Consider the following 66,837-nt stretch of genomic DNA (forward strand, 5'->3'; position numbering starts at 1 on the left):
GATACTGAGGGAGAGAGATACTGAGGAGAGATATACTGAGGGAGAGAGATACTGAGGAAGAGAGATACTGAGGGAGAGAGATACTGAGGGAGAGAGATACTGAGGAGAGATATACTGAGGGAGAGAGATACTGAGGAGAGAGATACTGAGGGAGATATACTGAGGGAGAGATACTGAGGGAGAGATATACGAGGAGAGAGATACTGAGGGAGAGATATACTGAGGGAGAGAGATACTGAGGGAGAGATACTGAGGGAGAGAGATACTGAGGGAGAGATATACTGAGGGAGAGAGATACTGAGGGAGAGATATACTGAGGGAGAGAGATACTGAGGGAGAGAGATACTGAGGGAGAGATATACTGAGGGAGAGAGATACTGAGGAGAGATATACTGAGGGAGAGAGATACTGAGGGAGAGAGATACTGAGAGAGAGATATACTGAGGAGAGATACTGAGGGAGAGATATACTGAGGGAGAGATACTGAGGAGAGAGATACTGAGGGAGAGATATACGAGGGAGAGAGATACTGAGGGAGAGATATACTGAGGGAGAGAGATACTGAGGAGAGAGATACTGAGAGAGAGAGATACTGAGGGAGAGAGATACTGAGGGAGAGATATAACAGGAGAGATATACTGAGGAGAGAGAGATACTGAGGGAGAGAGATACTGAGGAGAGATATACTGAGGAGAGAGATACTGAGGGACATTATATAAGGACGCCAAGGGAGAGCTTCAGGAAAGAGGAGGAAGAGGAGGAGGAGGAGGAGGAGGTGGAGGCTTAAGGAAGAGGAGAGGAAGAGGAGGAAGGGTAAGATAATGAAGAAGACGAAGAAAAAGAGGAGGAAGAGGAGGAGGAAGAGGAGGAAAGGTAATAATGAAGAAGAGGAGGAAGAGGAGGAAGGGAAGATAATGAAGAAGACGAAGAAAAGAGGAGGAAGAGGAGGAGGAAGAGGAGGAAGGGTAAGATAATGAAGAAGACGAAGAAAAAGAGGAGGAAGAGGAGGAGTAGGAGGAGGAGGAAGAGGAAGATAATGAAGAAGAGGAAGAAAAGAGGAGGAAAGAGGAGGAGGAAGAGGAGAAGGGTAAGATAATGAAGAAGACGAAGAAAAGAGGAGAGGAAGAGGAGGAGGAAGAGGAGGAAGGGTAAGATAATGAAGAAGACGAGAAAGAGGAGGAAGAGGAGGAAGAAGAGGAGGAAGGGTAAGATAATGAAGAAGAAGAAGAAAAAGAGGAGGAAGAGGAGGAGGAAGAGGAGGAAGGGTAAGATAATGAAGAAGACGAAGAAAAGAGGAGGAAGAGGAGGAGGAAGAGGAGGAAGGGTAAGATAATGAAGAAGACGAAGAAAAAGAGGAGGAAGAGGAAGAGGAAGAGGAGGAAGGGGTAAGATAATGAAGAAGATGAGGAAAAAGAGGAGGAAGAGGAGGAGAAGAGGAGGAAGGTAAGATAATGAAGAAGACGAAGAAAAGAGGGAGGAAGAGGAGGAGGAAGAGGAGGAAGGGTAAGATAATGAAGAAGACGAAAGAAAAGAGGAGGAAGAGGAGGAGGAAGAGGAGGAAGGGTAAGATAATGAAGAAGACGAAGAAAAAAGAGGAGAGAGGAGAGAAGAGAGAAGGTAAGATAATGAAGAAGAGGAGGAAGAGGAGGGAGGAAGAGGAGGAGGAAGAGGAGGAAGGTAAGATAATAAAGAAGACGAAGAAAAAAGAGGAGAAAAGAGGTCATGGCCTCATAGTATGCAGGAGCGAGGCCGCAGGAGGTCAACACTGGGAGGTTGGAGGGCAGCGATGACCCAAGCTGAGGGGTGGACGGTGCTAAAGCTGAGGAGGAGGGGTGAGGCTGGAGGGGTGAGGGGGTGAGGGGTGAGGGGGGTGGGGTGAGGGGAGGGTGAGAGGTGAGGGAGGTGGAGGGTGAGGGGAGCGTGTGAGTGGTGAGGGAGGAAGAGAGGTGAGGGAGTGTGTGAGGGTGAGGGGTGGGTGGAGAGGTGAGGGAGCGTGTGAGTGAGGAGGGGAGTGTGTTAGTGAGTGAGGGGAGGGTGGAGGGTGAGGGAGGAAGGAGAGGAGGGGAGGGAGAGGTGAGGGGAGCGTGAGAGGTGAGGGGATGTGAGAGATGAGGGAGGAAGTGAGAGGTGAGGGAGCGTGAGAGATGAGGGAAGACTGTGAGGAGGGGAGGGTGGAGAGATGAGGGGAGGAAGTGAGAGGTGAGGGGAGCGTGAGAGGTGAGGGAGGGCGAGGGGAAGACCAAGAGGAGGTGAGAGATAAATGATGGACCGTAGTGCTTGCAAGTATCTCTCACTACATCCCCTCGATATTAAACAAAGTTCCAATACTATAATCACCCGGTAGGAGTATTATACAACCCAGTGAATAAAGTCTTTAGAAAAAAAATAAAAAAAATATAACATTAATCCATTTACTACAAAAAACGTTAATTAAACCAAAATAAAAAAAATAAAATCAATAAAATCATACCCGCTTCATTATGGTATTTTTAATTTATCATTTTATTTTTTTGTTTATATCATTAATGAAACGAATAAATACTAGACTGATTTAATATATAATTGGTGTAAACAATTTCTCGTGTAATAGGTAAACAATATAATTTAGATGGTGGTTTGTTTATAATAATTCTGATAATAGTAACAGTCAAGTTTAACTAATAGGAGACTATTTGTTTAAGACTATTCATGCTACTATTAACTATTACTAAAGGGGAGAGACCTTTAACTGAACAATACACTAGCGTAGATACTAGTCGTTTTGAACTATTTATAACATAACTAATAGATGAGCTATTTAATAGAGGTATTTTATTTTAACTATAAACTAGAATGTATTACCACTAGTTCTCTCTTCTTCTTCCCCTTCCTTCCTCCCTCCTTCTCCTCCTCCACCTCCTCCTACTCCCTCCTCCTCCTCCACCTCCTCCTCCCTTCCCACCTCTCCTCCTCTTCCTCCTCCTCCCATCTCCTCCTCCTCCTCCTCCTCCTCCACCTTCTTTCCTCCTCCACCTCTTCCTCCTCCACCTCTTCCTCCTCTCTGCTTTAAAGGCGGCAAAATCTCTGCGGAAATTCTAAAATAGATCGCTAAAGGAGAGATATCGTAAGACACTATAACGCAATACCTGTATAACGTAAAGGCAGGTGTAACAGGCGTAGAGATACGTCTAAACAACAAACTTACGATCCCTTGAGAATCTGTCTATCGTAGTTTGAGTTATTTAGTTAGATTTAAGGGAAAATTTTAACTTACGATCCCTTGAGAATTTACTTTTATGTCGTATTTTAATTGAGATATGTTTTATATTCCAGTAAGTAAACACGATTAACCCCTAACAAGCTTGACTTATTGCTAACTACCATAACGACTCATTGCTAATTACCATAACGACTCATTACTAACTATCATAACGACTCATTACTAACTACCATAACAACTCATTGCTAACTACCATAACAACTCATTACAACCTACCATAACAACTCATTACTAACTACCATAACAACTCATTACTAACTACCATAACAACTCATTACAACCTACCATAACAACTCATTACTAACTATCATAACGACTCATTACTAACTACCATAACAACTCATTGCTAACTACCATAACAACTCATTGCTAACTACCATAACAACTCATTGCTAACTACCATAACAACTCATTACAACCTACCATAACGACTCATTACTAACTACCATAACAACTCATTACAACCTACCATAACGACTCATTACGAACTACCATAACAACTCATTACTAACTACCATAACAACTCATTACTAACTACCATAACTAATTAGTAACTACCATAACTAATTATTAACTACCATAACGACTCATTTTGTGGCTATTAAAGCTAGAAATCGTTGTTCATTCCCTTTAAGGAGCCAGAGAAACACACACACACACACACACAAAGGGACTGGCCACATAATCCTTCAATCCTATATGAATCCTATACCTGGTGTGAGGGATAGAGGGAGGAGGGTGAGGGGGGAGATGAGGGGATGGGGGGGGGATGAGGGGGAAGGTGAGGGGGGTGGGGGAGGGTGAGGGACACCTGGGTGTATCAGTGCATAAATGTATCTTATTTAGTACACAACAACTTCCAGCATACATTAACTACCAACATACCGCACCTTAACTACCTCAGTAAGATAACTAAAACTACCCCCGTATAACCTACACCTTTATTGGCTGTGTACGATAACTTCAAGTGCTGAGACATTAAGGCGACACCCTGATCTTATGTACACAGCTGCCAGACGCATAAAATAGACAAACATTGACACAAGACTTTCCTGCGGCAGACGGCAAAAGGCAGTTGAGTTAAGAGCCTTTGGGAATTGGGTCGTCAGATAAACGAAAATAAGCACGTCAAAGATTTCCCCTGGACTGAAAATGTTAGATGGCGCCTAACTGGCTGAGTTTTGTCCACATAGATTCTTAAAAGGTTCGTAAGTTTCAATATTCTTCTAACTGGGTATAATGAGAATCTAACTGAATCTCTTTAAATGGCTTCGAAACACACTGGGATTCTATTATAATATAGTCTATCTTCTATCTTCAGACAGTTCTCACATCACAAAGCTAAGAGAATCAATTAACTTACGATATAATTGAAGAATCTATTATCATGTTAACACCTGGTCAATTTTGGCGCTATTTGGACTAATTAATTATCATGTACACGTTGTCACTTGTTGATCAGATCTTCCAAGTTTGGAGCATATACACGAGATAGTTGTGGTGTTATTTAAAAACCCTGACAAACATAGACAGACAGACAGACAGACAGACAGACAGACAGATGTAACCAAAAGCAGTACCCTACCCTGCTGTTATGGACCGGACAACAACAATAATAATAATAATAATAATAATAATAATAATAATAATAATAATAATAATAATAATAATAATAATAATAATAATAATAATAATAATAATAATAATAATAATAATAGTAATAATAATAATAATAATAATAATAATAAATCTTGAACACCTACTACGACAGAACATACGGATAACTCTGAACAAAAAAACGAATGGTATCAAAGAACATAGAACACAAAAACCCTTGGTGCCACCATCCCTGTACTTCTCACCATGTACAAGTCCTTTGTCAGTTCCTGTGTCGACTACGCCGCCCCTGCCCTCGTCAACATTAGTCGGACTGCTGTCAACCGTCTCGAAGTTATCCAGAGGAAAGCTGCTCGTATCATCCTTGGGGCTCCTCAGTGGACACGCTCTACTTCTCTATATACCGAACTTGGTCTTTCCCCCTTACAGGATCGTATCCAGGAGTTTTACCTAAAAACTGCCGTTTCCATTCTACGGGATCCTCGGGGCAACTATGTCCAAACCAACTTGACTCCTGCTGTCCGAGACCGACCTCCATCTAGAAGACAGTGGCGAGGGTCACTCATCCGAGCCCTTCAGGAACACGACCTCCTGCCTGATATTGTTGTCACCCCTGCTGTTGGTTCGTCTCCTTCTCCCTGGCTGGATTTTCAACCTGAAGTGATTGCCCTCGGTGGGTCCCGAAATCCCAGGTGAACCCTGTTATTCTCTGCAAATACCACCTCTCCAGGATCGCCCACTGGTCCCCAGGTAGGGTCGTCCTCTACACTGATGGTTCTGTTGACCCCGCTACAGGTAGGGCCGGGACTGGTGTCTACATCTCCCGTCCTGATGCCCCTGAGCCTATCAAACTGTCTCTCAGAGTTTCTGACGGGACATCCTCCACTCAGGCTGAACTAATAGCCCTCCTTGCTGCCCTTCTCGCTGAGGAAGAAGCAGGTGGTTTCTGCCCCTTGCTTGTCTGCTGCGATTCCAGGTTTGCTCTCGACGGGATCACATTTGGATCAGGGAAAAATAAGGACCTCATCCTCCGAATACGAGGGTTAACATCCACACTTCAGGATGCAGGCCGTCCTGTGACATTCCTATGGATACCCAGTTATGTCGGTATCTTGGGGAATGAGGTAGCAGATGGCCTTGCCAAGACTGGCTGCAACAAGGCCACGCCTGACTACGTTGTTCCTCGAACACTTTTACAGCTTAGGACCCAAATTCGCCGCAAACAGAGAGAAGCTCGGGAAGCAGCCATCCCCCTGGACTCCCCGCCCACCTGGTACGATGTCCTCCGTAAACTTCCTGACCTCTCGTACGTCTACGGGAAAGGGTCGCGGAAGGAGGACGTGATTGCTGCCCGTATCATCATTGGGTATGACTTTGCTTGGGAGATTGGTATCCCCGCATCCCCTGAGCAACGCTCTTGTGCATTATGCAGAAGACCTGACAGCCGCACCCTTATCCACTACCTCCTAAGATGTCTCCACACACAACGCTTCCGTGACGCCTGCTGGACCACCACCCCACCACCCCCTGACGGAGACACGATGATCCTCCCCATACTGGCCGGATATTTTGTAAATAACATTGATTATGTGTTAAAGGAATATCCTTCCTTCCTTAGGCTTTAGTAAGCCCCTTTATAATATTTATACTGTACAGTATATACTTGTCACACTTGCCAGATGCTTCTGGTGTTATTGTACAGGGGTACCTAGTGACAGCACTAGGATCCCGCTTCCTCTATCAAGGAATAAACAATTGAAATTGAAACTGAATACAACAAATTATGAATGCTGAAGATAATACACAGGCCTGTCATCACACCTCTGTCTCGACTATCAATATTATGTGTTGAAAAAAAATGCTTCTAACTTCACCTAAAAACTTTAAATTCAAGTTGGAGACAAAATATGGAACGAAAAAAAAAATTACCATCTGTTTATGATTCTGTTTGGCGAGGCTGGAGGGGAGAGATAAAAGCCAAGTGACTTTATTGACAAAACTTTGAGTAAGAATTAGAAAATGAAATATTTAAATTAAATCCACAACTCTTTAAAAAAACCCTGTAGATCTTCACTTTAATAACGTTAGCAAGATCTACACACAGAGTGAGTGAGTGAATACTGTTTCGGTACATAATAATGACAATTTGCTTATAACTTTGTGTCGCGTACTGAGAGAAACCTTTAATATTTTCTCACTATCTCCAGTTTGCATAAGAGAGATCTAACTTATGATATTTTGAAAATTAACCTCCATATCGTATAGCTTAAGCAAGGCAAGTAGTTCTGTGTCTCGTAACTTAAGAGAACTAGTAAGATGATCCTAATATTTTCACTCTGAAAGGAAAATTGTATCTTAAGAATATTTTGAAACTCAATATGTACATTCCAGCTTAAGCGATTCTACCAGATCCCCCATATTTCCATTTGAGGGGAGGGAGGGAGGAGAGGGGGGTGATGGGAGGGAGGAGAGGGGGGGGTGAGGGGAGGAGGAGAGGGTGGGTGATGGGAGGGAGGAGAGGAGGTGATGGGAGGAGGAGAGGGGGGGGGATGGGAGAGAGGAGAGGGGGGATGGAGGAGGAGAGGGGGTGAGGGAGGGAGGAGAGGGGTGGGTGATGGGAGGGAGGAGAGGGGGTGATGGGAGGAGGAGAGGGGTGGGTGATGGGAGGGAGGAGAGGGGGATGATGGGGGTGAATTTAACGTAGGAGCCTTTTGAGGATTCCAAGCCTGACTCTCACTACCAAGGCGAGTCAAGGAGGCGGGAATGTAATTAGATTTTGCCGCCGGAGTCATGTAGTTGTCGCGCGCCAAATTCTCACATCAGACTGGAATTTTAGAGCGCTTACACTCCCACCCTCCTTCCTTATAGTGTCTAGGCGGCGATAAATCCAGTCTCGTTTTTAGTGTTTTTCTGTTTTTCGTTAATCTTCTAAAGTTCATTTTTTGTTTTTTGTCTTAGTCCTTAATTTTTAGTCAATATTTTGTTAGTATTCTGCCCCAGGTTCTCTATATGGTTAGTTTCTTCTCCCCCCCCCAAAAAAAATATTATTAAGTAAACGTATCTAGTTGAATTATAATCTCAAGAGTAAAACTGGTGTTCTGTGATTTATTTTTGTTATTTAACTTAATTCAGCCAGAAAAGTGTATCTTACGTCTTCAATTACAAGGAGAGTTACTTGGACCTTCTTTTCAAATCAACTTTACATTGAAAATAATCAGAACAAATTACATATGTACATTATCATCGTCAGAAAATAAAAGTTTGTATTGAAATCCACATTTGTATTGCATTGGTAGAAGACATGAATTATAACATGATCTAAATTTTACATAACGTAGTGAACAGAAACAAAATACCCAGGTACTTCATCTGCACCTGAAATAGATGGCATTTGAACTGTACTAAAACACATGAACCTTACCTCCATCATGAAAGCAATCATTGCGATTTTCTAAGGGTTAGTTATAATTCTAATTAAACCTAACCTAACCTAACCTAACCTAACCTAACCTAACCTAACCTAACCTATAATCGCTACAGCCTTGTCACCCGAGTACTTGACATTACCACCGCGAGGTTTCTAATACTGAAGGATCAGCAGTGTTAGTAAAATAGATGCAAAAAAATAATAAATAAATAAATAAATGAAATAACAATAAATAAAATGAATAAATAAATAAATAAATAAATAAATAAATAAAAATAAATATATAAATAAATAAATAAATAAAAATATATAAATAAATAAATAAAATCTGCTCCAGAAAAAGTAAAGCTCAATATTTAAAGTCTATCACTGATTTATGGAATTATGAATAACACCGATACGTTTTATTCATTTCAGTTATATTATATATCACTTCAAACTAACTTTAAATATTTAATTAATAGATTATCCATTCCCAGAACTATTTATAAACTGTGAATGTATATATTTCAAATTCTACCCCATTGTAATACTTTTAGAACCGACAAGCTAGGTTAGGTTAAGTTAGGATAGGTTAGGTTAGGTTAGGTTAGGTTAGGTTAGGTTAGGTTAGGTTAGGTTAGGTTAGGTTAGGTTAGGTTAGGTTTGGTTAGGTTTGGTTTGGTTAGGGTTTATTGCACCATGATAAAAAATAAATTACTAATGACTTAAATCTCTTATTTCCTCCAGCATATTTCGGGTACACACACACACACACACACACACACACACACACACACACACACACACACACTGTCTAGACTCTACACACACAGTGATATATCCAAGGTTTTCTCTGGAGGGCAAGATGGAAATATTTCCCCAAACATCCCCCAAAATATTAATACTTGGCCCCATATCTTTTTCCTAGCAAAGAAGACCTAGAACAGGGTGCAACCATAACTGTCCTAAATAAAAAAAATCTCCATATTTAAAGGGATGGAGCCAGTCTCTGCTACCCCCCAAGACCCATCCCCCAGACCCATCCTCACCCCCCAGACCCATCCCCTACCCCCAGACCCACCCTCTACCCCGGACCCTCCTCCTACCCCCCAGACCCATCCTCTACCCCCCGACCCATCCTCTACCCCCCCGACCCAACCTCCTACCCCCCCAGACCCACCCTCTTCCCCGACCCATCCTCTACCCCCGACCCATCTACCCCCCCTACCCCCCTGACTCTACCCTCTACCCCCAACCTACCCCCTACCCCCCCCGACCCATCCTCTACCCCCGACCATCCCCCTCTACCCCCCGACCCATCCTCTACCCCGACCCATCCTCTACCCCCCAGACCCATCCTCTACCCCCGACCCATCCTCACCCCCCGACCCATCCTCTCACCCCCAGACCCATCCTCACCCCCGACCCATCCTCTACCCCCCCGACCTATCCTCTACCCCCCGGCCCATCCTCTACCCCCGACCCATCCTCTCCCCCCCGACCCATCCTCTCCTCTACCCCCCAGACCCACCTCTACCCCCGACCCATCCTCTACCCCCCGACCCATCCTCTACCCCCGACCCACCCTCTACCCCCGACCTATCCTCTACCCCCTCCGACCCATCCTCTACATCAACCATTGGTATACAAACACATAAACAGACATTACACCAAGAAACAAATTCCCATCAAAACAAAAGGGGGAAAAAATATTGTATACGTTCATTTACCACCAATTAGCAGACAGAATTAATTAGATACGTTGATTTATTACCAATTAGCAGACATAATTAATTAGATACGTTCATTTATCACCAATTAGGGTACATAATTAATTAGAATCGTTCAAGAAGCACCAATTAGGTTAAAAAAAATAATTAGGTTCGTAGACGCTCCACCATTAAGAGACAATTGTGTTTATTTATATATGTGGCATGAAGACTAACTTTATAATTAATACTGTGTTGTATATTATTCATTCATCTCTAATTACCAATTCATCCATCAATTTTCCAGTTATTTAATTATTTATTCATTTATTCATTGCCATTATTACTGATCACTTTACCTGGCCATTTGGGGATTAATTAATATATTTGTATTTACGTTTTGTCTATCTGTTTATTTATTTATCTAATTATATATTGATATGAAATATGTATTTTCTCATATATATCAAGTTCCATTTATATTATGTTTGTTTTTCTATTCAAGCGTATGTATGTATGTATGTATGTATGTATGTATGTATCTTAAAAAACAAACATCCACAGTGTGTACATTAACCCCCCCACCCCCCCCCCAAAAAAAAAATCAGTATTATACCTATTTTAAACTTAAAGACTTACACACATAAAAGTTAAGGTAGTATCCCCCTCCTATATCATCCAAAGGTTCCCCCGTGTGTTTAAAATTCAGCCCAGGAGTTGAAAGTTTGTCTCATAATGTTCTGTGGCCCATATACACACTATCAGAGTCTCCGTGACATACATACATACATACATACATACATACATACATACATACATACATACATACATACATACATACATACATACATTCGACTCTAGGCTACGTAAGAAACATGTTAAAATTCCTCTTAATTTTTGTAACAAGACAATACCACATTTAAGATGAATTCTCAAAAAATTCCCTCACCACAAGTTCTTTCTCTCACCTGGAGATGTAAAAACACCTCAGACTGTCTCACTGAAGCTGCGACACAATAACAGGAGGTAAAGATGGCAACGAGAATCCCCGCCCAAGACTTGAGTTTAAGTAGATGTGGTGTTTTTATTGGGTGTTTAGTTAACGGGGGTGGGATTAACGCTGTGTAGTTTGTGAATCTAGATCTTTGGCTCGATCGATTGTTGGCCAGACGGTGTGTGTGTGTGTGGGTGTGTGTGTGTGGGTGTGTGTGTGTGTGTGTGTGTGTGTGTGTGTGTGTGTGTGTGTGTGTGAGTGTGTGTGTGTGTGTGTGTGTGTGTGTGTGTGTGCACCACGTCAACGAGACGCCTGGGTAAGAGTGTATTTCCTTGTCGCAATGGTCCATAACGAAAATGTTAAATGGATGACCAAGTGGCGTCCACCTGTCCAGCAGAGAGAGAGAGAGAGAGATAGAGAGAGAGAGAGAGAGAGAGAGAGAGAGAGAGAGAGAGAGAGAGAGTAGGATTAAAATAAGCAGACAAACACAGAGGGAAAAGAAACTGACAAGCATAAAATAACAAACACACACACACACACACACACACACACACACATAAATCATCCTAAGACGACAAATATGCACAAGAGTGAAAACCAGCCAAGCGCAGTCTTGCATACACACATAAACATTCATACAAACTCTTGTGTTTCATACCAAGTGTGTGGTGGAGGGGGGTTGGAGAGAGGGGGGAGGAGGAGAGGAGAGAGAGAGAGAGAGAGAGAGAGAGAGAGAGAGAGAGAGAGAGAGAGAGAGAGAGAGAGAGAGAGAGATACCCAAGCTCAGAAATCGAGACTAGAATATCAAGTCCTTTCCCAAGATACAAAAAAAAAAAAATTCCACTAAAAACCGGAAACTCAGTGAAATATATCAATCAAGCTAACGTTGTAAAAAGAAAGATATCTCATCGGTGAAATATAGTGAAAAATATCATTCAAATATTAAGTTATCTCATTTTTCATACCAACGTTTTCCTGTCCTTAAAATTTTCAAGATATCTTCAAGAATGTAAATCAATCTTAGGCAAAATTTCCATTCTCTCTACTTATGGAACGGGGTAACTATTATAAACCAAAATACCCATAGTAATTGTCGCACTCCATGTCGGTATGAGTTAACAATCACATCAAAGGTCTCTCAGTGGGAAGGCTGTACTAGGGAAGGTTTCCACCGAGAGAGAGAGAAAGAGAGAGAGAGAGACAGAGACAGAGAGAGAGAGAGAGAGAGAGAGAGAGAGAGAGAGAGAGAGAGAGAGAGAGAGAGAGAGAGACACATCCAATACCCCATCAAAAGGAGATAATTTTTGTTGCACTATTCAACAAACAACTTACTTATTGCTGACAGTGTAGGAGTACGAGGGAGTAGGAAGGAGTAGGAAGAACCAAGAAGGAGTAAGAGCGTGTGGGAAGGAGTAGGATGGAGTAAGCAGTGATTTGGAGATCAATGAAAAATTAGCATAAAGATGGAGATTATTTTGTGTCTGCCATCTCTCTCTCTCTCTCTCTCTCTCTATCGCTACTCACCAGTTTATTCTTCCTTTTATCATCCTTCTTCCTAAGTATACTCTTTTTCTTATTCCTCCTCCTCTTACGACTACTACTACTAATACTACTACTACTACTACTACTACTACGACTACTACTACTACGACTACTACTATTACTACTACTACTACTCTTCCCTTCTCTCCCTTTCCCTACCTCTTCCTCTCCTCTTCTCCACCTCTACCATTTCTTCCCAATTCATCATCTTCTTCTCCCCACCTCCCCTTCACATCCCTCCCCTCAAGTGCCTGGAAGTACCAACAGCGGCATATATCATCCCCACCCCCTTATCCCCTGGGCACTGAGCCAGAGGTATTGGCATCTCTTCCCTCTCCCTCCTTCTCCCTCTCTCCCTCTCTCCCTCTCTCTCTCTCTCCTTCTCCCTGCCTCATTCCATGTTTTCCTCCCACTCTAATTCTATCTTCCTCACCCCCCTTCCCCTTCATTTCCTCCCTCCCTTTTCTTCTCGTTCTTCTCTTCTTCCCACTTATGATACACTGCTAGGCTCTCTTCTCTTTCTCTCTCTCTCTCTCTCTCTCTCTCTCTCTCTCTCTCTCGTGATAAAGTGTGGTGACCAAAGTTTGACAATTCATCAACATCGCCTTAACACACTCTCTCTCTCTCTCTCTCTCTCTCTCTCTCTCTCTCTCTCTGTTATCTCTCTCTGTTCTATTTTTCTCTCTATGTACTCAGACTTCTCTCTCTCTCTTTCTCTCTCTCTCTCTCTACGTAGTCAAGACCTCCCAGCAACCATCCCTCACAGATTTAAACCATGAACCAAGTTGAGACACGTTCAGCAGCTGCACATTTCATGACAAGGGAGTCTGGCTTGTTGTGAAGGTCTGCCCCCCAATGTGTAAGGAAAATGCTTGATGGCCCGCTGGAAATGGGTGAGGAAAAAATTGATTGGGAAATGGGTATGGTGGAAAAAAATATACCTACTCGGAAATGGGTGTGGGGAAATAACTCCTTAATGTGGGTGGAAATGGGTGTGGGGGAATTTTGAACTGGTGGAAATGAGTGAGGAAAAGATTGATTGGGAAATGGGTATGGTGGAAAATCTCCTCGGAATAGGCAAGAGAAGATCGATTCGTAATTGGTGTATAAAAGAAGAACGACTTTGCAAATAGGGGGTGGATACTTACCTATTTTGATTATGGGGATAGACGATAGTTTACTTTTGAAATGGGTATTGAAAAGCCAATTCGAAAATAGCTAATGAGACGGGTAGGTCAAAGGTCAAATTTAAAATGGATAAGTTAAAGAATGATCTAAAAATGGGCGAGAAAACACACACACACACACACATACACACACTCAGACACACACACACACACAGACACACACACACACATAGGTCATTGCATACACACACACACAGACACACACACACACACACACACACACACAGACATCTTTACTATTGATGGGTGGCAGTCCCTTTCCCTCCCACACACAAAGGACCTTCCCTTTTTACCCTCCCTTTCTTCACCCCTCTCCTCTCCTCCCCTTCCAAATATCCCACTCCCTCCCTCTCCTCCCTCCCTCTCCCTCCCTCCCTCCTCCCTTCAAGCCAGTCCCCTCCTCCCTCCCAAGCCAGCCCTCCCTCTCCCTCCCTTCAAGCTTTCAGTCCCTCCTCCCCTTCAAGCCAGCTTCTCCCTTCCTCTCCTCCCTTCAAGCCAGTCCCTTCCCTCTTCTCCTTTTCCTCCCCCAAGTCAGCCCTCCTTATTTCCTCCCTCCCCTTCAAGCCAGCCCCTTCCCTCCCTCCCCTTCAAGCCAGTCCCTCTCCTCCCTCCCATGACGGCCGAGGGAGGGTCAGCCACCACAGGAGTGAAAGGAGAGGGTGTGGCTCCCTCCCCTACGGCCTGGCCACGAAAACACCTTCATTCTGCCAATCATTGTCCCCAACGCCCCCACCCCCTACCCTAGTCCCCTTCCTCCTCCTCCCCCCTGGTTCCCTCCCTCCTTCCCCTTCCCTCTCCCTTCTTACACCTGGTTTCTGACTCCTCCCATCCCCTTTCTTTTCCCTTCTCTTCCATCCCACTCAAAGCTTGTTCCTGTGTATCTACCTCCTGCCGTCACACACACCAACAGCGAGGGTCAGAACTCAGCTGTGTTGCCATGAGCTTGTTGACTTTTGCTGCTTGTACTGTCGACGGTGCTTGCTACCGTCTGTCTCTCTCTCTCTCTCTCTCTCTCTCTCTCTCTCTCTCTCTCTCTCTCTCTCTCTCTCTCTCTCTCTCTCTCTCTCTCTCTCTCTCTCTCTCTCTATTCTTGCAACTACTACCTCTACTACTATTATTATTCTGTACTGTTTGTTAATTAATACTACACTTGTTATGTGTTGTTAGTATGATAAATGGCATTGGCACTTGAATCATGTAAACTATTAAAAAAGACTCAATCACCCCAGAACAACATACAAACAGACATTTAGTATCATTTACACCTGTCTCAATCTACTACAGGTGATGTCACTGTAATAAGGTGGTCACTGTAATAAGGTGGTCACTGTAATAAGGTGGTCACTGTAATAAGGTAAGGTTGTTATATAAGACTGGTTATCCCTCAAACACCGGACGATTATACAAACACTGGACGATTACATAAAAACCGGACGATTACATAAACACTGGACGATTACATAAAACCGGACGATTACATAAACACCAGACGATTACATAAAAACCGGACGATTACATAAACACCGGACGATTACATAAACACCGGACGATTATCCTTCAAACACCGGATACAGCAGAGCCAATGACAATCTCCCTTTAAGTCTGAACACACATACGAGTAAAGAAACGTAACCCCTTCTACTAGGATGTGTGTAATAATGATAATAATAATAATAATAATTAACGGTTTATTGAAAGAGCTTGGCAGCCAGAATGGGTTTGGGGAATGGGTTTCGAATTACAAATAATATACAAGTAACATAAGTGATACAAATACGATATATAATAACTAGATGGGGAAAAGCTCAAACTACAGTGCATTTCAACATAGTGACAGTGCAAGAAGTAGTATTTACTGGGGGGTGAATACACTGGTTTATTACAAGTTATTGATAATTTTTACAATGGTTGGGACTGGGCTGTTCTTATAGCGATAAGTTCGTGCACGTATGGGCTGGATGCGGTTGTGGTGTCGAACAGCAATTCTCGGGGCTAGATTCAGGTGGTAGTAGGAGCCGGTGTCGAGGATAGTGTAGAAGCTTCTACCAAATTTGCAGATGAGGTCGTGGGTGATGGCCTTCAGTGAGAGCTCTGAAAGGGTCAGTGTGTTGAAAGGCTTGATATGTGGAGTAGGAAGGGGAGAGAATAATCTTTCACCTCTTTTTGCACTTTTTCTAGGTGTTTACGTTGTGTGGCATTTAGGAGGAAGACCAGGTAGGGAGGCATAGGTGAGCTTGGGAAGTATGAATGTTGAGTAAACACTGACTAGCTCGGGCGCAACAACTCCGAAGGACTTGAGTCGGCGGATGAGGTTGAGAGGGAAACTGGAGGATTTGACAACTTCACTGACGTGTGTTTTCCAATTTAGTTTGTTGTCTATGGTGACGCGAAGGAGCTTAGTGGAATCTACAACCTGGAGTGTGTTGGGACCTAAAGTAATGGAAGGGGGTGGGACAATGTCGGAGGAGAGGTTGATGTGTATAACCATGGTCTTGGTATGGTTGATGGTGACGTGGTTATTGGTGGCCCAATTTTGGAGACTGTTCACAAATTCCTGGAGGGTGGTATAGTCTGGAGCAGAATTGTTGACACTGATCCCAATGGTGGAATCGCCGACATATTTCCAGCGAGCAGGGGTTTCCTTTAGGGCATCATTGATAAGCATAAGGAAGCATAGTGGTCCCATCTTGGTGCCTTAGGGGACGCCACAAGTGAGTGACTGAAAGGTGGAGACAGCCCCTGGAAGCGTACAGCTTGGCGTCGGTCACTGAGGAAGTCTATAAGCCATGGTATAAGACTTCCCGAAGCCCGAGGTCAATAGCTTTGTTGATGATTATATTGTGGTCGACTAGGTCGAATGCTTTAGTAAAATCAATGAAGGAGACAGCTGCAGACGTTTTTCGTTTCTCGAGATGGCGGTATATGTAATCGAGAAAGCTGACAAGACAGTGAGTGGTGGAGGAAGTTTTCATATTGCCAAATTGTTGAGGGTCTACGACTCCTGCAATATCAGCATAAGCCCAGTCGAACACAAAACGTTCACAGATTAGGCTGGGTATTGGGGTGATTGCAATAGGTCGTAGCTGATAGGATTGTGGGCTGGTTGACTTGGGCACTGGTGATACACAAGAGGTCTTCCAGTGTGTGTGTGTGTGAGGCGTATATGTATGTGTGTGTGTGTGTGTGTGTCTGTGTGTAGAACCCTGAGATAGATAATTTTATAAGTGACGGATCGAGAATCATCAGTAATACGGCAGAAAAATAATAAACAACAGAAAACGAAGCAACAAGAATATGGGAGGGACTATGATATACCTGATTCATGATCTCTAATGCCCCCCCCCCCCTATAGACCCACACACCCTATCTTACCATCCCAATACCAAGACTTCCTGACATATTATTTAAACCACAAACGATTACCTGAATTGTATAGTAAAGTACAGCTGGAGTTAAGTTGTTGGTATGCTTACAGACGATTAGGGTAAGTAGACAAGTAAATAGACTCTGAGGAGGACTTGCACGATTACAGACAGGCACGGAGGCTAACAGACATGCACGTATATCATAAAAAGGCACGTAAGCTGACAGACACAGGCACGTAAATTCACAGACAGACACGTAGACTCACAGACACAGGCACGTAAACTCACAGATAGGCATGTAGACTAACACGTAGATAGATACACACGTACTCACAGACAAGCAGGGTACACACAAGAGAGAGATGGGGGTAGCGTGACCATCGACCATTAGATAAGGGGAGAAAATTGGATCGTGTATAAGGGGGGGGGGATATTTGATGACGACACTGGCTGATACTAACGTGTTGTGTGGCTCACCTATCTCTCTCACCTCTCTCCCTTCTCCCCCTCCCTCCACCTCACCTTCATTCACTATCATCCTGTGCTTCCCCTCGAGTGATGCCCCACCTACACGAAGCTGGATAGTTTTATAGTTCAATCTGGGTTTTGTTTTGTTTTGTCACGCCTTGATACTACAATATATATATATATATATATATATATATATATATATATATATATATATATATATATATATATATATATATATATATATATATATATATATATATATATACTGTATATACTGTACTTGTATACTGCTGTCCGGGGCGTTTTCATTCGTCATATCCGTATTCACGTCTATACGGGGCATATTTCATCGACGTGGTGATAGATATTCCGTAAAATAGTCATATACATTCACATTAATTCAGCATGTATAATTGTACATAGACAGTGCATGTATATAAATAATATACATAAACAGTGCAGGTGTACAAATAATGGTAAGTCAAGGGTCTTCAAGGGCAGGTACTTCGTCATGGCTATCTGAGTAATATATAAGATAAACATGAAACAGTCTCAGTAAGCCTACCAACACACAATAGTTTAAGTCAATGACGATATATTTTATTGTAAACACAGAGAAGCTTTGTTTATGTCTTTTGTCTTAAGGCGAATAAATAGTATATCCTCAAACGTCCTCATTAAGCTTCTGAAGCCCTACACCAATAATGATGCTGTTTTAGGTAAATTGCTAAGTTTCAAGTAAATCTGTACACTTGTTCATGAGTTATTACAATCTCACGGCGGAAAGACCATGAACTCTTCCAATGGACAGGCCACGGAACGGAGAGTCCACGGAAGCAATGGATAGACCAAGGAACGGAGAGTCCACGGAAGCAATGGCCAGGACAAGGATGCGACGGACAAGCTTACTAGCGGTATCTCACAATAATCCGGGAAACTCGTCTTGGTATAATCAACTAGTTTATACACTACTGAAGTCTCTGTCATCTGCAGGGAATATCACTCACTTTTACGGCACAGTTATAAAGTTATTATCATACTTAAAGTGACGATAATTCTCTGTTCATTCTCCCGTCAGCTGTTGTGAGTAACTTACAGAGGCTGACTCAAGTATATGAAGAATACAGTGAGAGACAGAAAAGCTAGTCCAGTAGAAATTTACCTTCTTATGATAACAACATTTAAGAGACGTGTGTAGATGTCCTTGAGAATTTTGCTCTTAAATCTCCGCTTCCTCTTCCTTTCCTACCACACTCCCGCCTGTCCAAATCAGTCATATTCAGGCGTGAGTATGTCTTATATTTAGACATTTAAGTTGAGCTATATACGAGGGTGGACTGAGGGATGGTGAGAGGGGTACAAGAGAGCCCACATCCTCCATCAACATCAGTAGGGACTCTTTTCTATCTAACGAAAAATATAATAATTTGCTTCGTGGAGAAAAACTGTAAAATTACGTTTAGATATACTGTATATTTTCTTGTTTTTGGGGGGGATTTCGTTGAGGATGGTGAGATTGAGGAGTTGATCCGCCAAGAGGCCAAGCTTTAGTTATATATACTGTTTTTGTATAAATGCTTTACGTGTTCTCAAGTGCTAAGTTTCCCCCTCCCTTATCGATGAGGAGGAGGGTGATCAGTGATTCTTGGAGACGCCCACTTAGCGCCTTTGTTGAGGACCAGCTGGATGGTCCTCGATAATCGCCGAGCATTACTCTCACTCGACTTTACACTCCAGGAACAAGATGTATACACTATTTTTACCAGACATATATAGGTCAAAGAAAACCAAGGCGTCAAAATCCCTTTCGCATGACTGGTACACCCCAGATAAAGTTTCCATTTGGCATATTGACGGCCATACTTCTAAAAAAGAGACATATTTCCTACGTTTAGATAGTTACTTCAAACCGTTACAAATCATCCTGTAATAAGCATCAAGATAACAATGAAGTATAATTCCAGTCCCTCTGAGATAGTGGGACTGGTGGTTGGCTTCACTCTACTTGTTCGTGAAAATGGCTCCAACATTTGGTATATTTTCGTTTGCAAAGATCTTATTTGTGTAACCTCTTTATCCTTCACCTAGCATGATAGCATACTTTATTTTTTTAGAAGAAAAATCATGACCGTATCTGGCAAGAATGTATAAATAAAAACTGTGTTAAGAAGAAGCATAATGTGTTGTCTAATGGTAGACCCTGTTGTCATATGGCATCACGAAAATTGTGACCAAGTCCCAGTTGCTGATTTGACTTTCCGCCTCATTTACACACAATTGCAGGTCTCAATTGTTTCTCTTACTATTGACAACACAACTTATACATCGTTTCTCACTCTTGATTTGAGATGAATGTTCCTTGAAACCGCAGATGAAAGAATACACATAACTGCTTACCAACACGTACATAGCTTTAAAAAATCAAATCTCTCTAGGACTTTACCTTTACCTTTATTTTCTTCGCCACTTGAGCGGTCGGCCACGTCTCTGTTACCCATTGTTGGAAACTATTTGAGTGACGGCAGCTCAGAGACAACCAACCAGTCGTGTATTCTCCTAAAATAATCTGTCTCGTAAATTCCTGTATCTTCGTCTTTAGTCATCATATAGCTAAAAGATTACAGGCCCTGAAGTGACCCAATTTACAATAAATACTGTTTAGCCTATTGATATATCTCGATATTTTTGGTATAATATCCATATTGTTTCTATATGACTTTATGTATTCAATAGTTTTCTCATTACAATAATTTTCATTCTTAGCACTTTTTCTCAACCCTGTACCTCGATAATTGAATTTAAGGTAAAACCACCAACTCGAGTATATCTCTGACACACGTTAGCTTCTCTAGACTCATATTTGTTCCGTCAAGTAGAATGTACTTAGTAGATAATACTGTACAGACATTGGGTTGAAGAACTCACACTTCTCTCACTCAGTCCCTAAACGTCGGTCTTTCTGTATCGGCTTCGGGGTAGTTGTGGTCTGGCTACAATCCTCACCTCGATCCTCACACCTTTATACTGTTCACTTAATGACAAATATGTTCTGACGTTACTCGCGCTGTTTGTTCTTACTTCTCAATGGTATACACTGGCCCTCGCTCTTTTTAAAACAGAACAAATGATGTTAAAGTGGTCCCTAAACTTTAATGTTGTTATAATGTTATCACTGTGCTTCAACAACTAAGGTGAAACTTTACGATATTTGAGTAATAGGCTGTTAATTTAGTGATCCGTGAATCAACATCAGGCGTTCATATATATATATATATATATATATATATATATATATATATATATATATATATATATATATATATATATATATATTAAAATTAAATGTAATTTCAGGGGCGGATCCAGGAACATCAAAAGGGGGGTTCCAAGAAGTTGTGGGTAGGGGAACATGGCGAGCACATTTTGAGACCATGTGCACTCGATAGGAAATATTCTGAGGTCAATAGTAACTAACTTTCACTTTATAAAAACGCCTGAGTACAACACAAAACATACCTGTCCTTTGTCTACTCCCATGTTTAGGGAGCTGAGGCTGTGTCCACTGTGTCACCTCTTGCCAAGCACAGCTGTTGCTTCTACCGATCACTCGAAAATAATTACTTTTTTCGAAGAGGAGCCTTTTATTTCCTCAATTAGTGTTATTAAGAAGGACATGCGCCTTCTGGGTGATGTATTTTGTTCTTTGAGCTGTCATCTTACCTGTGGCTGTGCTCACACACGTGTCTCTCCACGTGTAAACAAAAGATCAAACAAGGCTCCGGCATACCACCCGGTACACCAGCCGTGAAGCAGGGCCACCAACTACACCCTCTCCCTTAATGTGTTGTAAGATAAAAATAGGGGTAAGATTATACATATGATGGTGTGTAAAATGGGGAATAAAGTGGGGACCCCAAATTAAATTTCAAACATACAGCCGGCAGTGTCTATATTAAATAACCACAGAATGTAGTATTGCGTAAGTGATCCGCCACTTCGTTTAAGCCAAGACAAGGAATATCCTAAAGCTCTGAAACTCCCTTTTTATTTTCTTTAGGCCCCGATACTAGCGCCATATGATAACCAAGCTATAAATCATAGAAAATGGTCCTTGGTGTTCTCGAGAAATTGTTTTTATTTTTAAACGGTAACTAGTATTTTCCGCTAATTTATTTCCTCTACCACCGGCAGTCATTTAACTATTTTTATTATGTATCATTTCACCACGTTTGGGCGATTTGTCTCTTCTTTGTTATTATTATTATGAACTATATTGTCCAGTGTTAATGCAGGGGTAAACTGGAGTACCCGATAGAAACTTACTTAGCCAGTCTACATCTGTAATGATAAATAAAAACATCAACTATCAAATTTAATATATTTGAAAGACGGCTGAATGTCAATGAGCACGTGACGGCTTTATCGGTTATCCTTGGATGAAAAGCAAAGTTTCCTTACTGTTTCCCATTGTCGTTTACCTGCACTGTCTCAAAATACAAGAAACTACAGTGTACTCACGCGGCCTACGTCCACTATACCTATGAGGAACTGTATAACTGCATAGTTTATTAATATGTTTATCCAATTGTAGACCTGTTTGAGAATTTTAATAATTTATTATTATTATTATTATTATTATTATTATTATTATTATTATTATTATTATTATTATTATTATTATTATTATTATTATTATTATTATTATTATCCCATCAGATGGGCTCAGGCGAAATAATTTCAAACTGGGTGCTGTGATTCCAATATTTTTATAACTCTTATAATAATAATCATCATGAATTATGAATTATGTTACATAAAATGTGAACTGGTGTGTTTAAGTCAGTCTGCCAGAATTTAAAAAAGAAAACGGGAGTATTTTATGGTAAACTGAGGAAACAAATTTATAATCAGTTCACCAGTGTCTGGAGTACATGACCATTCATCTTCCTCCTGCCTTATTTAAGAACAATTGACACTTACACTAGTGGTCTCAGACAGATTATTGGTACAAGGGCGGATCCAGGGGGGTCCCAGTGGTCCTGACCCCCCTTTTCACCAGAAAAGGGTTATAATTGTCTAATGTAAGAAATATAGTCGGTAAGAGCTAAGATGGGTAGTGAATTAGAGAATGTTCATATTTACGTAAAAAAACACCTTTCTCGTAGATTCACAACAGTCACCAATACCCAACAAAAAATGGGACACCATTAGACCATAATTATCACTAGAGCAGAAAAATTAGGGAGAACCTTCTACAGACCATGGTTGACACACCTTGAATTCCAGTTGGTTGAAAGCAGTAGACATTAATTGCAGCATTTTAAAACTCTGGCGATGATCAACACGTTGATTAGAACCAGCTAGCTACCTGAAGGACAGTCTATCAGAACAAGTGAGATCAGTACTGTACTGGGCTCCAAAATAGCCCATGACTAGACTATCAGGAACAATGGTGGTTCCTACACAAGCCACTGGCTTAATATCCTTCCTCCGTCTTAGCTGCATCTATAGGTGGGATGGCCATTAGGTATATGGATAGGAAGGAATGTGAGACTACAAAGTTATCAGCATTCTTGAAGAGGAGGCAGAGCATAATAGCCAGTTACTATAGACCTGTGAGTCTCACGAGTATCAACTGCAGGAGTGTAGTATCCATCTTCAGTGACAATCCAATAAATATGAAGTATATTTATATATATCAGTTACCCATTCAAACATTTTCTATAGTTTTATTTAGTGAGACTTCTCATATCATATGTACTTCAGTTAACTGGCCACATATTTCACAATACTTATACTCATTTGAATAAAATAATTAGATATAATACACAGCATTAATATTAAACTTAAGTATTATCTATTGGTAAAACTATGTTAAGAATGTGAGTAAACATTAGTGAGAAGCAACACTATACTACTACGAATGTCAGAGTGTCAGTTCGTAATGGCCACACAAACATGTATCAAGGGAGAGGAATTCGTACGGGGAGGTCCCTGAGAAGTGAGTGAACTGGTGGTGTTATAGACATGAAGTGCACCTCATGTGGTCATAGGTGTGTGGGTGGCAGTGTGGGCGGGTGTGTGTGGGCGGCAGTGTGGGAGGTGAACAGTGTACCAGGTGGGAGGCTGTGGGGTGATGTGTGTAGTCAGATGGTGTATTTAAACATCACCTACCTTCATGTTTGTCTAGTCACATATGTAATTCGTGATATATTTTTTTAATATAGCTGAGAAAATGTATAAAATGGCGGTAAAATTTGGGTTTTACCAGAAATTATAGGTTTTTCTCAATGTATTTGGTGTTGTTCATTCTAATTTTATTCATTAACTCACCAGCAATCCCTAACCTAACCTAACCTAACCTAACCTAACCTAACCTAACCTAACCTAACCTATCCTAACCTCTGGAAAACTGCTAGATGTCTCACATAGTCTCAATCTCAGAGTTTATAGAGATAATATCAATCCTGATGGCCACGTGATATTTTACTTGAGTTTCCTACATGAATTTACCATCTTGAGCAATAATAACATAATGATATCCAAATCTGTGTACAAATATATCTTATAATGCAGTTTTTTCATAGTTTTTAGCTCAGGAACCAAAACATGTGGAGTGAGTCATGTGTGCCATAGTAGTGAGTCAGTTGTAGTTGGTATTATCTGTAATTTGGTTAGTATATTTCTTTATAGCTAATGACTCTACATGCTGGTAGTGGCTATGAGTCGTGATGTATATACCAAATGTCACTATTTACTAATTAAAGGTCTTATAGTCAGGATAAGAGCTTTGAGAAATGTAATGCATCATAACATACATTTAATTGTTTTTTGTATATAATTTAAACTCTTTATTACCTTATAATTCTGCCATATCCTGTATCTAGATTTAAAAAAGAAACAAGTATTGGTATAAACTTTTAAATTATCTCATGTAAATCATTGCTATCTTTTAAACAAGGATCTTTCATGATAGTTCTGGTATCAGTTAGTCTCTTTAAAAGAAGCTAAACAAACAAACTAAAACCAGTATAGCCTCCCCAACCTAACACTCTTGTACCGTACGAGTTTTAAATTAAGTTAGGTGAGGTTTAATGCCAGCAAAACAGAGACATTTTTCTTTCACTGGGATGTTTTGTTGGTGCATCTGCCCAATGCAACAAAGGCATCAACGAAGCGTCTAAATGAAGAAAGGCTACGTTTGGATGTTGGGAAAGCCATCATGAAGTTTGTTTACATGTAGCAGTGGCTGGCTGAAAGAAGATCCTGAATTATGATTTTATGATACTGAACTAAAAACGTTTTAAAGTGACGAATAAATAAAAACATGTCACCGTTTTATGTTACATTTTAAATTATTATCGTTTCATGATTTAATTCAATTTTTACCTAAAAGTATTCAACACCTAGTATGAAGCGGCAAAGCTTGCCGCCTAACCGTTGTCCATTCTCGCAACTGGCCGGCCGTCAGGCCAGCAGCCAGCAAAAATGGCCAACATGTTGGGAAGAAATTGCCCAGTGTGTTGCCACCTTAAACTAGATTTAACTGGTATTTTTGTTAGGTAAGGTTAAGTTAGATTTGACTAGTATGTGTTTTAAGTAAGGTTAAGTTAGGTTTGACTAATATGTGTCAATTGCCTTAATGCTTGGTTCACTTTATACTTGTAAATAAAATTTTGACACTGGTTGTGGTAGAATCTGAAAGCGATAAACAATTTTTTAGAGTACCTGAAGTTTAGTCCCCCAGCTTATCTCACCTTAAGATTAATCACCCTGGTGCTAACATAACCTAATCTAACTTAACCTAACCCTCCCAAGATGGCATTGAGGGTGTTAAATCAAGTGAAACAATCTAGTGGCTAATCTTCAGGTTTCAACATTTCTTCTCTTGAAATAAATCATTGAATTGTAGTTTAGCCATTAACCTTTCCCTCACTTTTACCAAATAACTACCAGCTTTACCTGTTATTCTTTGATTTTATAATAAATTGTCTTTCTGCCATAGATCTAAACTTGTAACATTGTCTTTATCTTACAAGTGTGTGGTATAAAGTAAGACAGTAAATGTTTCAGTATGCTGTAGTATTTGAAATTGCTCATTTTGGTGGATGGTGTGTGGATTTTCTCTTTTAAGGGGAATCTATTGGAAATTGAAGTAGGTGTCTTAATGATAGTGTGTACATTGATTATGACAGTCTACATATTTTATGGTACTTGAGCTTTTCATTTATGCAGATTTAGTCTTTCTTTTATAGCAGCAAGTTTACATGAGACCTGATTTGATGTTTTCCTTTACTTCCAGGACGACATGAAAACGAAGAGGATAATATCGTGTTTGCCTTAGAGCGAGGTGTGTCAGGAGTTGTTCGAGAGGTACTGGGAGTTGTGTGTCGACAGGATGGCATCCCCAAAGGCCGTCGCCTCAGTTACCTCAATGCAGCTGTCAGGTCAATATCTAAGATTACATCATCGAACCAGTCAAAAAAGTCTTCATACTCAGGAGAAGAGAAAAAGATGTTTGATGACATGGTGTCCTCCAATGAGAAGAGCACCTCACCACAACCACAAGTTGACTTTGGTGAGGAGGTCATCACCAAGGAACAATACTTCTGCCTGTAAGTTCTCCCATCTCACTTCCTCTTGCTACTTTGCTACTAGTTTTCATCTGTCATTTTTTTAGGTACTTTTACCACAATTTGCATATGGTGTATGGAACTAAGGTTGTGTATATCTTAGTTTTGGTCTAAAAGACTGTGCTGCATTATAAAGAAATAGCTAGACAGAACCAACACAAGCCAAGGCTATACTACATCGAGCTCACACTGTGGACTCAGTAAATCCAAGGATTTATTCATTTTATGATTTAGGAAATATACAGAGGCTTTAAGTTGGGAGGTCTGGTTTGTGTTTTTGCTTTATTTCCTTAACAAAACTTACTGTGCTTTGTTTATTAGCATTCACCCCACAGCTTACACCTTTACATTCTACGCTACACATTGATTTCTTTTTATTGATAAATGCTGCATAGGTACAGTGGAGTTGCGATAATTTGAGAAATATGTACAAATTTGCAGGTACAGTGCAATTCCTTTTATCTGAACTGACAACCATATGTAATCTTACAATAATTTTCAGGTTGCCTGGTCCTATGTTGTGAGGATTACAGTACAGTATGCTGTATATACATACTCAGTGACATTAGTTTTATTTTTAGTATTTATGGTCCATGGGACAGTGTTCTGTATATTCACCATTGCAGGTTACGGTGCTGTCTAGTCCATGAAGGAAAGGAGGTACGTGCAGGTGGCCTCCGACTCTTACGTTACCTCATCCAGACACCAGAGGATGTGCAGGCTCTCATAACAGTGAACACCGTACCTCTTATTATTCGGTAATGTTTGAATAACGATAATCTTTCAAACACAATATATGTGTTTTAAGGTATATATAGTAGCCCTTATGTCATGGAAGTTATAAATGTTGCTCACGGTGACCATTAGCTTGTCATAAATACAGTACAGTATAGCGGTTTACAAATGTACGCTATTCATTTTTTGTCATTTTTATTTCTGTGTTATTTAGTAAGAATTATGAGTTCTCTAATTATTTTGATAATTTAGAATGTGTGATATACTTAAACTTTTATTGCTAATGAACTTTTTGCAGGTGTATGGACATCATGCTTGATAATCAAATAGAACGTGTTCAAAGTCTGAGGTTGGCTCGTCGGATGCTGCAGGTAGCACCCAGTCTCTTCCCAGTGTCCCTGGCTCGCTGCCTTATAGCCATTGCTCGTGATGGAGCTAAGGAGAGAGACAGACTTCTTAGATCTGCTCTTGCTACGCTTAATGAAATGGGTGTGTATATGAGAGCCCAGTTGATGACAGATAGTTACCAGTACCTCGCATGATGACTCACCAGTAATTAGGTTTTATACTGAATGAGCACTTACTAGAGAGATATGAAAGAAAATTACAGTACATGAAAAGCATAGATATTAATAATTAATGGTTGTCATTTTTTACTTCTAATGCACTACTCCCTGGTGCTTCTCTGCCTTGTGTCTTTGAAGTTAATGTAAGCATTGATTCGCTGCAAATAAATTGAAATAAAAGCTAAGGTGATACTGTAGACAGATTGTGTGCTCAGTATCCTTACATTTGTTCACCTTTTGATCTTTTAAGCTGTGCTCAATACTGCCGTGTTTGTGGAGTGTGGTGGGGTTGGCGTCCTACTCCATAACATCTTGGATTGTGCGATGCCACGTATCAATGAAGCTCTTCTGGGTGCTATCCTCTACCTCCTCAACACACCTGAGTGGCGGCCACACTGTGCTCAACTACATCAGATCCTCGCCCCGTTCTCTGACTTTCACTATAAACATACAAGCTATGATCTTGAGTACTACAGTAAGAGGTATGCAAGCTGAAAATGGGATGGTTGACTATCTGCCTATTCTTAGTTGGAGTCTGTTACAATGTATATATTGTAGGCAATCTTGTTTTATTTATGTAGCCATTTTAGCCTCTCTAAGAATGTAACGACTTCACTGCACAAAAAGTTGAAAGATTGACCCATTTTGTACAGTAAGTCTTGAAATAATCAAAATAGATTTGATAGAACCATTATGATGTTCAAAAGGCATCAGTTTGAATCTGAGAACGTCTGCCATATATCGATAACTTTAATTATAAATGTACAGTGGAGTCGCAATAATTCATCAGTTAAGAACCAGAAGACATTGTGAACTATCATATTGTGAATTATAGTCTATTAGATTTAAATGTAAATAATTAGTTAGGTTCCAGTGGCCAAATAATATACATACCTGTACGTTCAGTATACTGAACAAAGTTCAGTATGGGAAGAATTTTTTAGAATCGTTTTGTATGGTACCAAAAAACTCACAATACTGTACTACTGAACTGGATAATCACCAAATATTTCAGTAAAGAGAGGTAACACTGTGTACTGTACAGTACCGTGAATTCTGATTATTTGACCGCATAATTAAAAAAGAGGCAGCAATAGAGGTATTGTACCTGTGATTTTAAGAATATGAATTTGTGTTTTGCAAACTATTGGAACTCCACTGTAAATCATTTGTAATTATTCCAATGATAATAAACACTGTGCATATGTATTTCTAGATATGAGATAAGTGTGCTGTAGATGGAGATTCATTTTAGCTTTAAACTTACTGTCCTTGAGGATCTTAGAAACAATTGTGTCGAGCAGTATTTTCATAATGACTGTGTCTTGAAAGGTATATTGATAAACTCCAAAAGTGCAGTTTCAATACAGTACATTACTGGAACTGCAGTATGCAAATTTTTTTAATTTTTTTTTAATAGTAAGCACAGCAGTATTTTTACCTGTTCTCTTCATTATAATTTTTTATCTTTTACTCTCGGGTGTAGCGAGGAGCGTGATCTGCGGACACAGGCAGGAAAGTTGGCAGTGTTGGTGTGCCTCAGGTCTTGGTCTGGGTTGGTGTCGCTCTGTCAACCAGACACAGCTGCTCTCAGATCCCTCATAGCATTACTGTATCCCAACCATGAAGACACCAGGGTAAGTCTGAGCTAAGATTATGTTCTGTAATAATGCTGGAGGAGAGATGACAATGTCCAAAATATTAACCTTTCATTATCTTTAGTCTTAACAACGCCAGTTGATGGTAAGTCGGTGTGTAATTTAGGCGTGAGATGAATGAAGCTTTGTCTCCATGTAAACTGTGTAAATCTTTGTCCTCATATCTTTTTTCAGTATCATTCAAGGTTGGCTTAAGTCCATTTTACTTATTTTACCAATGTTTTTCTATCCCTTTGGATCCACTTCTCTCAATCTAACCTCACTAGAGTCTCTCAACCTAGTTGTATCACACCGTATGTTAAGCAACCCCCTTGGTCAGTTCTCAGTGACCTCAGTCATTAATGTTGCTGTACCATTATTAATTTTATATTATCCCACCACATAACCCAAGTCTTCTTATAATATGATGTTTCATAATTTTGTTGGTACATTACAAACAAATATTTTGTAATTGTTATATGACCTGTTGTACTTTAGGTATTGTTATGAATTAACATTTTTGTGAACTCCTCCTCAGCTGTTTTAATACCTTCATGTTATATAAATTGTTTTGATATCAAATACTTCTCCTAATAAAAAATAGCCAAACTTTGTTAATTTTAGTTCATTATGAAACATTTCTGTTGCCATTAGACCTTTTATGATAGAGTATAACCAGGTACAGTCGTGGTCAAAAGTAATCTTGCACACTACCACCAAACCCCTGCGTCTGGCTGGGTCCTTTCTGCACAGTAAGTCGTGTGGGGTAGGGAGGGGGGATTGGTCCACTTGGGAGAGGGCCGTTTGTTGGGGACAGAGGTGTGGGAGGGTGATATGTGATGCAATTGCTCATGAGAGAAGGAGGGGATTGAAGAAAGCAGGCATTTTCATGAAATAAGGAAGGGAAGGATGGAATTTTTTTTTCACTATTATACATAAGATTTACATGCTTTATAAGAGGACCCTTATTTTATGATTATTATAATGTGCCATCCATTTCCTTAATTATCATTGTTTCAGGTCGTACTTTAGGTTTTAAACAACGATATTTAGATATTTATAAGAACGTGAATATGAGGAGAAATAAGGAGTATGAGGGTGGAAATCATATTTATTTTTTATATTTACCAGCATAGGTCATACAGAATATCAATAGCCCGTCCAATGTCCTCCTCACCTGTGAAACGTAGTCTCCCCAGCCTAAAATTATATAATTTATATGAATATAGAGTTAAATATATTTTGTTTATATTACACACCCAAAATTAGTCATTTAAATATATCAAACGTCAGCAAACCATCAAAAATACTCACGGCAGCCGATTTCCCAAGTTCTCAGACTCCTCCCAGTGGGTTAACCAATGTCTCAGAGTGACCCCAACTTTGACACCTTCAGGTGTTAAGGGTTATCTAAGACCACATACACTTACAATATACAGTACTGTATGTGGTCCTTGACTTGCGTCCTCCTACCTTACCCGGGTCCACCCCTTCAATACCTTCCCCACCCTCTTGTGACGTGTCGTGTAGAAAGGCCTTGAACTCGCTGGTATGGTAGTAGGAGAGGTGCATGATTTCTTTTGACTGAGATTGTACATTATGTTGAACCAAGTCTTGGCGTTGGTCTGACTTAGTATTGTATGACATAATTATGAGTATCAATAGTTTCTTGTAGACAGAATGCCTCTTCAAGGTTTCCTCCTAAGTAAGCAAGTAGAGAGAGGATGATGGAGTGGTTTTGAAATTATAACACCTGTTTCCCTTATGTCTGTTAAGTATTTCACTAAAAAAAAAAAGTTATTACCTCCAGAAAACAATAATAGAGTTGCTGTACGAGTTGTTCAGAGTGCCGTTTGTGAACTGGGTTGGTGACTATGAAGAGGCTCTCGCTCAACACGGGTCTGTCTCTTCCTCGGACACAGACACCTGGCGACTCCATGAAAGTTTTGTAGCAGCAGAGGCACGAGCAGTTTTACCTCATATTGCAAAATATAGGTAAGCTGTTTTTATATTTAGTCGTATGTAAAAGTTTCTAGATGTAACATTCAGCTCAGATAGGGATGGAGTTGTGTTTGTAAATTGAACGCTTGTGTTTGTGAAATTAAATTGTAAATGTTTTTCTTTTTGTATCAATAGAACAACAACATATGATTTAAAAGTTTTAAGATACTTTAAGATACTATATTTATATATTTGTGGGTTATAGGTGTTCCTGGGAGGTGGACTACAGATAAAGCTCTCAAAATGACAAGCTGAGGAAGATTCACTTTAAACCCTTTTTTTTTTTACAAATGCAGGAAATGGCTTGAAAAGATGTAGATGTTTATTGAATCATTTTAACTCATTCTCTTTTACCTTTTTTGTTCTGTTCTTTTGACATACATCTTCTTACCTCACTATTCTTCACTCTTAGCTGAACTTGATCTATGTCTTGAAGTACAGGTCATTTACATCTTTCCTTGTTATAATTTTCTTTTGCAGTTTTAAAAAATGACCTATTTCTTCATTCTATAGCAGGTTCTTTTTGCCTCTCCAATACAGTATGCGGTAACCTACATACTTTATTGTGTTTTTTCTTTTCAGAGCAAACCTTATCCAGAACCACTTGGCATTGGTGCTGTATACATTAATATGTGTTGACCTCTTCCCTGCCCTATGTGAAGTAATTGTTACCAGCTCAGCACCTGTGTCTGTTAAGACCACAATATTGTTGGGTCAGTGTTTTTTATAATTTCTATAACCCTTGTGCTTAGTTATGTTCAGAAGTTTCTAAGCAATACAGTGTCTGGAGATAGAGTTAACTAAGTGAGTAGGTACCTCCACATTGGTGCTTACAGACTGGAATCAGAAAAGTGAATGAAGAAAGAAAATTCTGTTTTGATAATGTTCAAGTTATCAGTCTCATTACAGTTAAGGGGAGGCAACATTAAGAGGTATTATGTTAGTTCAGTGAGGATGGTCGTGCTTCTTTCATCCTAATTAGACAGAAATAGAGTAAAGTTGATAGATAATCTAAGAGATATTTCAGAATGAAGAGAAATGGGATGCAGTGTAATATGCTGAATACATTACTTGCAGGTGAATTACTCCACCAAGCTAACCAGAACTTGCCTGGGGAATGTGGCTCCCTATCACATTCACTTCCCATTCTACTGGAGCGAGCAGCTGGTAATGATCCTAACCAGCGCATGCGAGCCACCCAGGCCATCACAGCTTTGTTAATGTTGGCTCGCTCCCAGCTCAACTCCCACGGACAACCCATGTCTCTATATCTAGCTCACATTATCCGTTGCTCGCCCAAGGCCAAGGAACGCATTCCCAAGGTGTACAATGCCTCATCAAGTGCCAAACTTAGTAAGGTAGGTTTGATATATTACAGACATTGTGTGGGTAGTATATTAGAATGAACCTGTACTTGAGTGTAATTTCAATAAATATGAGAAAATATGAGATTTTTATAGTTTGCCATGGATGTGGCTTGGAAATATAGTATTATGCTTGACCATCTATGTCTATATTCATATATACTCGTAGAAGCTGACTTTTCTTAAATACTTTGCCATATACAGTAATCATAAAACTTTACATGCATGTTCATCTTCTTGAGTTCTACAGCAACTCATGAAAAATACGTCACTTAGACATATGGGTCTGCACTTTCTGACCTCAGGTATCATTTATATTAAGTTAACTTTTGATAGTCTTCTTGCAGTGCTTGGCATCTGTGTTCCATTTCATGAAGGCTGTTTTTTAGGGCTTGGCATAGTGAAATATGGGACTTAATAGTGTGATACTGATTTAAAATAGGAAGACATGGATGCTTGTGACTGCACACTCAGAATTGTATCATCAGAGGAATAGCTAAAACAGAAAAGAATTAGAATATATATATACTGTATACAGTATTACTAAATCTTGTCTGCTGTTCACACTTCTTTTTTTCTTGTATTTATAGTGGTTGGGAAAAGACCATGATGAACTAATCCAGCAAACCTTGAAAGAGTCAGATGTGCTCATCTCTGGACGAGACCCTCACACATGGAAGTGGGACCTCATCATTCCTGTACTCAGAGTAAGCAAGTGTTTTCAGGCTCAAGAGTATTTGAAGAGTTTGTACTATCTTATTTCTATTAAAATGGCAATTCATGTGGCCAATCACTAAACAGTTACAGTCTGTGTAGTTGTTTCTTTTAACATATGCTGAATGTCTTCTCCTATTTTTATTGTTATTATTGTTTGATTTGAATATTTAAGCATCGGATAATAATTTAAGCTCTAAATGTTTTGGTTAAGTACCTCGGCTATTTTTTACTACAAATTGAGATAACCTCCTAAAACTGTTGCAAAATTGATAATGACAAGTTTTTTATCAGTGTAGAGCATTTAGGGGAGAGGACGTGAGTATGTTTGTGCCTTTAGGATATTTGATCTTAGTGAATTGCTTCCAGTAAGTCTTATTTTGTGTGTTACTTTCATCAGATAATGAACTAGAATAGTTTGTAATCAAAGTTTATGAGTTGTTTAGGCAGATAATAATGAGTGTATCTGTAATAAGAAAGACTTTGATGTAGTCGTGATGGGGAATGTGTAGGTTTATGCATATAACAGCTTGGTGATTGTAGATATTTATAGAAGAGTTACAATTAAATAGAATAATGTGAAGTCATGTAAACGTCCCAAATTCCAATGTTCTGGTTTAAAAAATGGAAGTGACATTTCCTTGATAATGAAATTGAATATATAAGCAAAATATTATGGTTGATGTAATTGATTTTTGTTTGTCATGGTGATTGGACATAACCCAACTTTTTGTGTAGGTCATAGTACTGTATTGTATACATTGTGTAGTACAGTGTATTAGTGCACATTGTTTCAAATGAAGAAAGAATGGAATTGATAGACAGGTAAAACAATAATTTGCTTGGTTGTCCCTCATATGACTAGACCTACTACTCTACTGTATGTTGCCCAAGAAAGAATTTGGTCATCTGAAATGACCAGATATTGTCTGAATTGTGTTATTCCCATAAAGGGAAGTGACAATATATTTTACCGAGTGTTTTGTGTCTTTTACAGTGGCCTTCATTATCCTTGCAACGGTTGGATGATAGCAGCTACAGGCTCTTCATAAAGAGGGTCCTGCATTTTTACAAGCCAAGTGCAGGGCTCTTTGCCAATGTTGAACTTACTCATAATCTTTCCCAAGTGTTTGCTCAAGGCCTACTGCACTTCTGTGACTTTCTCCTGGGAGCAGCTGAGGTATGATAAACCCAAGGCTGTAAACTCCTAACCTAGAATACTATTATGCTTATAAATTGCAGGTTGCCAGGATCTTCATTAATCTCATTTCATAGTTTATACAAGTTGATAGTATTGGATTATTCTTTAATTTCAAGATGTTTTGAAATATGCATTTTCATACCTATTATTGTACTTGAGTATGAATGTAACTTTACCTACAATAGTGTAAGAGCTACAGTAAAAGATGCCTTCTAGGTCTAACAGCTGCTGCAGTAGGATATTGTAATATTGTGGTGTTGATCATGTGGTCTTTTTTGTTAGCAGGTAAAGGTAAGGTGCAAATAAATTGAATTCATTATCCTTTTGCTGCTTCCTAGACTTCCCATTTACACTTTTTAATTACTGTTTACACTTTGTTTCACTTGCATAGCATGACTGACAACTTGGGTTGACTGTCCACTGTCTTGTATATTGTGGTTTCTGTCATTGTCACGCCATAAGTAAAAGGGTAATATTTAGATACAACAGCTGTACACATAAGTGATTTATGTGTACAGTACTGTATTAGGGAGCATTAGACATCTCCCCAGAAGTGTTTTGATATATGTAATGAGAAAAGTGCACTGCATGTCACAAGTGTTTTAAATGGATTAACCCCATGAGTATGATGACAACCACTTGATTATGATGATATAACCCCTTGATTATGATGACATAACCCCTTGAGTAAAATGATATAACTCCTTGAGTACGATGACAACCCCTTGATTACAATAACATAACTCATTCAGTACAATGACATAACCCCTTGAGTACAATGACCACCCATTGAGTATGATGACATAACCTCTCAAGTGCTTTATCAATCCTATTCAAATCATTGAATTATTACTGAAAGGTTTAAGGTATCATAAGGTATCATACCCTTTTCCAAGTTTGGTCAATACCTGTAGTTGCAAGAACATAATATTGGCAAAATTGTATACGACAAAAATGGCATTGGCATAGTAACATATTTCTTTAGATAATCATCTTGTTCCTTTATTGTTATATGTACTCTTAGATCATTATTTATTTTATTTTATTTATTTTTTTGATGATCTAAAGTTTCCTTGTATAGTTTACCTTCTCAGGAGAATAAAAATGACTTATGATAACTTCTTTGAAACTTTTAATTTTCATCCAATTTTTTTCTGCATACAATTTGTCTCTTACAGTTGTGTTTGAATTTAAATTGTAATGTGCAAAATATACCACAAGTTTTGCTAACTGGTTCCCTCATGGTGTAGTTTAACATTGTAAGTATCCAGTTAATTCATAGGTAGATATTACCCTAGGTGGCCAACCAACTCAGCCTCACCTCAATGCTCAAAACAGTATTTTCACACAAGGAAAAAGTCAAGACAACACCAGCCACATTGTCAAGAACTTGCTTACTGGTCACCTTATCTTCCTACTTTTCCAAAATATACACAAATTAGTTTTTAAGCTTATGGAATTTTATAGTATGTAACCACATTGCAGGCTCTAATAGCACTCTCTCCTGTTAATTCTGCATGTTATTACTCAAGTAGTTTGAAAAAATATATTTTTAGAATTATATTTAAAAAAAATTATACTCTATTAGACTTTTCCTCCTGAAATACAGGATGACTGCAGTAAATACTTTGAAGAATTGTTAGTGGACGTGAGTATGAACCTGTCCTATGTTGTGTGTGAACGTCCACCCCATGATGCAGTTCTCTCACCGTCGCGCCTTAACACCACCACTGCACAATATTACTTTCTTGCTCTGGGTAGACTCTCTCACTCACAGCGCGGATACGACATGCTTCTGAAAGCTGGCATCTTTGAACAGTGAGTAACTGTTTTGAGTTTCAAACATCCAAAATTAGTTAAAAATTAGATTTTGTCAGATAATCCATTTTCTAATTTATGACATGATTGTCCATGCAGCATACATTAGTTATTTAATTTTTTCTAAAAAATGAATTCATCACTAATCTTGTGTTAAAATTTCTGTCTATTCAGCCATGTTCTCTAGAGATGTCATTGCTTGTGTCTCACCATGTTGCTTCTGCTCATCATCTGTACTGTAATCACCATCTTGTCTGTATTTAATCATAAAATCTTTTAAATAATTCTATTATCTGTGAACACCCTTAAAGTCTTGACAACCACACAACCCCCTGGACTTGGCCATACCAAGGGTTGCACTGTGTAGAGCATGAGAACACTAGAGCTACATCACCCTAGCCTTCAATATCTCATTTGTTACTTGACTCACTCCAGTGCCTTCTTCGACATTATATAAATATATGTTGAAACCTCTTGACAATTTGGTTATTTCTCACACCTTCACTTACACATTTATATAGCCGTAGGGTAATATCACTATCACCCTCAGTACAGGTAAGCAGACTATATTAACCCTTTGAGGATGATGGCTCAAGCCACATCTCTTTTAAAATTATGATTTAAATATAATTCTGAAGGAGTGAACCCATCATCCCCAAAAAGTTAACATTACTCGTTTTTTCTTTTGTTTTTGTTTATCTCTTGCCCCACAGTTAATTTTGTTTGTAGCTCATTTGTTGATAGTTACCATGGTGATTGCACTGCAACGCTTGACAATAGAAATGTTTAGGTGCACTTAGAATTTTCTGGAACATTAATGATAAGAATAATTGGATGCACATGGGATATTTCTACGGTATTTCTCTGAGCGTGAGAGACCCTGCGATAACCCCTATAACTTTTAAAGTGCTCCGACTCAGAACAAGTAAAGGAACAGAATGGCTTGGGATGTCTCGGTATTGTGTTTGAAGAGGACAGGTTTGGAGATTACAGTGGTATAATAAACACATCTCTAGCTGCTTTGTCACTGTCTTGGTCTTGCCTGGAGCGCTTTGTTTGGTAAGGAGCTCAGTATGGTTTCTCTTTAGGGCAAATTACCTTCGATATTTATACTTTTGGCTTCACTCTTCATTAAATGATGAGCAGCCTTACTGCAGACTCTTAAAGGAAAAGTTTTATTCAGTTGTGAAGAATCCTAGCATTTTCATGGATTATAATGAGCTATTTGATTGATTAGTTAATTGTACTGATTGATCAGAATTGGCTAGATAACAGCAAATTTACCCCCATATTCCAGATTTGGGGGCCATGGAGTGTTATTTGGTTGGAAGGATAAGTGGTCAACTCATTTGAGTTAGAGTATCACATCTAGCTGAGGAATGGAGGATTGTTTAAGGACACTCATTAAATATCTTTTTAAGCTGCTTGTACAGTATTGTGAGAAATTACCTGTGTTATCATGATCACTCCTCCATATATATTCATCTTTTACCATTTCAAACCTTTTCTCACTTAGATTAATGCTGGGTACTTTCAAAATCTAGAGGAAATACATATACAGTACACAGTTTCCATTTATTTATAAACATATATTCATTGTTACTGCTGTGAGAGATTTATGTTCTTTTATATTGTGTTTCCTTTCCACAATATATAAATGTGAACAAATTCTTTTTGCAGATTACAGGAGCTTGTGAGTGTGTCCAATAGTGATATGTATGCCAAACTTGTCTCTACTTGTTTAGACTACTCTATTAATGGACTCAACAGGTAAGTTCAGCTGGTACAGATGTACAGTAATAATGATAGTGCCATTATGCCAAAATATATAAGCTTGTATACTAACCCTCATGCTGCTACTCTATCAGTGTTTTCATTACTTGAGGTCTTCTACACCACCATTTTGAGGTATGCCTGTACTTTCCTTCTAGTAGGACTAAACTTCCTATTTTCCTCATTTACTAAGTCCAATCTAACACTGTTTCTGGTAATTTTAGGGCGATTTTGACCAAGATTTTAACCGGCTGCCAAGAATCGGCTCGTGTGTACGCCACTCAGTTCCTCCGAGCGCTGGTTCGAGTGGGTGCTGATGACTTTGCCCGTTGGGGAGTAGAGTTGCTGGTAGCCCAGTTGTATGATGAGAGCCGCATCGTGTCCTTAGCAGCTTTGGATGTTCTGGAGGAGGCTTGTGATAATGAGGTTTGTGCATGATGGTGGTGCAGATCTGCTAAACAATTTCTCAGTTAACAATACACTGGCCAGTTTTAGTTGCCTATGAAGGCACTACTGTAAGAAATTAAAGTTGGAAGTTTCTTCTGTTTAAGGTTCCTTGGTAATGTCGACATAGGCCAATAGTGAATGTTAGAGAGGGCAAATACTTAATTTTTAAAAGTCCTTGATAGGTGAAGTTAATTTTTAGATGATAATTTTAGATCATATTAGTATCATATTAACATTATATAGGAAATAACTACAGTACCTAAAAAGTTTAAAATTTACATAAGAAAATGCTCGTAATGATGTGTAGAATGACAAAATTTAAGTGTTAGAATATAAATTGGAGGAAGATTATTTTTAAAAAATATCTGTTTTTCATAGGAGTACCTGGAAGCCATTTTGTGTGCTCCGCCATCCGTCCTGCACTTGGGAGACCGTGGACAGCTGCTCATGGCCAAGTTGGTATCATCACCAAGAGGTTTTCGGGCATACCGCGATGCCAACTTTATTAACACCTTGTTGCAGAAGTGGTCCACAACATACAATTATAAGTAAGTTTAAACTGCTTGTATTAAGTTGCTTGTTTATGATCTAACATAGAGAGTAGTGGATATTCTTAACTTCTGATTAGTTAATGATATTTTATTCACAATGATTTTTGTAATTAATGACTTTAGTGAGTAGTCATGAATGTAAAATCTATGAAATATAAAAAGAAAACAAAAAGTTTTAAAGCTATAGTTGTGGTGGTTACTTGGAAAACTATCTTATGTGAGTTAGAAGAAAAAAAATTAAAAAGGAGTGTAATTGTTGAAAAGGGTGAGCAATGATAATGCTGGTTATTGAGTATAGCAAGTTCATATAAGAAGAATGTCAAGTTAACATAATAAAGTTGACTACTATTAATTGGTAGGAATATACTGAGCAGAGGTGAAGTACTTGTACACAAAGAAATTTGAATTTGTGGTTAATGTTTGGGAATAGGTTGGGGGGGCTAACAGAGGGCAGTTTTGCACCCAACATGATAACCCAAATAGAAAATGAGAGAGAAGCAAGAGGCTAGAGAATGCACAATTAAAACTACCTGGGGGTATTTATGTTTTGTATTCATCTTTAACTCTTACAGATTGTGATAAAATTTTTGAGGTCTGTTGAAAGTTTGTAGTTAATGAGTAGTTAATGAGATGAAACCTTCAATAAGAGTTGGTTTTAATGACCAGTTAATGTGTCTGGTAAAGTGAGACATCATTGTAATTGTTCTCAGGTATGTGAAGCTGATGCAGACAGCTGTTAATGATTCAGTCACTCAACATCAGCGAGGGGAAGATGGTGCTTATGGACGACGCACTGGCAGCAAACACGTCGTTCATGATGTTTTCCTCCTGCCTCACCTGTATGGATCACTAACACAGCACAAGGAAGGATTCTCCATTCTTATGCAACATGATGCTGTGAGGAATATGGTCCAGGTGGGTAAATATATATCAGAGCCATCTACGTGTATTATCATTTGGCAAGAATATTAAAGGCCAGAACATCTACAGAGCCAAAACACTTACCCCTGAAGTGATTGCTCTTCTGCCACCCTGATGTGATCATAAAAGCAGGAATCCTGGCTGGTCCCCATAATTGAGCTCCTAGATTCTGATTTCATATTGTTCCATTTACTAGTTATTGAAATGTGTTAAATATTCCTTTACCATATCACGGTTAAGCTTTCTGATGACGGTACACCCACAAAATAAATTTAATTATATTAAATGTGTATGTTTTAAAATTTTGAGTATACTGTACTTAATAAAGAATATTATGTTTTCTCAGATTATCAAAGCTGGTGCTGTATCCAATCCACGAGAGATCTTCCAGCTTAAGGTTGCAATATGGGCCATGGGTCATGTAGGACTGAGTAGTGATGGAGCAGGTTTCTTGAGCTGTGAGGGAGTGTTGCCAGTGCTCACCCACCTTGCTGCTACCTGCCCTGTGTACTCAGTTCGGGGGACGTGCTTCCATGCTCTGTGTCTTGTGGCTACCACTAAGGACGGGTCTAATCTCCTCAGGAAATATGGTAATTGCCAGTTTAATGTAACGTGAAGTTGCTCCCTGCATCCCTAATTCTTTGAGGAATTGTTTTTAATTGTTACTTTCCTTGTGTGTATCAGTTAAGTCAATGTCTTAAAAAGGCCTTTTGAATCTTAAAAGTTTTGATTGTTACAATGTCTTACAAAGTCCAGCAATGAAACTTAATTTGAATAGTGTGCCACTTTTTTGTTGATGGCAGCAGAGACTACATTCTGGAGACAGTAATTTACTTATAAAGATCAGCATACTACAGTATATTGCAACTGAAATTAGCAGTGACAATTTTAAATACTTGAGAGGAGAATCTCTATTTTCACTGCAATTTTATTGTCAGTTCGAGATAAAAGTAGGTAGCTAATTCTTCCTTGAAAGCAAGTTTGATGAAGCATTTTTTATATAACAAATTGTTAATTTTTGGGGGCAAGTAAAAACTGCTTTCTCTAGACAACTGATTCATAATCAATTACTTGTCCATGGGTAAGAGAAGGTTTAGTACAGTACTCTATTTTGACCCCTATGATGGCTACTCTTTATGTGATGTTACATTAATTACCTCCATGAAGAATTCTGGAATGCCATGAGGCATAAAGTCAATTGATTGATGAACGAATATAAATACTTGTATATTCACCTCAGGCTGGGAGTGTGTGCAGCGACATCATCATGAACGGTGGCAGTTTGTGGAGGAAACGTTGGATGTGTGGTCAGCAGCAGCCAATCAGGGCCAGGATGAAAACTACATTAATATAGGTGGACACCAAATTTCAGAAAGTGATATGGATGACTTTGAATTGTCGAAGTAAGTAGCTTCAATATCTTTATTAAGTATTTGGTGATTGAAGGGTGTGTGTGTGTGATGACTGTTGACTGATTTAAAGAAATTGATCAGTTTTGTATATCTGTAATGCAAAAATTGGACTAAAGGACAAGAGAAAATGAAATGTGTAAAAGAAACTTATCTTTTATAGCTATATATAATATGCTCCTGTGTATTTATCAAATAGTTCCCATGATGCTATAGGTCATGGCCACTATCAATTTTAGCCATACCTGTGTTTGTATTCATAGATACCGTATATATTAGAATACAGTATTAGAGAATATTGACCTGTTAGAATGGATGATCTGCGTACATTATTATAATCAGTACCGTGTCCTTGCAGGCCCGGATTCTATGTTGGAGATGACTCTGAAGACGGCAGTGATGGTGGATCACTCTTAGTTGAAGGTATTGGGTTGGACGACTCATATCCAACTTCAGGCAAAAGTCAGGTTAGTGTATATACTTAATACACCTGAAAAAGTTCCTAATAATTCTGTACTTAACTGAAACTATCTTGGCATTGCAGACAGAGGAAACAAGTTTGATCTTGTAAATGTTTTAAATAAGTATTTTCTGTATGTTTAGTCGCTGTGTTGACCCACGCCCAGACACGCTAACCATTCTCCCCTAGATAAATATTACCTTACTCTCATACACTGTATACTGTACCTTCCTATTTTGAAGTACATATCTAGTAACCTGATATAGACATTGTACAGTATTATGTTAAAGATTTAAAATTTCTTAGTGTACTCATATGATATTTTAATTCATTAATTCCTTTTTGCTGCCTAGAATCACTTGGCCTATGTGGTCATTTTTTTTAGTTTATTTTTCATATTTTTTATTAACAAGGTAAAGTTTCAGGGAAATTGATTAACTTGTACATCTAGAAGAGTAATGGTTGAATGAATTATGCGATTGTATAATTAATCACATGTCCTTTAATACATTTTTTGTCAAACATTTAGACTCTGCCACATAAGTCTAAGCCTCCAACTACAATGGGCCACCAGCGCAGTCTTTCTGACTGTGCACCAGTGATGGAGGAGTTGACATCATCAGACCCACCACAGATGTTACCCTCACAGGATGACCTCACCTTAGGAAAAAGATCATCACTACGCCTCAGCAAACTCTTGGCTAGTGTGCGTAGAAAGTAAGTGAACTCAATAGATGTAATGCGATCATTTTGGAGAATGACTTTACTCTTTCATAAAGAGTTTCCTTAACTGTGATTTTGTTCAAGTTAGTTCAAAATCACTTAAATTCCCTGGCAAAGTTTATTGGACTGGAGAAAATAAAACTCTGACCCATTTTAGTATTCTGTGGTGTTAGAATGTTCATATAAAAATGTATGGATGTTAGAGAAAGTCTCAGCTTGCACTGCTTCTCCTCAGCTTAACTCCCCCAAAATATTTGTGAAGACAATTTGTAATAGTAAGATATGTTGTCATAACAGTGTTTAGGTTCATGCCATCTTTCCTCAATCATCTTCAATATCCTGTCTCAATACCCTACCTGTAGTTCATCTTGGTGTGTAGTTGTCCTGGTTTATTCTACTTAAGCTTATGTTGCATGTTTTTCTTAACCTTTTGTGCAGTATTAAATTTAAGCAGTAAGAACTTGATGTTAATGTCTCTGGTGTGATGGTAACTTGAAAATTTATTATGAGCAGAAACATGAAGTGAGTGATGTCAGGATATTGGTGGGAGACACTTGAAGATAACTCTATTGAAATTGGTGTTGGAAGTAGTCTCTTCAAGTAAGAATTAATTATATGTATTATTATGAACAAATTGTCTTTAATTATTATTAACTTTGTTATGTGAATATTAGGTCAGAACGGCGTCGGGAGTCTACCAGCAGTCGTGCCAGTAACTCTTCTACAGCTTCTGACCGAATGACTGATCGCATGGCAGCATTCCTGCAGTCTGCTCGACGTATCCGAGGGATCAGTTCCAGGAGCCACTCATTGACAGACCCTATGGGTTCAGATGATGAAGCAGGAGATCAACGTTACACTTTGAGCTCAGATTCACTATCAGACCCAGCACAGGATATGGAATTCTCTGCTGCTGAGTTGCCCCATGATGGCCTTGACATATCAAGAGACAGTTCTCAGGCAGAGAATTCGAATTTCCTAACTGTCAAGCCACAGCTGTAAGTATTGAGATAAAATACGTGACACAGTTTGGATACATTTTACTGTAGAAGATATTTAATAATTTAAAAAGCCAAAAAACTATTTGTTGAACATACACATCATATACAGTAGTATAGCTAAACAAGTTAAGTATATGCTAGGTATTTTAGAGTTGCTCTTGCAGGTGGAAATAAAAATAAATACAAGAAATCAAGTGGTATCATGTGCACCTTTCTTGCATTTATGGTTGGATAATATAGTCCAAATCAGGCATTTAACTTTTGCCTCTTTCAAAATGTCTTCCAGTAAGTCAGTGTTATCTGTGTATGTCTTTCTTCGTATATTATGCGGGAACACCATACTGAGTGAATCCTAAATTGTAACACTAATAACTACACTTAAGTTGTCAGGTTCAGGTTCATTTGTGTTATCACCATTCTACTGTACATATTTCTTAAGGCGGCATCACACTAGCACTCTTCCCTTCAATTTTCCCAGTTTCTGTTGTTCTTTCCACAAATTGTCAATATTTCTACCCCGTCTCTCTCAGGCAAATAGTATCGTTTCCTCCTGTCTGGCTTGTGCCAATTTCTGTACTCGACAATGAGGCTATGTATATAAAATAAATATCGAACCACGTTAAGTAACTAAATTTAATTTTAAAAGTATTTGGTATCGCATTTTTTTATAAATTGCTTTAATGTAAAATTTTGTTGTTGTTGTTGATATTCGTAAATACATGTGATAAGTTTGTTTACATTGAGCCATGTGTTCAACGTCTCCACAACCTTTCAAACTTTCCTGTGTGGACACACCTGTCCGAAGAATACACGATAGACAATATTAGATATTATCGTTGCCCGTGTGATCCAAGGGACGATAGATACATAAAAAAAATGAAGAGGAAGGCAAACAATGCCATCTTCTTTGTTTACAATTGACGAACACGGAAAGATTGGCTTGCTAGTTCTCTATGTGTGTGATGGCGCGCTCATGAAAATAATTTTTTTTAGAAACTTGATGCAATAAAATGACGGAAAAGTGCTAGTGTGATGCCGCCTACTGGAAATAACCAGTAGACCTTGTTGTGATGTAGTTTAAATATTTAAGGGTGGTATAAAGATTGCATCTGCACATTATTTTTATGAATATGAGATGATTAGTGTTTTACTGTCACAGCTTAAATATTTTACTCATGATTAATGGGTCAACATTTTTGCCGTATTTATTTTTGGTGTTCCTTCACTCTGTCTTCTGCTCCTAAGGAAATTGGACATTACTTTATTCTAGGGAGTGTCGCTTGAGTCCTATTGCAAGTGGAGCATCAATAGCCACACTTGGATCACAATCAATTGCTGATGGTGGGGTGGAGTTGAGGCGAGGAGGACGAGGTGGTTCCATTCGAGGCTCAAGCGGAGCTCTCTTTGCTGAAGATACTATAGACAGAGCTGCAGGCAGCTCGACTCCTATTCTGTTAGGATCTGCAGCTATAACAGGCCAGCCATTGTCTACTCAGAGCTACCTCACACTACGCTCCATCACCAACCATCGTAGGGTTGTGTCAGAATCGAGCCAAGAAGAGAAAACCACACGAAATTCACTTAAGGGCTTTCTCTCTTCTAGTTATGAGCATAGTGGAACATAGTAAGTATACAAAAATTCTTTGCTGTTTCTTCAATACTTTATGGAATACCTGTAAAAAGTAGTTTTTAATAATAACCAAAGATAAAAGATTAGAATTTGGCATTTGAAAAAGGGAAATGTAACTTCAAGTTGTAATTTATATTCTTGAAATTTTACAGCCGATACATTGCTTTGTTTCAGTTTGATGCGCAATTTACTGGATGTACGGGGAATGGTGCGATCTCCCTCAGGCTGCAGTGAGGTGTCGTCTGTACGTTCCGCTGGTGTTCGGGGTAGTGGACCAGGTGGCAGCAGTAGTAGAGGGCTTGGGAGTCAGGCTCTTAGTAGTATGACTCATCATCAGTCTGGCCAATGCTTTTTAGGATTTGCCTTGCCACTCGACCTAGACTTACTACTGTACGATGATTTATATAACAAAAATATACAGCAGCAAGAAGGGGGAGACCGTGCAAATGCTATAAGCACAAGCAATGGCATCTCTGGCAAGGATAGATTTCCTGCAATCACAGAATCTGAGCTAGAAACTCAATCTGAGGAGAATATCTCGAGAATTAAAAGTAAGTACACAGTCACGTGTATCCAGTTTAGTTTGGATGTTGTAGTCTGAAAAACATTATGAAATTATCTGAACAAGAAAGTTAAGAGGAAATGAGGTGATTACAAGCATGTACAGTAATGTAGTCAGATAGTATTGGCCTTATGTCTAGATTAAAAAAAAGCACCATTTGTTCTGCTGTTTTTTGCAATTATGAGGTGGCATCCCTAAGTGAGGTTAGCTCTGCTGAAGACATTGATGTGGTTCGTGGTCAACAGAATAACACCCCACCGACCCTGTCTGGCTGTGGGGTTGAACTTGTGTCTCAAGAGTCAGTACTGTACTGGATGACAACCTTAACCATGAGTGTTTATGTTTAGATTTAAATGGTCATACATAAGTTTAATAGACAAGTGAAGCAATTAGTATAAAACATGACCTTTATGTTAATATGGATTATATATAGAGCCTCCGTACTCTATTTAGTTGAAGAGACTGATTGGGTGAAATATATCTAAATGTATTAGTGTCAAAATACTGGTTGTCAAAATTAATCAAGAACTGGTCACATATTTTTGTGTTGGATGACCCCAGCTATTGTCAACCACTGTAAATGCTGTAGAATCTTGGCTGACACTTTGCTAATGATTGGATCTGACTTTAAACAGCAAACGGTGTGAGTAATGGAAGGAGAAAAATTAGTGTTGACAAGGCCCCAGGGTTGGAGAGCGAAGGGACTGGCTTGGAACTTCACACTCCACAGACATGCCTGGCTTGTTTCTCCATCGCCCCGCCCTCCACACACTCCAGCCCCTTGCATAAGTGTTAGTTAAAATTGTTTGTTGACTTTGTGGTAGTTTTGTAATTCACGATTTTGTGTAAAAATCATGAAAAGGAGTTGATTGTTATTTAATTTTTGAGATTGAATGTTCTATTAATATTAATCTGTTTACAGGTGCAGTATTTCCATCTTTTTTATTTAATTTTATTTATTTATTTTATTTTATTTATTTTATTTTTTGCTGCTTCTGCCAGGCCTTATGGATGAATAGAACAATCATTGTACTGTATTAGTGTTTTTGTCTATCTGTAGATCCTCTGTTGTTTGCTGGTAAAAGATTACCTGAGGTAGATACATAACACAGTAGAGCTTTGGACTTTAGGAAGATGAGGAATATATTTTTTAGAAATTTAAATTCATTTAATCAGAATTTATTATAATTTGAAACAAATACTTTGAAAGTACCAAAAAATTTAGTTATGGACTTTAGGATCTTTAGAAATACATCTTATCAGTAACCATTCCTCACTATTGGGAAGGTTTAAGCAGTGGTATTAGGATATTACTTTACTTGTAGACCTTGAGTCCTGGTACTGAACAAGGTTGTGTCACCATTCCTTAATGCTGAATTTTAAACTTTACAATAAAGAAATATTAACATTAGAGATATTGTTGTAGGATCTGAGTAGTACTTTAATTATGAAAAGTGAAAGTGGCTCCCATAAGCTGGGATTGAAATTTTCTCCGAACATTGTTCCCAATTCCGTAATTTTACAGAAAATTCCGGACTTGGGAGCGATTTTCTTAGGGACACATTTTCTATAAAATTCTGAGTACATTTTCCTGGTACCCGGAAAATTCCGGGGATGGGTGATTTTTTTTCCGGGTTTAAGAGATGAAAATCAGGCGCACTTTCTGGAAATTCTGGGAAAAATTTTCTGGTACCTGGAAAACTCCTGGGATGGGGGATATCTTTCTGTGTTCAGGAGATGATGTAATGTACAATTTCTGGAACTTCCGAGAAAATTTTCCTAGTACCCGGAAAATTCCAGAAAATTCTGGGGGATGAGAGAGTTTTTTCCAGCTTTGAGAGAGTTCTTGTTACCTGGAAATCTCTCATTCCTGGAAGTGCTCTGCACCAGTTTCAGGTTAATGGAGATATCACTGTATACTAAGCCTTCAGTACACAAGGAGTCAGCATGGCCAGTACTGTACTCGGCTCAGTTCACTTCCCCATGTTGTAAACTTGGGTATCCATTTACAGCTGGGTGAACTGGGAGCACCCAGAATTTGAAACACCAACGCCTGGACCAAGAGGCGAGCGGTGTATCCACTCAACTGCCACACTCATACTGAAATGATAAAAAACACTGTTTTCAATTTACTCAGTCAATAAATAGCAGTACTGTACTGCATATCCTGTATTGTAAAGGCATAATAACATGACTTTCTGTGTTTAGGTGAGAGTAACGGGCAGGTGACTGAGAGCTTAGTGGTAGAGTCTCCTCCCCTGCAGCGGGTCAAGGCCATGTCTGAGGTGTCAGAAGCATCAGAATCTTCTAGTGTCAACAGCCAAGGTTGGGATGACTTGGGTGAGTAAATTACATGTCGATTATTACAACCACTGATTTGAGTTTTATCACAAAAACTGTTGAGATATTAAGGATACCACATTTTCACGAATTCATATAAACTGTACTTTATTCCTAGAAAAATTAGGTAAAAGTGGTGATGCAGCTTACTATCAGATACAAGTATTAATAAAGCCTCAAAAATACCTCTTAAGTATTACCGTAATTCCTTGTGCGCTCTAGTACTACCTCTAATCAGTCCCCACCACCATTACCACCTCACTCTAAGCCAAAATTACTATCAGTACCACCGTTGCTATCATCACTCTGCTTTTCAAATTCAGATACTGTATATGAAAAGAATATTAAAATTGTGTGTGTGAAAACAACTGTGTGCATTATGTTACGGTAATATACACTGTTGCTGTGATAGTATGGTAACTTAATGATATTCAGATATCATGACTCAAGTGCTGAGGGCATCTTAAAACAGGAGTCACTCAGTTACTTTTATTAGTGACTCCCTCTGTTGTGAAAACCCTCTGATTATTTAATCCTCTAGTACCTCATGCTATTGACTGTCCCTCAGTGCTGCTCATAAACCATTTGAGATCACTGGATTGTGCTCACAAACTTACATTTTATCATCATCATCATCATCTTTGGTGTCATAATATCTTATCAAGTTTGTTTTGTTTCATTTACAGGTGAAGGAAAGTCTGGGCCAGAGCGAGTCAACCAGACCCTGCTCAGGAAGGAGATATTACGCTTCATAACCAACCTCTTGTCTTCCATAGCTGCCAGATCCTCAGAATCAGGTTTGATATGAGTACAATGTAATTTGTTGATGGAAAGTATAGTACAGTATAGTCATGGTGCCATATGTATTTTATCTTACTAATACTACTGTATATTAATTTGTTAAGAGACTGGCAACATGTTTTATGTACAGAATATTTTTGTCATCAGTAAATTTATAATACTGTAGAGTATATTATCCTGAAATATCCATACTGCTGTTTGGTTATATCCTTAGCCCAGTTATTTCAGACCACTTGCCTTATTAGAAAAGGCTTGGTAGAATAACTGAAATATACAAACAGTTTTTTCTATCGAATTGCCGGCCGTACAGTAGTCACCAGCAAACTGTATTTCCTGTTGGTCATGTTCTGTGCTGGTTAATAAAAAACACATAGATTGTCTGATTATCCAACAACAGACATGTTTGAAATAAATTCTAGATTGAAATGGTCTGTAAATTTACAAGTTGGTCCAGGAAATGCTGTTATGTTCCAAAAAATGTGTAGATAAATGTGTGACTAATTTTGATTTCTTATGAAGAATATAGCTATACTTTTTTCTTCAGTAATAAAGATGTAAAATCAGATAAATATACAAAATGATACAACAATGCTACACATTTATGGAAATATTTATGTATCCATTAGCTAGTTTCTCTGATCAGTACTGCCAATGTTCCCTCTCATAACCTTTTAGTTTTACCATGTACAATATGTCACTATTAAACAATCTTAAGGTAGAGACAAAGTGATATTTATGAAACTTGTTACTTGAAATCCTATTGTTGTTTAGACTTATAGACCTTGAGCAGACAAATTGAAAATAATGTGACCTTACCTTTGAATTCAACCAAATTTTTTATATGAAATGTATGTTTATGATTATATAAACTTTTTGGGAAGGATTCAAAACATAATTATTTTTGTAACTACTTGTTGACGAATTAAAATTCATATCTATTTCAGGATTACTCACATTGAAGCAGCGTTGGCCTCACGCATTCCGTGACTCTTGCCTCTACTCGGAGATTTGCCTGATCCTCTCCTCATACAATTATCGCTTAACAGCTCGTCGCTTTATACAGGAACTCTTCATGGATCAGACTTTCGCTGAGGTAATGAGAGGATTTTTCATACTTTCTAATTTTGGGGGGATAGATTTGCATTACATTACTGACAGTGAATCATAAAATTATTAATATTGAAATAAAAAAGAAATCAGACATATAACCTAAAGCAGTTATTCTTGGGGTAGCTCGAGGATTATAAATAGTGGTGTAACTAACTTAAATATACAGTGATAAGTCTCCTACCATAAAACAAGGAATATCTGTCATCGGAATGTATTGCATAAACGATCAATAATTTAAATGTACAAATGTGATCCAAATGGTGTTCATATGCTGTAAGTTAGTGGTTCTCTTCTTGGATTTCTGAATGTAAAGGACACACTAGCAACAATTTTCTGACAAGTTTTGTAAAGAATTCTACGTTGTAATTTGAGTTTAAGGTATCATGCATAGTTGTCTGTTGCATGCAGGAAGAAATACCAAGTTTATGAAAGGTTGATGGCTGTTGCAGTAAGTATATATACCTCAGAGAAAGAGTAGACATGGAATCACAGAAAAACAGACACCACATCCTGACTCATGACTCAGCCTGGTTTACACAGCTACTTACATCTTTCTCACACTTTTGTCACTGTACCTGATCCCTTTCTTTGTCATATTAGTTTGACATGTATTATATGGTAGTGGTTTCAGTACATGTCTTTTAATGAATATATTACTTGACCTTAAATCCAACTTCGTTAATTATTAATAAATTTCAGATATACACCGAAGCAAACCGTCTACTGAACAATCAGCTGGAGGGGCTGTGTGAGACAGTGAATCCTGTTGTTCACCAGACCCCGGCTTCTGTGCATGCCTTCACCCTCCAGGCTCCCACAATGGCTGACATTGCTGAGGTAACATTGTCTGATAAATCAGATAAGGAAGAAGATTGTTAGTTCTCTTGCAGCCTATTGTAATGATAATAATTAACTTTATTCTGGTCATCTTGAAAGCACAAATCTATGTTCCTTTAAGGACCCTTAACTACAACTTTATGAAGTGCCACTAGCAAAGCATCATTTTAGCATTCTTAAAGAAATTTGCATCTAATTATAATGATATTTTTGTGTGGTTTGCAGATCAATACTTCATTAAAAAAGTTTGATACAATACAAAGTAGATGCATCAGTATATGATAGGGTTTTGTTAATTGGCATTTCATGTGGTTGTGTTGTGTCCTAGTCCCACCACCGATGTTTCTAGTTCCCTTTGAGAAGAAATTAAGTTAAGTATTCATTAGACTGGCAGTGGCTCAGGTATTCAGTTACAAAAGTGTGCTAATTGTCTTCAGACCGATTTTAGATGCTCATCAGGGTTAGAAAGAATTTACTGGTATTTGAAAAGAGGGCAAACATTTGGGCCATTTTCACCAACTGTAAGGCACTGAGTTGCCTGTAGTAATGATGCTAGTCCAGATCATGTGTAAAGTGCTCAGTAACTAGCCACCATCTCTTTGATCAACTTTGTATTGTGTTGTAATAGTGTACTTGGAGCCATCCCATTGTCTTTTGGTTGGGATGCTACTCTGCAGCCTGGAACCTCTGTGTCATCCTTTGAAGTGTTAAAGTGAAATGATGCAGTGCTGTACCTGGCATAAATAAAATTGGTCTCTCTGCATTGTAGTATCCCAGACTAGGTAATTCCCTTTTTATTATTTCATGGTTATTATCCCATACAGTAGGACTTTGCCTGTAGCGCTCAAAATGTGACCAAGTCTTCAGTACTTGGTTTTGATAACGAAAAGAAAACAAAACACATACGTGGCTTAATTTATAGAGGAGGGAGAAGTAGCAGTTTCATAACGACTTCAGTTGTATAATGTTTGTATTTAAAAAAAGTTGATGCATCCTTCATAACTCAGTGCCTAGATGATTGACTGATTGGTTGGTTTAGTAAGAACAGAGGTAATAATAGGTAGATGGATCACCAGTAGGTGCTCTTTTTATGCTAGAGAGGAAAGGATAAACTACTTTATCTACTGTTAAAGAAGGTTGTGTCTGTGTTGGCATTCCAGGTTATAAATTGAGCAAGATTTTGAAACCTGTAAATTCCATATTTTATGAAAGACATATTTTGTATAAATATGTATTGTATAGTATTGTTTGACCATGAAGATGAAATAATTCTTAACAAAGTAATGGATGTACAGAATACTTATGATAATTGATATACTGTATACTGTATGTATAGTTTTTTTCTTTATTATTTATTATTATATATAGATTTTTTTCTTTTTTGCTCAATATATGACAGACATGAGTAAGATTTAACTACATTTGGCCCCTGACATTGACTAAACCAAAGAATGTCTGTTTAGACATGGTGTTGTGCCTTGGTTGAAGTAATTGACAGAGCTGCTGAATTATTAACTTTGATAGTTTGACTGTAGAAGTGAAGTATGGTAATAACTGAATTATTTATTCGAATACAAAGTCTGCCGACAAGCCAAAGCTATCCTGTTGCCATTGTTTTAATTTTAAGTAATGTGAGTACTCCATTTATTGTTTTATTTAACGATGTACCAGTGAGCTGTTACATACAAATAGTTTGACTAATCAACTACAGCAATAAGAACAACAGTTGTAGGCCCCAATTTCATAGTGCCACTTGAGTGAGGCTTAGTTAATTACCTCTAAAGCCAAGTATAGTTTTTACTTGTATTTAGACTGTACTAATTGGACAGAATAGTCATATAAATATTACTGACTCTTCACCAAATTGCCTTACTGCATATTAGCTAATGCACAAACCAGATATATTGTAATGTACTGTAGCTTTGATGCTGTATCCTCATGGTAGATTGCTTCTATTTGTAAGAATCCTATGCTGATTCATTATTTTGATATGGTTAATTGGACTTCTGCATTCCTCTTGAACATAGGATCTGATGATGCTTTTTTGTGTATTGCCATTAAAATGTACATAAACTAGTGTACGTACAACAGGTTTCCTGATCTGTAGCCACTGATATTAAGGCTTTGTCCTGAGCTAAGTTGACTTGGCAGAGGGAAAATTATTCTAATAGCCAATGAGGTGTCTTGGTCGGTTTGTTTAGTCCCAAATTTAAAACCTGCAATTTGAACTTACTAGAAGACCATCCCAAAGTAGGACAATGGGTTACTTGTGGTTATGTACAGTCATGGAAAAAAGTTTGCTCCCCACAGTGAAACTGGGTTACGGGAATGAGTCTCCGAACTGACGTCCCCTGACTTTTTCATATCATTTGAGGTCAATCGATGCTGTTTCATTTTGGGCGAGGGCAAAATTTGGCCCCGACTGTACCTGCAAATGCATCCAGATATTCAGTAGTGTTTATCATTACCAGTCTCATGTGACATTGTAGAGCTATACAGTTCTCCAGATATTCGGTATTTTTGTGTATGAAAACACTTACAATGACCTGGTATTTCTGTTTTGTTGTTTTAGTTACCTTGTAGAAAACCAGTGCAGGTAAATACATTATGCACAGAGGGTCCAGTCCACAAGTTTTCAGTCTCCATTTAATATTTTTATTGATGGGTTTTCTATGAAAACCCATCAATAAAAATCTTACACTTTGTAGTTTAACTCTTGATTTTAAAACTCCCCTGCCAAGTAATTGAAAATGATGGATATTTTAGACATTTTTCCACTTCTGGTACAGGTATTTAAAATCTCTTGAACTGTAGTCTTCATTGTGTGGTAATAAACCCCAAGTAATGTAATGTTTTGCTGTCCCAGCATGCATTGGACACTGTACATTTCTTATACATTTGTGCCATAGCCAGTGTTACCGCTCAGGTTGCCACCTGCAATGACATAGCTGCACTCAATTAAAAGAAAGTTCATTAGATTTTTTTAATTTTCACATTATTATTAATTTTACAGTTCAACTGAACATTTCCCCCCAATCACCATTTTATGACCATTCTACAAGCTTGCATAGGTTTGCCATGATTACCTGGTGCCATGATGATCTGGCTGCCATCAGGCAAATTTGAAGCAAGTTATACTATATTCCTGTCCTTTTGCCAGCCCACTTTTACAGAGTGGGAACTGGGCATTATATGTAGAATTTCCAAGCATCCTGTTAACTGGCAAGGCAGGATTGCTACTCCCTGAGGTAATCAAACATTACCTAAATTCTTATAATGACCAGGAAGGTCAAGCTATGGGAGCAACTGTTGAGACCTGATGGTCCTCAGGTTGAGTCAAGTTAAAAAATACCTTTTTTTTTTCTTTTTTATCTGAAGAATAGGGCGAGTAACATGTTGGAACTGGAAAGATAAATGAAGCAAAACTTGTACAATGTATTGAAAATTCAAGTTTTGAAATACTCTAGTGATACAGGGTGACTGAGAACTTATGTACTGTCCCAAATAGGTACACATTATTAATCAATTTAGTACTGTAATCAGAAGAGTGAATCGTTAAGATTTTCTGCCGACATTAGAATCGGGAATTAGCTTAGATTAGACAATGAATTTTTTTTACTATTAATATCACATAGACTTTCAGAATATCTTGAGTAGCATTGCAGAAGCAATTTGCAGCATCAAATGGTAATATTACATTATTTTACATCAATAAACTATGGCAGTTGGTAGCATTACATTGTGATCTTTAACACACCAGTGAATGACAGGCTTTAACTCAAGTGGTATCGTAGAATTTTGTCCATTTTTTAAATATTTGCCTCAGGTTCAGGGAGTTAGGTTCCACGGACTCTGTCAGTAGACGCTTTTTACAGATTTATGTCGTGAACTCAATCGACTAATGTTACAAGATGTGCAAAGACTCCTCAGAGAAACTACTTTGAAAACTGTACAATATTTTATTCCACAATATGAAGATTAAAATGTTGCTCATCTTGTCTCATTTTTAGATTGGATTTTGGCAACTAATTTATATCGTTAAGCCTTAATGGTGCCGGTAGAAGTAGTTAGCAAATGTACCTGACGCTTGACCAAATGTAAAGCTTTTTGTAAGTGCTGTGAGACCCTGTGTAATCATGCTTGTGTTTTGTGTCTTATTTTGTTTCAGTTGTAATAGGCTTTATACCAGTGACTATTATTCAGCACCAACTTAACCATTTCCATGGACATCAGTATATATATATATATATATATATATATATATATATATATATATATATATATATATATATATATATATATATATATATATATATATATATATATATATATATATATATATATATATATAAATAACTGGACTTGCAGTTGTATGCATAAAAACCAGTGCTAATGGCATCTATTGATGAATGAGACTGGTTGAGTAGATCCTGGTTAATAAATATGTTAGTGTATTGTTAAATTTCCTGATGACTTGAGGGAAAAGTGGCAATGGGTTTAACTACTTAATGGGATTTATGTTATGGCAAATTTGCTGACAAGACAAATACTTATCTGCTTAAAGAAATATTATGACAAAAATAACGTTTGTATAGTGATATATGCCTTCCATAAAACATCAGTTTTTTACTGTGAAAATATGCACAGGTCACCAACTTTTATATATTAATAGATGTAATAGATATATAAAGGAAGAAGAAATAGTGCTGTATGTTCAAAATAATACTCTGCCAATGAACAGTTGTGCACCTTTGTCCCTCAGGTACTGTACTGGTTTGTATATTTTATCTGTTGCTCTTTTGTATTGTTGGCAGCTGTTTTTCTAGTGTTTGATAGTATTAAAATTTCTCAGATTTTTTTTTATGTTGGGACTGTCCTAAAGATCCACTGAAAAATAAATAAATATATAAAACTACAAATGATTTTTATTAGAATTTTCTGATCCATTACTGGTGTAATTTGTAGATTTACATATGTGTGTGTGGCCTTCTCCGAGTGGTCTATTACGTAAATCAACGAATTTGACTAAAAATTCCTGCGGTTGAGTTTGAAATGGCTCGGAAGGATTATTATAAAATAAGACAAATGGCAACCTCTCAAAACACATCATCCTGTTTCAGCAACCTCTGTCCCTCTTCTAAGTCAGATGAGGCTGTTAGGTAAGGTGTGATAGGGAGACGGAGAGTGAAATGAGGCGGTCATGAGGGGAAGCACTTGATTTTGTTTACTGACCCATCCACCACCACACACACCCAGCTGCTTCCTCCTCATCACTTCCCAAGTTTTCTGACCTCAACACCTGTATATACTGTATACTGTATATATACAGTATATTGTAAAATAAATAGATGTGCCTATAGGTTGTTTCATTGTAGTTCCTCTTGCACCAAGATTAACAATGACATTTATTAATCTGGTGGGTGTGTCTTTTAAGTAAGATAAATGCTGTAACTGTAGGAAAAATCAATGTATTCACAGACTGCTTCACTCATCTGTTAAACGTCTACAAACTAGCATTTTACTTAAAAAATTATGTTAGATTTGTTTCACAAATGGGAAAAAGACTGACTGCAAGCTGAAAATATCGTAAGGTGGACGTGATGATAAACTGTTTCACTGTCCGTGTTAATACAGTACAATATTTCCATTAATTTTGTGGGGACGGATCCGGGGGGTCCTTGGGATCCGGAACCCCCTCTTTTTCACCAGAAAATTCCATTACTTTTTCTTTAATGCAGTATCATACTCAGGCGTTTTTGTATAGTAAAGTAATTTCTATTGACCTCTGAATACTGTATCTCTTAATATCAATTGCACATGGCTTCAGAATGACCTAAAAATGCCCCCCTCCCAAAAAAGCCCCAGCTGGGTGGGCTCGTTTTGCTCGCTACGTTCCCCCATCCACAACTTTTTGGACCCCCCCCCCCTTTTTGAGATTCCAGGATCTGCCCCTGGTTTGGGTTAGGTAGGACATAAATTAAGGTGGTTTGGCCTGCAGAAAAGTACTTAAATCGTAATGCAGCCAATGACTGAGGAAAGGTTGCCCATGCCTACTGTATGGTAATAACAATTGAAGCATTCTCAACCCTACCCCCTTTTCCAGACATAATACAAATACTGTACAGTACAGTATTACTATAGAGAAAATATTGATATGGTACTCACCAGATATCTATTTTGACAGCCTTTGCTTATTCATTTTAATTTGCTCCTAATTTGTATAAGACGAGATAGTTGGTCAAAGTTATTCCTTGAGATCGAGCAATGGAGGCATGCGATTCGCCATTTTCAATTTTCTTTATTATATCAAATTTTATCTCAATTTTGGCTTGTATGAGCTCTACTTTTATCTCTATCAACAATATCACACTTTCAATTATTGCTGACAATGATAAATACTATGGGTGACTTAGTTTTATGGTAGAAATTTTGCAATACAGGTTTGTTTGTTTGTATGTTCAACCATTACTCCTGTAGATACAGAATATAGTATGTTGGTAAAATAAAAAATAAAAGTAATACCTACATGGTACGCCTAAAGACTGAAATACACACACACACACACACACACAACTATTCTCATAACAAAAAGGAGCCACAACCATTAAAAAAATATTTACATATTCATATTTTCCTGCATGTGAAATTGAATGAACACAATTAAAATGAGATTCCATGGCTGGTTTATATTTTGAGTTTGATGAAAAATGCAGGATTCTCCTGAGTAGATATGACACCACCCCTACACCATCGTAATCACGAATTTTACATTTTGAGCTCAACTCAAAATCTAAACCAGCGATACAATCTTGTTTTAAATATGCTTATTAAATTCCGCATTTGCGTAGACTTCTCTCATTAAGGGAGATATGTAAATAACGTTTCCAAAAAGTTTCTTTCAATTCTATAAACCGGACAAATATCTGCAACTTAAAATAATTACAATATATTATTACACCCATAATAAAGAAAATACAATAGTTATCCCGTTCAATATAATTTTCATTTTCTTTTATAACATCAAAGAAAATGGACGTAAATAGTTTTATGAATGAGTTTAAATGCTGATGTTAAAAGACTTTGAATGGGTTTAAAGGTGTTAGCGTAGTATTAAAGAGACCAATGGAGTATCACTAAAATAACAATAACAATAATAAAACCAATAACATAAGCCGTTTGTGAGGGAAACGTTATAAAAGAAATGTCTAAGAATTGTCTGTACTATTGATTGCGAAGATAATATTCTTGAGATTCGGTTGGTGGCAATAATAAAAATAATAATAGTAATAATAATAACAATAATAATAATAATAATAATAATAATAATAATAATAATAATAATAATAATAATAATAATAATAATAATAATAATAATAATAATAATAATAATAATAACTATGTATAAAATAATTATCAACCAGTTAATTCAGAAGAAAACTAGATTAAAGACATTAACTTTAGCTATAGAAATTTTAATTAAAAAATCACAAATTGGAACTTAAATAAATTGTTGAAAAATGAACAGTTTTAGAAAAAATGATAAGAAATATAAAAAAATAAATATAGTAAAATTCAATATGTCGCTCATCAGAAGAAGCCACAAGTCCAGAAAACTGTGAGGACAAACTTTTCGAGTGGAATTATGAACTCTTGGAACAATCTGTCAGCGGTATTGTGACGGCACCGAGTGTGAGTTCATTCAAGGCAGACTTGACCAACACTGGAGCAGGTTCAAGATATTCAGGAGCCAGTTCATGCCCAGTACTTGCCAACAGTGCGTAACAGAGACGTGGCTGACCGCCCAAGCGGCTAACGAGCTGATCAATGGCGAAGTGGATAAAAGTAAAAGTAAAGTTCCACCCAGTTCGGCATCTGCAGGAAGAGGAGGGCGAAGGGATGGGTTTCTTTATAATACCGACACCACCACGAAAACAGCCCGGGCCCCCAACCGCAGGGGCCGTACCTTTCGTTCTATATATATTTATTGTGAAGGTCGGTGTGTATACCATCACAAATATAAGAAGAACGAAAGGTAGGTTGTGTGGCACTGGTAGGGAGTTGTTTGGAGAAAGGTGAAGGTAAAGTCTTGACTTCGCCCTATTCACTGCGACCTTGGCCCAACGCTTACAATTTTAAATGATTGTGCAGCGTTTTGTTCTTTTAGACAGAGCAAGACTTATACCCACGTGGAGCCATTATGCGTTCTAACGTCTTGGTCATATATAGAAAAAATTACAATACAGACGATAAGTCACAATGGCGACAGTGTCATATCCCATCGTGAAGAGACCAACTAAAAAGGATTACCCACATGTCGCCAGCTTGCCCGCTAACGCTTCCAGTATAACTTCCTTATTAGATATTTCTTGATGTCAGCATCTCGTGGGCGTCACAGACCAGCCATTTGCCTGAGTGACGCCGAGAGGGAAGGTTAGTATTTGCAACGGTAAATTTGCCTTTGGTGAGTACAGTGTTAAATTTTTATTTTCATATTAAGTTATTTAGACACAAGGTTGTGTCGATACTGTACTCTGTAGTGAGTAAATTGTTTGTATTTATATTTTCATTTTAAGACGTGCTGTTAAAGTTGGCCCAACCACCGCCATGGTAGTTTGTCTACCTAACAAGTAGATACTGAGTGTTATTCCGTTATCAAATCAAAATTTAGGTGACGATGTCTTATGTAAAGGTAAATTCTAAGTTCAACTCCGTTATCATTTATATATATTATGTTGCCTGGGTATTAGTGCAGTTTATAGTGGCGTTAAAATCACAGTAAGAAATTATTATTGCCTTCGACGTTTTGATAAATTGAGTAAATTAATAGTGATCTGAGTGAAGGTTTATACCAATTACTGTTTACTGCTGTTAGAATTGTTGGTAAAGGTGGGGAGGAGACAGCACCAGAAGCCAACGGTTATTATGCTGTAGTTGCCAACATCTATACAATATATCGGGTCATATATTGGGAGAAGAAAAACAACTAGAAATAATATATTCTTAGCGTTTCCGTCGGTTTTGTATATTTTGCGAGTATTTTTAACCAATATGCCCCCCTCCAACTACCTACCACATTGTTCAAGGTGGGCAGGGGCTTAGGCAGCAAGGGGAAATGCGGGGTTAAAATGCTATACTAATTTTTAAACCTTACCTGACATTTCTAGCCGATAAAAATCTAATACTATAAAAAGTTCAATTTGTTGTGCTTTTGGTGATTAGTAAGTGTTGATGGTGTTCAGATGAGGGAGAGACCCATAAAGACAAAGCTATTCTTAACTTCTTTACACATTATTAGGAAAGACGAGGTAAGGTTTTAAAAAGGTTGTTTTGGGATTCCTTTCAGTATTTTACCCCTCATTGCACCCTCTACTTCCAAAGCCCTGCCACTTTGAACAATTAATATTGTTGGTAATTTTATCGGTTAAAATATAAAAATATAAATTTCCGATAGAAACGTTATAAAATATATTATTTTTTATTTTATTTTTCTCATTCTCCTATATAAGACTCAATGTGTAAGTAGGTGTTGGTAACTACTAAATATTTACCAGGAAATAACCTATGGAATTCAACCAAAATTTATGGAATCCTATTTGCATGATACTAAACAAGAAAATTGGAAGCAGAATGCACAGAACCAATTAGAACTTGACCTAATCTTACCTTACCTAACCTCACCTAACTTCCTACCCTGTGCATTGCTGGATGATGGTAAGTAACAAATGCAATTACATTTATTTAGTTAATAATGACGCCACACCATCGCAGTTTAATCTCTGTTTTGATGGCTCTGTTCTTACTTACAATGATGAGTTCAGATCTAATATTCATTTCTTGTGCAAAATAGAACATAAGAATGGAGGAAACTGTAGCGGACCTATTGGCCCATACTTGACAGTTCTGTTTACACCCAACCCTTATCGCTTATATATATCACCCAACTACATTTTAGGCCTACCCAAACCAATGTTTTGCTTATCTCGCTGTCTAAAATTTGCCTAATTTAAAAATCATCACTACAGTTTGCTCCTAGTTGGATAGGTGAAGTACCTTTGTTATACCCCTATCACCTTTATTTAACCCTGACTTCCATTTATACACCTCGATCATATTGTGTGCCTCACTCTACGTCTCTCGGGGAGTTCAGATTCAGATGCTTTAATCTGTCTCTGTACTCAATGTTCCCTAATACCCGGGATTAGTCTTGTCATCCTCCTTTGCATATTTTAGGGATTCAATATCCATTCTGTAGTATTATGGTGACCAAAACTGAACTGCATAATCAAGTGAGGGTCTCACAAGCATATGATATAGTTTTAGGATAATCTCGCTAGTATTTTAACTAACACTCCTTTGTGTGAACCCAAGTACTGTACTTTATTAGCCTTGTTTAGAGCAATACCCATTTATTTGTCTTGGTTTAAGATTCATACTTATCATTACCTTGGTATCACTTTCAATCTTTCTTACAGTTTGACTTCTCTATATCATTGTTCAATTTCATCTGATATCTGGTTTCTCTGTTTTACATCTCTTAGGCTAGAGTACTTTACATTTTGTCACATTAGAATTTCAGCTGCCATTTTCAGACCATGCGGAAAATTAATTTTAGATCTTCCTGTAGTCTTGCAGAGTCCTCGTCAGTTTAATTTACAAGCACTATTTTAGTGTCATTAGTAAAATTTATGTTGCTGTTTATGCATATCTCTGTTGTTCTTGTATATAATAAATAAGTAATAGTCAAGTACTGAGCCTTGGGGTACTCCACTAGTGATGTTATCCTACGCGGATTTAGTGCCATTGATGTACTGACTCTGTTTCCTGTCTTGAAACTACGCCCTAATCAGTTTATAACATCTCTCTTCCGAATTGCAAATGCTTTGTCTTTCGCGGTGATAAAATGGTAATGCAGCCTGATTCAGCTCGATTTTTCCTCCGCTCAGTGTATGTTTACCAAGCTGCTCGGTTTGAGCTTCTCTCACATTCACAAAAAACCGTTAAATTACATCATAAAAAGAAAGTTTTTGTTTTAAGGGGTGTATCAGAGCTAGGTAAGGTTTGGTGCGTTGGTGTGTCCTAACAACGCTTTGGCCGCTTTTGTGGTTCTTATCAACTAAAGGTTATGTTAGGTTTAATTTTGAAATAACCCCATTTTAAGACATTTGCCCAAACTATGACGGTGTCCACTACAAAACAGTGATATTTTGTGCTTTCATTTTTTTCTATTAAAAATCGGTGATGCGTGTGTTGTTAATAATTAAGTTTTATTTTATAACCAGGCCGTTCGGTCAGTGTACTCTCACTTCCACAAAAAAAGCTTCATCATGACTTAACACCACGTATACACCAGTTCTGTGATGTTGACATCATGACGATCTTACCTTAATCAGCCAGCCAGGCCCAGGCACCAGTTGTCGCTCTTGTCAATGACATCGTAATTCTTACACACAGAGGAAATGTCAAAGAAGTACTGTACTGGCTTTACAAGTGTCCATTGTAGAACGTTAAAGAATGAACAGTTCACTTAAAAACTTGTAATATCATAAACATGATGTGAACAAGGATTATGGAAAGAAGAACATTTCTCATTTTTCCAGGAGGTGCACTGTAGGCACCCATGTGTGCTACTTAGTCTATAAGTGATCTTATTGTGAAATATACACCATTCTCAGTATGGGTACCCCAGCTCCTTTACCACAACATGCTAGATCCTTCAGGGCTGTAATCTTGCTCTACCACATTGAAGGAGGGCATGATTTATTTCTGCCTCTTTACTCTTAATAGTAAAGCCGATTGTATACATGTCTAAAATATTTTGCTGTATTTTGACAATTAAAAATATTTTTCCATTTAGAAAGAACCAGTTCCTTTTCTTTTCATTCAAACTTGTTTTTCTTCATTGATAACAAGGCCCATATTGTGAGAAAGAACACAAAAGTTACTAAAACAGTCTACATTTTGTACAAGTTTCCTTGAATTAATATATATCATCTACATAAATGATAGTTTACAACTTGCCTTTGGGATATTTGTGTGAGGCTCTCTTAATTTGATAATACATTAAATAACATTGGACTCAATTACTCTCGCAAGTTACTTAGGGGTTCGTGTTTCTCTCAGACAACCATCCCTGCTGCCATATACAGGCTCATTAATTTAATTGAATCTCTCATATATTGTGACAGAATTGCTGTACACTATTTCCAAAATCTCTATGAGCTACGGTACTGTGTATTGGTTGTCTCAGTATTAGGATTCATCTGAGGCTGACTGCTCTCTCTCTAGACCTGCCTGAGAAACAGGAGGACAGTGGAAGGTTAGCCCTCTGGTACTCCTCGCCATGTTCAGAAATATCACTGCCCTCGCAGTCTTTCGATGCAAATGGCGCTTTTTTATTTTTTAGGGAGTGCTCTTTTTTGCAATGCCCCCCCTCCCCCTTACTGGAAATGCCTGCAGTAGATCTGGTCTTGTGTGGTAATTTCCTTCCATGACAAAACAGTAAGAATTACTATACTTGTCCGGTTTACCTCTGTCATCCAGCTGCAACCCACACCACCCAAAAGTACTTTACTACTGATGAGAGACAATAAACAACCATTTTCTACCCAACTTTCTTGTTCCTCACTCCTTCACACACTCTTTCTACCATTCTTGAATATCAGCTGATGTTTGTTGATATGAATAGTAATGAAGTAGTTAAAGTTATTATAATCTTATTAAATGGTAAAAGTACAGTTTTAGATTCTCCTTCAGTTACTGCCATATATTAAAGCTGTGATATATACGGTATATTCAATAACATTTATTGAAGATACTAACATATTGTGAATTATGCTAATAACCACAAACGAAAAACATGAAGTTCCCAAGTGCTTCGTTTTTGTCCTCTGTAGTTATGTGCATATACAGTACATGGGTAACACACCTACAGTGAGTTATTCACATACTGTACTGTGATAGTTAATATTTCAGACGTAAACAGACTTATTAATCATACCAATGTGTTTCAGATATAGTGGTTCATTACCCAAGATGGGGAACAAGACCATCCTGATAATAAATACAATGGGGAGAAGAACTATGTAGGGCTGGATGTTGAGCAAGGAGTGAACTCAACCTATTTACTGGATAAGTCATTTTTGGGAGGATTCTGCTGTGTGATATACTGTATACTTTACCTTGAGGTCTTAGCTCTGTACTGTTAAGGTCGCGCGGTAATTAACCAACCATCACCTGACTAAATCGCACAAATTAGGTTCAGTAGTTTTGGTCGGGTTGATAGGTTTTGCCTGTTTTCAAGAACTTTGCTTGATACAGCTGTCATTGGGAAAAAAAGATCCATAATGGTGACTTTACCAATTATCAAATGCCAATATTTGATTTTGCCTTATTCACAGCCTCAACTACAGCCGAATCACTAGACAACAGTGAAGGACAACAGAGCAGCGGTGACCCCTTCTACTGCTGTCACGATCACTCATCAGCGCCCTGAAGAATGTGGTGTTGGGAGACCCTACAAGAACCTTCTTGTCCACCAGCTTCTTGAGGGGCACTGTCCATGAATACAATTGTAAGTATAGTACAGTACAGTACAGTACAGTACAGTACAGTACAGTACAGTACAGTACAGTACAGTACAGTACAGTACAGTACAGTACATTACCGTCCTAAAACAAATTGTTCTTGCCAATAAGAAATTAAAATGTAACGAGTTTAAACCGAAACAGTATAATATACATGCTTTAGGATATACAGTATTCTAACTGCTTTTGATAGATATGTTATGGTATTCCTTCCTGAAATACCAGATCAGGAATATGATGCATTTAGGTTATGTTTAATTGCTACATGTTTATTTAATGCTGCATAGGAATCCTAAATTTAATTTTAAAGTAATTTAATTTATCATTTCACCACTTATCAACACTAGCCATCCGGGCAGTTGGTCTGTTCTTAGTTGCTCTGTTGTGAACTTTATTGTCCAGTGTTAGTACAGTACTGGAGGAAGTTAGAGTAGCTGAAGAAAACCTGTGATGTTTGGTAGTGAGAGTCACACTGGATGACACCCTCCCCATGTGTGTCCAAGGGCAGGACATGAACCAAGGACACAATAGGTGAGAGGTGGGTGGGTGGGAGATTGTGTGGTTAGGAGTGAGGGTTTGGTAGGTGGGAGGAAGGGTGTGTGGATGGGAGTTAGGGTGAGTGAATGGGGGTCCTCCCAACCACACACCCTCCTCCCATCCCACCTTCACCATCCACACACCCTTCCTACCAACCACGCACCCTTCCTCCCCATCACACACCCTTCCTCCCCATCAAACACCCTTCCTCCATCCACGCACCCTTCCTCCCATCCACGCACCCTTCCTCCCATCCGCCTGCCCTTCCTCCCATCCACGCACCCTTCCTCCCATCCACGCACCCTTCCTCCATCACGCACCCTTCCTCCCATCCACGCACCCTTCCTCCATCCACGCACCCTTCCTCCCATCCACGCACCCTTCCTCCCATCCACGCACCCTTCCTCCCATCCACCCTTCCTCCCATCCACGCACCCTTCCTCCCATCCACGCACCCTTCCTCCATCACACCCTTCCTCCATCCACGCACCCTTCCTCCCATCCACGCACCTTCCTCCCATCCACGCACCCTTCCTCCCATCCACCCTTCCTCCCATCCGCACCCTTCCTCCCATCCACACCCTTCCTCCCATCCACGCACCCTTCCTCCCATCACGCACCCTTCCTCCCATCCACGCACCCTTCCTCCCATCCACGCACCCTTCCTCCCCATCCACACCCTTCCCTCCCATCCACGCACCCTTCCTCCCATCCACGCACCCTTCCTCCCATCCACGCACCCTTCCTCCCATCCGCACCCTTCCTCCCATCACACCCTTCCTCCCATCCACGCACCCTTCCTCCCCATCCGCACCCTTCCTCCCATCCACGCACCCTTCCTCCCATCCACGCACCCTTCCTCCCATCCACGCACCCTTCCTCCCATCCACGCACCCATCCTCCATCCACGCACCCTTCCTCCCATCCGCACCCTTCCTCCCCATCCACGCACCCTTCCTCCCATCCACGCACCTTCATCACATCCACGCACCCTTCCTCCCATCCACGCACCTTCCTCCCATCCACCCTTCCTCCCATCCACATGCCCCTCCTGCCCATCCACATGCCCCTCATGCCCATCCATGCCCCTCCTGCCCATCCACGCACCCTCCTGCCCATCCACGCACCCCTCCTGCCCAACCACGCACCCTCCTGCCCAACCACGCACCCCTCCTGCCCAACCACGCACCCCTCCTGCCCAACCACGCACCCTTCCTCCCAGCCACACCCTTCCTCCCAACCACGCACCCTTCCTCCCATCCACGCACCCTTCCTCCATCCACGCACCCTTCCTCCCATCCACACACCTTCCTCCATCCGCACCCTTCCTCCCATCCACACCCCTTCCTCCCATCCACGCACCCTTCCTCCCATCCACGCACCCTTCCTCCCATCCACGCACCCCCACCTCCCATCACACCCCCCTCCTCCCATCCACACACCCCCTCCTCCCATCCACACACACCCCTCCTGCCCATCCACACACACCCCTCCTCCCAATCCACACCCCACCTCCCATCCACACACCCGTCCTCCCATCCACACACCCTTCCTCCATCCACACCCTTCCTCCCATCACACACCCTTCCTCCATCCACACACCCTGCCTCCCATCCACCCCTCCTGCCCATCCTCACTTCCTTCGATTTTTTTGTCTTTCCGATTGTGTGACTCTGGGGGTGACCATCTGGCTGGCTGAGGGTGACCGTCTGGCTGGCTGAGGTGACCGTCTGGCTTGGTCAAGAACCACCCAGCAAGGTAAAGTACATGTGACGGTATGTAATGTCTATATGTAAGGTATTAATGAACATTGTCTAAATGTTTTTGTATTCAGGTTTGTGTGGCTGACTGTGAGACCCACAACAAGGTGCTCCTTGGAGGTGGTAAAGGTAGTTCAGGGAAACATTTAATATTTTTATGGTGGTAGTAC

The 66,837-nt window shown here is 38.8% G+C and overlaps 1 protein-coding gene across 1 annotated transcript; it reads left to right on the top strand.

Moving 5' to 3' along the window:
• The first annotated feature begins 23,445 nt into the window (after nt 1-23,445).
• LOC121853675 (rapamycin-insensitive companion of mTOR-like) lies at nt 23,446-54,075 on the top strand. The gene is made up of 28 exons (XM_042348013.1): nt 23,446-23,554; nt 25,856-26,168; nt 26,813-26,944; nt 27,220-27,410; nt 27,738-27,969; nt 28,974-29,124; nt 30,935-31,119; nt 31,708-31,838; nt 32,203-32,483; nt 33,080-33,196; nt 34,201-34,383; nt 36,014-36,222; nt 37,903-37,992; nt 38,220-38,421; nt 38,821-38,990; nt 39,704-39,908; nt 40,261-40,504; nt 41,155-41,317; nt 41,682-41,790; nt 42,313-42,500; nt 43,181-43,504; nt 44,778-45,131; nt 45,312-45,688; nt 46,335-46,490; nt 47,908-48,039; nt 48,726-48,836; nt 49,785-49,933; nt 50,650-54,075. Exons 1-28 carry the CDS (start codon nt 23,512-23,514, stop codon nt 50,827-50,829), a joined length of 5,322 nt encoding a protein of 1,773 aa, XP_042203947.1. The 5' UTR covers nt 23,446-23,511; the 3' UTR covers nt 50,830-54,075.
• Nucleotides 54,076-66,837: the final 12,762 nt, after the last annotated feature.

The sequence above is a fragment of the Homarus americanus genome, unplaced genomic scaffold (assembly GCF_018991925.1).
Source record: "Homarus americanus isolate GMGI-L3 unplaced genomic scaffold, GMGI_Hamer_2.0 scaffold4896, whole genome shotgun sequence".
Taxonomy (NCBI): Eukaryota; Metazoa; Arthropoda; class Malacostraca; order Decapoda; family Nephropidae; genus Homarus; species Homarus americanus.

Bases quoted from the DNA above. Each gene is read 5' to 3' on its own strand.
- LOC121853675 (XM_042348013.1), top strand. From the start codon at position 23,512: ATGTATCAAGGGAGAGGAATTCGTACGGGGAGGTCCCTGAGAA. The intron at 29,125-30,934 runs GTAAGTCTGAGC...TATTACCTCCAG, and splicing joins CCAACCATGAAGACACCAGG to AAAACAATAATAGAGTTGCT. The intron at 33,197-34,200 runs GTAAGCAAGTGT...TGTCTTTTACAG, and splicing joins TCATCATTCCTGTACTCAGA to TGGCCTTCATTATCCTTGCA.